Source organism: Paramormyrops kingsleyae, unplaced genomic scaffold (assembly GCF_048594095.1).
Source record: "Paramormyrops kingsleyae isolate MSU_618 unplaced genomic scaffold, PKINGS_0.4 ups136, whole genome shotgun sequence".
NCBI classification, from domain to species: Eukaryota; Metazoa; Chordata; class Actinopteri; order Osteoglossiformes; family Mormyridae; genus Paramormyrops; species Paramormyrops kingsleyae.
The window spans coordinates 1-71,728 of NW_027326074.1; the positions used below are offsets into that span (position 1 = coordinate 1).

Consider the following 71,728-nt stretch of genomic DNA (forward strand, 5'->3'; position numbering starts at 1 on the left):
TATCAGTGCCGTATACTGACTGGCTGTCAGTGCTACATACCGGCTGGCTATCAGCACTGCATACTGGCTGGCTGTCAGTGCTATATACTGGCTGGCTATCAGTGCCGTATACTGACTGGCTGTCAGTGCTACATACCGGCTGGCTATCAGCACTGCATACTGGCTGGCTGTCAGTGCTACATACTGACTGGCTGTCAACACTGCATATAGGCTGGCTGTCAGTGCTATAGGTCTCCTGCAGGACACATCCCACATCTCCACTTCCTTTCATTCATCTCCCTCGCTACCCACCTCCATCTTCACTCACCTTTTGTAACCAACACTTCCCTCCCCTTCAGCTCATCTTCCATCCCTCTTCCGCTTCTCCCTCACTCCCTATCATTTCTCTTGTGTCTTTCTATCTGTACATACCTGAGAAACATTCCCTTCACTCACATTTGCTGTAGCCCTGTTGCAATAATCAACACAGGCTCAGTACTTTGGGCAGTCATGAGCCTGCTGAGTATGTAGGTTTAGATCTCCTGAGAACATGGTGAGCTGTCCTGCACACTTACAGCGGATGGTGACTTTGGCTGTGGCCTCGCTGGAGCCGTGCTTATTGGTGACCACACACTTGTATGTGCCAGCATCTGCCGTCCGTGACTGGCCAATCAGTAGGCTACTGTCACGTATCTCTGCTCTCCTTGGGAGGCTGCCCCCCACCTTGGACCAATGGAAACGCAGGGGGGTGGTTCCGTGGGCCAGGCACTGCAGGTGGATGGGGTCACCAGCCCGCACACGCAGCTGTTCAGGCAAGCAGGTTGTATATGGGGGCGCTGTTTGGGAATATAGGGGGGGTAGCGGATTAGTTTGGGGAACTAGGAAGATTGAAAAAATTTCATACGTCTGGTTGCTCCCAGTTTGGCTCTGAAGCGTCACTTACAATTTCTACAAACTGTCTTCTTGGTTCTAGAGTAGTGGTTCTCAAACTTTTTAAACTGTGTACCAATTTTAGGCTCTCCACGTACCAATATTATGACTGACATCATAAAAGTATGCATTTTATATTCTGCTCTGAGCTCCGTATACCACAAGTGGTACTAATAGTTTGAGAAGCACTGTTCTATAGCATCTATTATACCTAAAATATCTAGACACTGTCATCTTGGCTGCGGAGCATCACTCAGTCCTAAAATATCTAGACACTGTCATCTTGGCTGCGGAGCATCACTCAGTCCTAAAATATCTACACACTGTCATCTTGGCTGCGGAGCATCACTCAGTCCTAAAATATCTACACACTGTCATCTTGGCTGTGGACCATCACTCAGTCCTAAAATATCTACACACTGTCATCTTGGCTGCGGAGCATCACTCAGTCCTAAAATATCTACACACTGTCATCTTGGCTGCGGACCATCACTCAGTCCTAAAATATCTACACACTGTCATCTTGGCTGCGGAGCAACACTCAGTCCTAAAATATCTACACACTGACATCTTGGCTGCGGAGCATCACTCAGTCCTAAAATATCTACACACTGTCATCTTGGCTGCGGAGCATCACTCAGTCCTAAAATATCTACACACTGTCATCTTGGCTGCGGACCATCACTCAGTCCTAAAATATCTACACACTGTCATCTTGGCTGCGGAGCATCACTCAGTCCTAAAATATCTACACACTGTCATCTTGGCTGCGGACCATCACTCAGTCCTAAAATATCTACACACTGTCATCTTGGCTGCGGAGCAACACTCAGTCCTAAAATATCTACACACTGACATCTTGGCTGCGGAGCATCACTCAGTCCTAAAATATCTACACACTGTCATCTTGGCTGCGGAGCATCACTCAGTCCTAAAATATCTACACACTGTTATCTTGGCTGCGGAGCATCACTCAGTCCTAAAATATCTACACACTTGTCACCTTGGCTGCGGAGCATCACTCAGTCCTAAAATATCTGCAAACTGTCATCTTGGCTGCGGAGCATCACTCAGTCCTAAAATATCTGCAAACTGCCATCTTGGCTGCGGAGCATCACTCAGTCCTAAAATATCTACACACTGTTATCTTGGCTGCGGAGCATCACTCAGTCCTAAAATATCTACACACTGTCATCTTGGATGCGGAGCATCACTCAGTCCTAAAATATCTGCAAACTGCCATCTTGGCTGCGGAGCATGACTCAGTCCTAATATATCTGCAAACTGTCATCTTGGCTGCGGAGCATCACTCAGTCCTAATATATCTGCAAACTGTCATCTTGGATGCGGAGCATCACTCAGTCCTAATATATCTGCAAACTGTCATCTTGGCTGCGGAGCATCACTCAGTCCTAAAATATCTACACACTGTCATTTTGGCTGCGGAGCATCACTCAGTCCTAAAATATCTGCACACTGTCATCTTGGATGCGGAGCATCACTCAGTCCTAATATATCTGCACACTGTCATCTTGGCTGCGGAGCATCACTCAGTCCTAAAATATCTACACACTGACATCTTGGCTGCGGAGCATCACTCAGTCCTAAAATATCTACACACTGTCATCTTGGCTGCGGAGCATCACTCAGTCCTAATATATCTGCAAACTGTCATCTTGGATGCGGAGCATGACTCAGTCCTAATATATCTGCAAACTGTCATCTTGGCTGCGGAGCATCACTCAGTCCTAATATATCTGCAAACTGTCATCTTGGATGCGGAGCATCACTCAGTCCTAATATATCTGCAAACTGTCATCTTGGCTGCGGAGCATCACTCAGTCCTAAAATATCTACACACTGTCATCTTGGCTGCGGAGCATCACTCAGTCCTAAAATATCTACACACTGTCATCTTGACTGCGGAGCATCACTCAGTCCTAAAATATCTACACACTGTCATCTTGGCTGCGGAGCATCACTCAGTCCTAATATATCTGCAAACTGTCATCTTGGCTGCGGAGCATCACTCAGTCCTAAAATATCTACACACTGTCATCTTGGCTGCGGAGCATCACTCAGTCCTAAAATATCTACACACTGTCATCTTGGCTGCGGAGCATCACTCAGTCCTAAAATATCTACACACTGTCATCTTGGCTGCGGAGCATACTCAGTCCTAAAATATCTACACACTGTCATCTTGGCTGCGGAGCATCACTCAGTTCTAATATATCTACACACTGTCATCTTGGCTGCGGAGCATCACTCAGTCCTAAAATATCTACACACTGTCATCTTGGCTGCGGAGCATCACTCTCGCCGCATGTCTCTGCTAGTAGCCTTGTGGGTGCGTCACTCACTTTCCACCTCCATCTGGGCTGTGGCTTCCACAAAGCCGGCAGCATTGGTGGCGTTGCAGATGTACTGGCCTGAGTCCTGGCGGCCCACGTTCTGCAGAACCAGGGTCCGCCCCTGTACCTTATGCAGCCAGGGCAGAGGGGCACGCAACTTGGACCAGGAGATGGTGGGTGTCGGGGAGCCTGGAGCAGGATGTTAGTTATCAAATGCAAGATCTACATCATAACTCTTAAGGTTGCTATTATTCCCACCATATTAAGGCACCATGCGTGATATGTATGTGTGTGTGCATGTTATTTGCATGTTTTGTGTGTGTATATGTGGGTTTGGGGGGCGGGGGGGGGGGGGGGAGTAGTTACCACTGACGTGGCAGTGGAATGTTACGCTCTTCCCCTCTACCGCCACCAACTCAGCTGGAACCACAGATGCCACAGGGGGTGTGGCTTCAGAAGCCCCGCCCTCAACACTCAGCTCCACCCTGGCTTCTGAAGATCCCTCACTGCTCTGGGCCCGGCACAAGTACACGCCAGTGTCTTCTAGGCGTGCAGACGCCACCTGGGACAAGAGAGGTGGTGCTTAGTCAGCTGGTGCCAGAGGATCATTCGGGGTGGCTGGCATCACATTGCTGAGCTTGCTGATTGGCCCATGACAGACTACCTGCATCACCACAGGGGTGTCCGTCATAGCAGAGCTGCTCAGGACTGTCTCATCGTCGTGGTTCAGGCGGAACCAGCTGACAGATGGGCGGGGTCTCCCCGAGGCCTGGCATTCCAGGTTCACGGCTTCACCCACCATTACTCTAACCGCCCCCCCAGGGGTCACCCGGACCTTGGGAGGATCTGTGAGCATCAGGGAAGAGGCAAAAATCAGGCTGCCTCGCGAGTGAGATGGGCAGTCCCATAGGAAAAAGAAATGGCATGGTTCATGTAAGGCTATCAAGCATCTTTTACATTTCAGTTATATATGACAACACCTGATGTTTTTAACAGGTTCAAGTCAGTGCTTTATGTTGTGTGATTATGGCCACATTCATACAAAAAAAATCACACTTAACGTTTAAGGGACTCAAGGGAAAAGCCTATAGGAGAAATATAAAACTTTTACATGAATTTTACCATATGTGATTATATATGTTTTAAGTAGCAAATAGATGTTTATTGCTTGTTGTTTGTTAATAAAAGTTTACATAGCTTATACAGTATATTATTCTAATATATGTAGATCATGTATCTCTTCACATTCAGTTGGTTTAATTAGACATGAGAAAATTCAATGACATTAACTTCTCAGAAAACAAAGTGAATGCTTCAACTGAAAAAGAATGTTTCCTTTTCAAAATTCTCATTCTAGAAACACGGTCCATGATTCACTTCAGTTCAAATAATTATCAATAAAATCTAACTGTGTGTAATGGGTAACACTTTACTTCAAGCAGTCTACATGTAACCGTCATAAGAATGACATGACACATGTCATGCACATTAATGACACATTATTGATGTTTATGAACATCCACAGCAGCTTTACCCTGAATTACTCCTGCAGAACATAACTAGCTAAATATGAGTTTGATATGACAACAGCAGCAGCAAAATAATGAATGTTACTACTACTGAGGTAGTATGGTGGTACGTGCAAGAACATTTATTATCAATGTAAATATCCCTACAAATGATGTCCAGCCTTTAAATCGATCATCGAAATGACCGTTGAACAGCACAAGGCAATAAAGTCAACAGTGAAGGTGAACGCTGTAGCCCAAGATACTTCTGGCAATTCAGCCTGTAGCCTGGAAACTTGTAAGAAAATACCCTGCAGCATCAGAAACTTGTAAACTAGAATCTGGTAGCTTGTGTCCTTTGTAGGGATGAATCCTTCAGTGTTTGACACTTATAATTGTGCATTCTGTGGCTTTTTCAACGAGACACTAACTTTCTTATTGTCACTACTAAGAAAGCCATTACCCTCCAAAGCGACTGGACATCACCACAGTTCGTTTTACAGACTAGACATCACTAAGCAAGCCATTACCCTCCAAAGAGACTGGACACCACCACAGTTCGTTTTACAGACTAGACATCACTAAGCAAGCCATTACCCTCCACAGCAACTGGATGTTACCGTGATCTGTTTTACAGACTAGACATCATAAAGCAAGCCATTACTGTCTGTTTTACAGATTAACCAGGACTAAACAGGCCATCGGTTGATCTTGAGTGCCGGTACTTACGCTTCACGGTGAGCGATGCTGTGCTATGTGTCTTGCCTGCGGAATTGGTGGCTATGCAGCGATAGGGGCCCTGGTTGCTGGGACGAGCATTAGTGATGGTAAGGACAGAACCGCCTGGCCCAATTTTTACATTGTCTGCAATATGAAAAGTAACTAGCATCACTTCCCTGAGTCTTGGATTGGAACACATGGCTGGTAACTGGTTAGGGCTCACCTGGTAGTGGCTGGTTGTTGGTCCGTTTCCACTCTAGACGCACAGGCTGTGAACCACCCAGTACCTGGCAGCGAAAGCTGGTTGACTCCCCCTGCCGAATGGTGTCACTGTGGGGCTCAATGGAGACCGCCGGGGCCTGCTGCCCAGCTGGGGGGGCCGAGGACAAACAGGGTCAGGCCCGCTTCCATCGGGGGAGGGTACTGGTTGGACCTGGCAGGCGCCCAGGCAAGTGACAACCAGGTTTGGCCAGTGACAGATTTCTTTTTTTGCTATTTGGAAGAAAGCAAACCAGATCATCCCAAAAACCTGCACCCACAGTGGCTCTCCATGGAACAGGTTCCCTACCCCTGGTCTGTATCTTATGAGGCCACTGAAGTAAAGCGTCTCAAAGAGAAAACCCAAGTATTCTCCCAGATATACAATCAGTACATCTCAGGCTTAAGAAGAATAGAGATAAATAAAGAAAACAATCAACTGTATAGCTGCTTCAACAGAACTCTCCCTGCCGGCCCCTGGAGGATGGGCTCCCCCTTTGAGTCTGGTTCCTCCCAAGGTTTCTTCCTTCTAGGGAGTTTTTCCTTGCTGTAAGTGGGGATGCTGTAAAGCGCTTTGAGATGATGTAATGTTGTGATAACGCACTATACAAAAATAAATTTGTTTGTTGTTGTTCTACATAGATCTTCTAAAAATAGCTCAGAATATTTGCCATCAAACCGCAGTGGACATCTGCTTCCTAGGTGGCCAAACACTGTACATTCCATAAACAGGGGGTCTCACTTCTCTGTGTCTGGTGTCTGTATCTTTCTTCTCAACATGAACATGAGTTAATTATTTGAATATGGACAGTACTTTGATTCAGAACAAAACACGTAACGGTGTGTAATATCCTGCTTGTTTTATTTTACTGCCAGGTCAAGCGTAGCATGCAAGGTGTGCAAAAAGAGAAAAGGAAAGTTTTTCTTTTATGTAAGGAGCCCTGGGAGTGCGGCTCTCCCCTACATGGAAAAACTGTTGTTATGTTGTTAGTCATTTTTCTTTGCATATACTGAGAATGATAAGCATGCTGCTGGACCTGGCCTGGATTAAGTCAGTCTGCACTAATTTTGTACATGTATGTCAAGCTAGTTGCTGGATGACCAATATTGAAATACTGTACACTTGTGTGAGCACCACATTACGTGGATTCTGTGGTGTTTTTCAAGGCTGGGTCCTGATACTTTTCTCTTGACAGTTTTACAAGTAACACTGAGTTACCAAAAATTGTATTTAGGATAAAATCAGAATACCAGAATAACATGTGTAAAATGATAAAATTCAGGATAGAGCATACAGAAATGCAGTTAGGTCAGGATAGATCATGTGAAATGAAATGAGTAGAAGATAGATCATACAGGAATGCAGTGAGATCAGGATAGAACATACACAAATGTGATGAGGTCAGGATAGATCATACAGTACATAAATGTGATGAGTTCAGGATAGATCATACATAAATGTGATGAGTTCAGGATAGTTCATATAAAAATGCAGTGACTTCAGGGTATGTCATACAGATATGCAGTGAGATCAGGATAGATTATGCTGACACATGGTGAGTTCAGGACAGATCAAACAGAAATGCAGTGAGATCAGCAAAGATCAATGAGACACTCAGAATCATAAAGTGAGTTCAGGACACAATAAATCAAACCAGTGAAGGTTCTGACATCTGGGTGTCTGCTTACCTGCTGACAGAAGTACACTGAGAAGGATGACTGCAATGTAGATGGCCATGATGAGACCGGGAGAGGACCCACAAATGCTGTCCAAGCTGCAGCCTGAGTTTGCCAAAGTATTCCACCAAACAGACGAAGCACCCCACCCGGTCAATCATTGTCCTGGGGGTGGGGTGCGGGGGTGGGAGATGTCATGGACTGTGACAAGGACACTGAACATTCAATTTATTACTCATTGCATAACAGTTTTGCTTGTTTGTTTTTTAGCACTTTTATATGCAGACGGAGATAGATTTTATTTTTACTTGTATATTTGTATGTATACAGTTCAGGTAGAAGAGTTATCTTGTATACATTTATTTAATGTAAAGGTGTGTGTGGGTGTGTGTGAGTGTTTGTGTGGGGGGTACCCTGAACTTCTGTTTAGAAGCTTGATATCAAGATGTTTGAAATGCCTCTAATCTCCCCAGGACAAATAAGGCAAAGTCCAAAACAATGCAAAAGCAGAATCAAGCCCAAATTCATAGTTTAAGAAGGTCGGCTTTAATCGAACTCTCCTCCGAACGAGATGAGATTGTGCTGGGGTAAAACTGGTGCTCCATTTGTTGGGATAAATTACATGAATTAATTAGTTAAAATACATTTGCAACAGTGTTCCATCAAAAACAAATTTTCTGTTTGAGTCACATGCTATTTTTTATCAGTCATTCACCAACCAATCAATGGGACTACGTGACAGTAGCACTGGAGGTCAGTGCGCTAAGAATGCTTCAGCATCCCTTCTGGTTGTTGGTGGTAACGCAGTGTTACTGTAGGGTAGTGATGGCCAAATGAAGCTTCATGAACCATTTACTGTATTTTCTGACTCCACTAGATGGTGCTCTCTCTTCAAAAAAGAGCTCAAAATATGCTCCAAAGCAAACTATGAGCACCACCTAGCAGGGTCTAAAAATATAGCAAATGGTTCACCATTGGTGTGGGGCAGTGATTCTCTAACCAGTCCTCGGGGACCCCACAGATGGTCTATATTTTTACTCCTTCCTAGGGAATTGGGAGAGAGCAAAAATGTGGAGCATCCGGGCCCTAAACACTGCTGTAGGGCAACATGCCCCATTGCCCATCATACCTGTGGTTTAAAACCAAAAACAGAAAGCCTACATATCCATGGTTGTTATCTTAGCTGCTGTTGTTGTCCAGGTTGTTTTGACGCTTAGCAGCCTGAGTTCAAAATGTCTTCCTGGGCCTATGTTACATGATACAGTTTCTGTGAAATTTGCTAACTCTGGACCACAGGAATGTTTGCACCCTCTAGCTAAGCATCCTGAGAAATACTACTTCAGTATGACAAGATTCACATCCCTACGAGGACGCCATTTCTCATGTCCAATATACTACCCTCACTCATGTGGATGGAAAGAGAGGGAATTATGTGAGAATGCTGTTTATAGACCAAAGCTCAGCATTCAGTACCATAGTCCCCCTCAGACTGTTCACCAAGCTGAGTGCGACTGAGTGACCAGCTGAGCAGATGGATTCTGGGTTTCTTTAAAGGAAGACCCCAGGTGGTGAGAGTAGGCAACTGTGTATCCAGCGCAATCACCCTCAACACGGGAGCTCCGCAAGGCTGCGTCTCGAGCCCACCGCTGTACACCCTCAACACGGGAGCTCCGCAAGGCTGTGTCTCGAGCCCACCGCTGTACACCCTCAACACGGGAGCTCCGCAAGGCTGTGTCTCGAGCCCACCGCTGTACACCCTCAACACGGGAGCTCCGCAAGGCTGTGTTTTGAGCCCACTGCTTGTACACCCTCAACACGGGAGCTCCGCAAGGCTGTGTCTCGAGCCCACTGCTGTACACCCTCAACACGGGAGCTCCGCAAGGCTGTGTCTCGAGCCCACCGCTGTACACCCTCAACACGGGAGCTCCGCAAGGCTGTGTATTGAGCCCACTGCTTGTACACCCTCTACACTTACGACTGCGTAGCCACACTCAGCTCAAATTCCTTCGTGAAATTTGCTGATGACACAGTAGTGCTAGGCCTCATCTCCAACAATGAGTTTACTTGAAGGAAGTGGAGAACCTGGAAAAGTGGTACCAGGATAACAGCCTCTAACTGAACGTCATCAAAACAAAGGAACTGATTGTGGACTACAGGAGGCATCAGGGCTCTTATCCACCTGTCAACATCAATGGTGCTACAGTGGAGAGGATGAACACTTTCAAGTACCTCAGCGTCCATCTTTAGGAGGACCTCACCTGGTCCACACACACATTCTCTGGTCAGCAAGGTGAGGCAGCAGCTCTACCATCTGAGGCAGCTGAGGAGGTTTAAGGTCTGTCCTGTGGCCTGTACTACGAAGCGGGGTTACTGGCTTATCGGGGTAACTTTGCGAGTAACTTGATGACGTGTGGTGTAACTTCGCGATTAACCCGTACTACGAAAGGTGGGTAGGTTTTAGTTGAGGCATGCTGCCATGGCAATTTACGCTAAGTCTCAAAACTGCTCCGAGCAGTTTTTGTTCTTGGTTAAGTCGAGGTTTCTGCGTAAGCCAGCCCTATATGAGCACCGCCCCTCCAACTACAATTTCCCTGAAGACAATGCCGGCGTACCTGGATGATCCGTACGACATTGGCGCGCGAATCGTGAGGGGCTCTCTCTGTTAATATGTATGAAATGGCATATAATATGCATACAGTGTATTAATTAATAACTGTTACAGAGAAAGTTATTCTGAAAACCCAAGGGGTGTACATTGTTCCCTGTTGTCCACTGATCAAAGCACACTTCACTAGATGTGCCTGTCTTGTCTAGTTTTAAAATTATTAACCCATTCCTGTATTGTTCCATTGCACAGTATATGGATACATTCGAACATTCAAAAATTAATTAAAATTTGCATGTAAAGCAATCTGGGAAACAAAGGGGTGTGCAACAGTTGCCATGAGCCCAAAATACTAAACCACCATGTCATTACAGCTGAAAGGACCTATTATATTAGCTATTAACATGGTTTGGCACAAATCACAAAATGTTTTGAGGCGGAAAAATAATCAGTGTGCATCGATGTATGTGTACTGGACATCACAATTCTGTCATAAAAAACGCCCACCTTACTTCCGTAAAGTTATTAAAGCCAGAAACCTGAATATGGAATATGAGGCTAACTTAACCGCGGTGACAGGTTCCTAGTCGTTTTCTCACTACACATTTGCTTCTGTTTTGTCCTGTTGTAAATCATTTAATTGTTTGTTAAACAGTGGCTCACCTTCTATTAAGTGTCATATGAACAGACACCTTTTTATTATTAGCTGTAAAACATAGAAACACGTTATTAATAGCTCTCCTGGAGCCGACACCTTATCGTGGTGGGGGGGTTTGCGTGTTCCAATGATCCCAGGAGCTAAGTTGCCCGGGGCTTTAAGCCCCTGGTAGGGTCACCCAAGGCAAACAGGTCCTGGGTGAGGAACCAGACGAAGTGCGGTTCACAAGACCCTTTATGATGAATACAAACATAGATTCACGTTTTCCCTTGCCCGGACGCGGATCACTGGCCCCCCCCCCTGGAGCCAGGCCTGGGAGTGGGCCTCGATGGCAAGCGCCTGGTGGCCAGGCCTACACCCATGGGGCCTGGTCGGGCACAGCCCGAACAAGGCACGTGGGTCCCCCCTCCAATGAGCTCACCACCTGTAGGAGGGGCCATAGGGGTCGGGTGCAGTGTGAGTTGGGCAGTGGCCGAAGGCGGGGACCTTGGCGGTCCGATCCTCGGCTGCAGAAGCTAGCTCTAGGGACATGGAATGTCACCTCTCTGGTGGGGAAGGAGCCTGAGCTGATGCACGAGGCTGTGAGGTTCCAACTAGATATAGTCGGGCTCACCTCGACGCACGGCTTGGGCTCTGGAACCAGTCTCCTCGAAGAGGGTTGGACCCTCTTCCACTCTGGAGTTGCTCACGGGGAGAGGCGCCGAGCGGGGGTGGGCATACTTATTGCTGGGCGCCTGTACGTTGGGGTTTACCGCAGTGGACGAGAGGGTAACCTCCCTTCGCCTTCGGGTGGGGGGACGGGTCCTAACTGTTGTTTGCGCTTATGCGCCAAACGGCAGTTTAGAATACCCACCCTTTTTGGAGTCCTTGGAAGGGGTGTTTGGGTAGCGCTCCTCCCGGGGACTCTCTCGTTCTGCTGGGGGACTTCAATGCTCACGTGGGCAATGACAGTGAGACCTGGAGGGGCGTGATTGGGAGGAACGGCCCCCCCGATCTGAATCCGAGTTGTTGGATTTCTGTGCTCATCACGGATTGTCCATAATGAACACCATGTTCAAGCATAAGGGTGTCCATATGTGCACTTGGCACCAGGACACCCTAGGCCGCAGTTCGATGATCGACTTTGTGGTCATGTCATCGGACTTGCGGCCGCATGTATTGGACACTCGGGTGAGGAGAGGGGCGGAGCTGTCAACCGATCACCACCTGGTGGTGGGTTGGCTTCGCTTGTGGGGGAGGAAGCCGGTCAGACCTGGTAGACTCAAGCGTACAGTGCAGGTCTGCTGGGAACGTCTGGCGGAATCCCCTGTCAGGGGGAGTTTCAACTCCTACCTCCGGCAGAACTTCGCCCATGTCCTGGGGGAGGCGGGGGACATCGAGTCCGAATGGGCCATGTTCCGTGCCTCCATTGTGGAGGCGGCTGACCGGAGCTGTGGCCGTAAGGTGCTCGGTGCTTGTCGCGGCGGCAATCCACGAACCCGCTGGTGGACACCGGCGGTGAGGGATGCCATCAAGCTGAAGAAGGGCCTTTTTAGCCTGTGGGACTCCGGAAGCAGCTGATGAGTTCTGGCGGGCCAAGGGGAACGCGGCTTCGGCGGTCGCTGAAGCAAAAACTCGGGTATGGGAGGAGTTTGGCGAGGCCATGGAGAACGACTTCCGGGCGGCTTCGAGGAGACTCTGGTCCTCCATCCGACGTCTCAGGGCGGGAAAGCGGTGCAGCATCAACACTGTTTATGGTGGGGATGGTGCGCTGCTGACCTCAGCTCAGGACATTGTGGGTCGGTGGAAGGAATACTTCGAAGACCTCCTCAATCCCACCGACACGCCTTCCAATGAGGAAGCAGAGTCTGGGGACTTGGGGGTGGACTCGCCTATCACTGGGGCAGAGGTTGCTGAGGTGGTTAAAAAGCTCCTCGGTAGCCAGGCCCCGGGAGTGGATGAGATCCGCCCGGAGTTCCTCAAGGCTCTGGATGTTGTGGGGCTGTCTTGGTTGACACGCATCTGCAGCATCGCGTGGACATCGGGGGCGGTGACTCTGGATTGGCGTGGCGTGGAACTTCAGGGAGCATTACATTACTTAGCAGCATATAATAAGTGACTTCTGAATTGTGTAATTATTAACAGTATTTCAATTCTTTTCAGAAAACACTTCATTGTCTAATACTCGGTCGTGAGATATTTTAGACCACATTTTATGACCATGAAAATGTACGTATCCATTTACTCGGTCGGCAGTACGTTGCCAACAAGTCTGCCTGCTTTTGTTGGCTGCAGTGGTATCGAACTTTCTTTACAGCATTGAATTAAGCTTCTCATAACCCTGCATAATTTGCATGCAGTCTTCCTCCGTGAAACATGGAGATTGCGCCATGAGTCAAACGGTGCCTTGCGCTGCCGAACGTGCTCCATTTATGTGAACTTATATTGAATACTCTTAGGAGGCATGTCACGCTCTGATATGCCGACAGACTTCCTCGTGTTTGATGTAAACATTAGTCATCACTGATGTGGCGCATTGTGGTCTGTACATTTATCCAAAAACTGCTTCCATGGTTTTTGCCAAACTGTGGATAAAGTGCACATTAAGCATGCTGCACTTGGTTTATTCGAAGGATGCAACACCCTTGGATACTTTCGCTAAGCATATGAACACGTCTGCCAATTGTGGTAATTTAACTACAGATATCCTTGGTGGGACAAATGGGATGAAGCCTCTTTCTGTGAGGGCAGGAGGAATGGCCACCCAGCCAGACAGTGTGGGCTACTAGTTACTAGTTTTCTTCTTGGAATGAAATACATAAACACAAGACATGAGGCAAAATCTCCAAATGCTGACATTATGAATTACCAACAAATTATGAAGGTTTATGTTTAAAAACAACATTTATACTTGCGTGTACAGCAATTAATTAAAAGTTTATTTTAAAATCAAAATAATCCGTACAGCTCAGACCGCCTTTCCTGGTGACAGTCACTGTTCATTGAAAATTATAATCATATTGATTATCTAACATGGGAAGAATAATCGCTCCTGTAAGGCCCCTTTAAATCGCGTTGTTATGCCAGCCTGGTTGTCAATAAAGTTTTTGATTCCGAGGCGATGACGAAGTGCTTTGTGGGTAGGTCGTGGAACGAGATCGGAGGACGCCATGTGCTTTGTGTTCGCCGGTTTGCGGCACTAAGAGGCAGTGAATGACAGTGAGGTGGTAGCAGGGCCACATTGCTTATACGGGGACGAAGACGCTGCCGCCATGAACTGCACTCGGCTGTGCATCCGGACCGCGCTGCGGATCGGACCGAAGGCGCTTCGGTGGGCATCGGGGGCACCCTGAGGTTGCGGGGGCAGAGCTGCGTGCCTGTACTTCCTGGAGCCCCTGTTATTAATCCAGAGAACTACTATGTAGCTTAGCTAATGGAATCAGTCCAGTGTGATGCGGGTTCATTGGCTTTGAGTTTCCTTTCTGCGGGATGTTTGGTCGGTATTGACACTATATCTACTATTAGTTATACAGAGTTAACAGTTTACAGGAGGACAAGTAGTTGGCTAAGGATCCGGGGGCAGTCTGCACATTCTGGTCTTGTATATATTCTGACTCTTAGTCTAGGATCAGCAGAAGTTTTTCCGTCCAGTTGCTTTAGATGAGCCAACAAGTTATGAGGTTTCATGCACCTTTACAGTGCCGATCATGAGATGACATCACATTTTTTTTTTTCATTTTCACTGTAACTGTTTACTTCAACATCTCAGTGCCCATAGTTAAGTGTGTAACGTTTTTCGGGTAATGAAGTTGGTGTCTTAAATGCTGTTACTGTCTTCCCTGCAGGCAGGACCTGGGAATGTCGGTGAGGTGTGGGCATCGAGCACTGCAGACCAGTGTAGTCCGCCTGTCAGAGGCCATTGCCGCCGCCCCCCCCCTGGACGGCGCGCCAAAGCACTACTCCCCCAAAGTGCAGCAACTCGTCAATGACATCGCCAGCCTGACGCTCATAGAGGTGTCTGACCTCAACGAGCTCCTCAAGGTAGGGCTGGTGTGGATCACGTCTGACAGCCCAGCAAGTTCCCCAGCTATGTCTGACTGCCTAGGGGCTCTGCCTTCGCCGTGTCTGACTGCTCTGTGCTGAGTACAGCAAGTACACAGGAAGCTGTATCCCCCACAGTCACGTTGTCCCCCACAAAGCCACACGGAGCATAGTGGACAAGTATCATGTAGGTTACTGGTTCCAGAGCTTCCTGTATCCTGGTGCTCAGAAGTTAATGCTCGATGGGGATAAATCAGGTCAGGAGCTGCCCCAATCCGGTGCTCAGGCCAGAGTGGCGCTGCTGTAGGGCAGTGGAATTACATACCTGTCTGCTCTTCCTGCTGAGCTGATGTGTAAAACGGGCCAGCGGAGTGTGTGGGTGGGAGCTGTTCTGTCACTGCGCTGGCTGTTGGGGGTGAGGTGGCCTGCTTAACGCTGCTTGTGTCCTTGCTCACACAGAAAACGCTGAATATCCAGGACGTGGGCGTGATGCCGTTGGGGACGATGGCGGCTGCTTCCTGCCCTGCTGGCCAGGTGGGTCATGGAGTCCTGCTGTGTGTGAGAGGGTTAGGGGGACAGAGAGAGCATGAGGTAGGGAGGGAGAGAGAGAGAGAGATTGAGATGGGTATGTATTCATATCCATGTGAATGTTCCTATTTGGTGCCGAGTCCATCCCTCCGTCAGTCAGTCTGTGTCCACATGCAGACCATGGTAAATGCTAGTATGTACGGTAAAACTTCACCCCGGTGTTTGTGCCCACAGGCCGTTGAGGAGGAAGTGGTCCCAGAAAAGAAGGAGAAAAGCCATTTCATTGTCAAACTGACAGAACTGAAGGTGGCAGAGAAGGTCAAACTGATCAAGGAGGTGAAGAATTGCATCCAAGGCATGAACCTGGTGCAGGTAGGCATTGCATTATCCACTCAGGGGCTCCCCTCCTAGTACAGGTAGGCCCAGCATGCCTGTCCTGGGGCTCCCCTCCTAGTACAGGTAGGCCCAGCATGCCCGTCCTGGGGCTCCCCTCCTAGCACAGGTAGGCCCAGCATGCCCGTCCTGGGGCTCCCCTCCTAGCACAGGTAGGCCCAGCATGCCCGTCCTGGGGCTCCCCTCCTAGCGCAGGTAGGCCCAGCATGCCCGTCCTGGGGCTCCCCTCCTAGCGCAGGTAGGCCCAGCATGCCCGTCCTGGGGCTCCCCTCCTAGCGCAGGTAGGCCCAGCATGCCCGTCCTGGGGCTCCCCTCCTAGCGCAGGTAGGCCCAGCATGCCCGTCCTGGGGCTCCCCTCCTAGCGCAGGTAGGCCCAGCATGCCCGTCCTGGGGCTCCCCTCCTAGTGCAGGTAGGCCCAGCATGCCCGTCCTGGGGCTCCCCTCCTAGTGCAGGTAGGCCCAGCATGCCCGTCCTGGGGCTCCCCTCCTAGTGCAGGTGGGCCCAGCATGCCTGCTCTGGGGCTCCCCTCCTAGTGCAGGTAGGCCCAGCATGCCTGCTCTGGGGCTCCCCTCCTAGTGCAGGTAGGCCCAGCATGCCTGCTCTGGGGCTCCCCTCCTAGTGCCGGTAGGCCCAGCATGCCCGTCCTGGGGCTCCCCTTCTTGTGTGTCTTGCAGGTACAGGGCTGTGTGCCCATCCTGGTGCACCCCCTCCTGGTCCAGAAACTTCTGTAATGGACTGGGTCGTTTTTTTCCGTCTGGACCACAGGAGAACAGAGACTGTTGTCATGTGTACATGGAGTTTGTGGTGTTTAGCTGGTGACAATGAATGAATCTTTTTAATAATAACCCTTCATCTCCCACAGGCGAAGAAGCTGGTGGAGTCTTTACCTCAGGAGATCAAGGCGAACGTTTCGAAAGAGGAGGCAGAGAAGCTGAAGGCTGCCCTGGAAGCTGCGGGCGGCACTGTGCTGCTGGAGTAGCAGCTCCTCTCATCCCTCCTCTGTCTTCATTCATTTTTTATTTTATTTTTTAATCGGTGAGAGCGGCAGACTCGTCCAGCGCTGGTGATTCATTCCTACTGCAGGGTCTGCCATCAGTGATGTGGGGTCCCTGGTGACAGGGTGAGCTGCCCAGGCCTGGACCCTCACCACTGTCATGTGACGGGGGTGGAGGAGCACATAGGCTCCTCGTTTGTCTGAAGGATATGCCTTCTGAACTGGTCTCGTGCCGCTGCTGGCTCTGTCCATCCTGTCCAACGTGACTGTTGGAGTCCATCACAGTGAAACTGTTCATGGGCCCTCCTGTGGTGAAATAAACGTGTGATTTATTACACAAAAAAAGCCTGTGCCACTTTTACAGAGTTAGCGTGCTTGAGGCTTACTGGCTCTAATTAAATTCCTTCAAAAAGTTACTGCTGTTGAGATGCTATCAGTGACAGCATCAGCTTATTCTGTGTGGTGTGACTGCAGTACCCAATATCTCCACTGGAGGACAGCCATGGATTGGCAATTCATTTCTATGACGTAACACAACAAAAGCGCTCGGGCTCTGTGGCTGATGAACTAGAGTTCAATGTTCATACTTTAAGACTAAAGAAAAGTTGGTGTGAAAAAAAAATGTGCTGCTGGTTGGAGAGCTCAAGCAGCGTGGAATCTAGAAGAACCTCAAAGGAGCTTCTCAAGAGGGGTGCCCCAAGGTGCTGCGTGGAATTGCAGTTTTCACAGTCGGGTTTCTTCTCTGTGTCTGGCTGCTTGGTTCTGCCTTCATTTTCAAATGGTTACAGGCTATTGTGTTAATTGCAGAGATAAATGAGATAAATCAAGTTTAACTGCAATGGCGCAGAGACAGGGTTCTTTGTAGAATATTTCTTTTAACCCCAACTCGATATAGGATAGTCTATACAATGTTTAGGCTCAAAAAACGAATCCTGGAGGTAGGAACATTGATCTGCAATGGGAATTTAGATCATCGACTTTAAAGATTCCATGGGGTGTGGAGCTGCCTTTTTCTAAATGAGGACGCATACCTTTCTGTCCGAGGACATGTGGCCTGGTGGCACCCAGAGGTCCACAATGCAAACAGAATCTCAGCTTTTATTCCATTAGTGGAGCGAGAAATCATAGCTTGAGCGGGCCAGCAGAAAATCAGGTGGGCCAGTCCCATAGCAGTTCACTTCGCAAAAAAAAAAAAAATTACACTACTGGCTCAATTACATACATACTTGTGTGTGTGTGTATGTATGTGTGTGTGTGTGTGTGTGTGTGTGTGTGTGTGTGTGTATGTATGTATATATATACAGTATATGTATGTATATATATGTATGTATATAATATATATATATATATATATATATATATAAAATAAAAAAAAAAGTCAGTTTTAAATGACCCGTAGCAATACTAAGGAGCAAGTGAACAGAGAAAGAACAATCTGTTTGCATATGAAAAGTAGTTTTTTAGTCCGATCTGACCACATACACAAACACACCTGTCAGACACAATCGTTTTATGGTACAGTATCGTTAATTGAGAATGCTCAATGAATCGGCCTGAGTTCTATCTGGGTTGGTCTGGGCTGCGCAGGCTGAGAACGCTGAATGAATGGGCCTGACTTCTATCTGGGTGGGTCTGGGCTGCGCAGGCTGAGAACTCTGAATGAATGGGCCTGACTTCTATCTGGGCGGGTCTGGGCTGCGCAGGCTGAGAACGCTGAATGAATGGGCCTGAGTTCTATCTGTGCGGGTCTGGGCTGCGCAGGCTGAGAACGCTGAATGAATGGGCCTGACTTCTATCTGGGCGGGTCTGGGCTGCGCAGGCTGAGAACTCTGAATGAATGGGCCTGACTTCTATCTGGGCGGGTCTGGGCTGCGCAGGCTGAGAACGCTGAATGAATGGGCCTGAGTTCTATCTGGGCGGGTCTGGGCTGCGCAGGCTGAGAACGCTGAATGAATGGGCCGAGTTCTATCTGTGCGGGTCTGGGCTACGCAGGCTGAGAACGCTGAATGAATGGGCCTGAGTTCTATCTGGGCGGGTCTGGGCTACGCAGGCTGAGAACGCTGAATGAATGGGCCTGAGTTCTATCTGGGCGGGTCTGGGCTGCGCAGGCTGATAACGCTGAATGAATGGGCCTGAGTTCTATCTGGGCGGGTCTGGGCTACGCAGGCTGAGAACGCTGAATGAATGGGCCTGAGTTCTATCTGGGTGGGTCTGGCCTGCGCAGGCCCAACCCTGCCACTGAGCTCCGTTTATTCTAACATCATCCTAAAATGTAACAAAGGACAGTCAAACTGGAAATGAATGTGTATATGGTTGTGTCTCCCTGATGACAACTCCGGCAAACAGTAAAACCACTGTCAGAGTTTGCATCTTCGTCTGTAATGCATAGAAACCACCCCTTCGGCAAAGATGTTATTCTACAGATAACAGCCCTTTATGGTTTGTGGGAAGGGCCCCTTGGGGGTGTGGTCTGCATAGAGCAGCTTGCTGGAAAAATGCAGGCCCTGGGGTAAGGTGGAATCGCTGAGGTGCTTGTCGCTGTTTGATTGATGGGTCAGTGACCCTCTGTGTCCTGCCAGGGTCTATCTGCTCTTCCTAAACCCATAAGGTTGCCTGGCTGGACATAGTCCCAGGTCACGTCCCGCAAAGACACCTGTCCTCCTTTTTTAAATGACAGTGAAGAGTCCTGGTCACAGTCAATGGGAGGATAATCTGGGACCCGAGAGCCTGGTGGCTGAGCAGCCAAATGCTGCTTCAGGATGCTGTTCCTTACTTTCTGAAAGTGCCATCTGAGCTTCTTCAGGCTGTATTTTATTATAACCCGGTGAGGGACCCCCAGTAAGCGTCAAACGCTGAGCTTCTTCAGGCTGTATTTTATTATAACCCGGTGAGGGACCCCCAGTAAGCGTCAAACGCTGAGCTTCTTCAGGCTGTATTGTATTATAACCTGGTGAGGGACCCCCAGTAAGTGTCAAACACTGAATTATCCTTCAGCCTTTGTTGAGCGTTTCTGTATAGTGCAGCGGTCATCATGTTCGTTAGATATTTATAATATTTCTGTTGTCTCTAACCCGATTTACCCTGCACTTGGATATTGGTGTGTATGCATGTGTATGTCTATCACAAAGTCGTTTGTGAGAACTATCAAGCTTCCCCAACAAAATGGCTCTGTGCATTAAACAGCTGTGGGTCCGAGCGGTCAGTGTTACCCCCCCCCCCCCAGTAGTGAGTAGGGCACCATAGCAAGGCTGCAGCCCTGTCATTTCCTGCCAAATGATGCAATTGCCTGACTTTTCAAAGCCCCAGTTGTGCAGACACCAGACTCTGGAGCAATAAATGTTTTATATATATATATATATATATATATATATATATACAGAGAGGTACATGAAACAGCCAAGCAATGAAGACCAAAAGAAAGAAACCAACCAAATGAACAGCTTCTGTTCAGTTTATTTATATATGGGAGGGCTGCAGTATAATCGCTTACAATTACGGGGGAGTTTTTTGCAAAAATATCGTGGATCTAAATAATTTCGGAAAAAATATATGCAGAGTTTCCGTCCGGTATTTAAATATTTATTTCAACATTTCAATGCGGTGTGGGCACCTGCAGCACATGCGAGGGCCCCCTCTCGGACGCGCTTGTCGACCGGTCCCTTTAAGAGGCGCGGACTGCGGGGACTCGAAGTTCGTGGGGAGGTGCGATCTGATCCGCCGCTCCATTGGCCTTTGGCTCTGGGCAGACCCGGGACCCGAGGCAGCCCTTCTTCGGACGAGGCGATTGGCTGCGGCCGAGGCTCCATGCTCCTCCCCAGCCTGGTTTTCCTGGTTGTGCGGGCTGAATGAGAGCAGGAAGCCGAGGCGGGCCTGGTAGTTGGCGGATCGTTGGCATGTTTGAAGATTAACGAGGCTGTTTTAAAGCGCTGGTGTTGCGCTGCATCCGGAGCCAGAGCCGAGGACATGACGGAGAAACGCGTGTCCCGCTGGTACTTCGGGGGGCTCGCCTCCTGCGGGGCGGCGTGCTGCACTCACCCGCTGGACCTGCTCAAGGTAGGATACGCCGGGGATCGGCCGAGGATCGGCCGGGAAGGAATGTATGTGGAGCCCTCAGGACGCTGCCGCTTCGTCCCGGGGGGAGGCGCACCGGCTTAGTGCGCATGGTGATTAAGCGGGCGTGATGCCCGGGGGCAAAATGAGATTCCTTTGGGAAAGGTTTTATGGCAGCGCGGAAAGGGTACACTGTCGCGGGTCAGGATAAGATCGGATAAATTCTGGAAATTATAGTTTGATCCACATCAGTACTTGACACTGAACTAGCGAGCCATATGCTCTGATACGAGAGGACTGGTTTTGTTTGCAGGATTCTTGCCGTTGTCTTTTTTGCCGTAGCTGTCCGAGAGATTCGTCCGTGATCTAGTACAGTACAAACCGTTCCCAGGAGCTCCGGGGGTGATTACATGGGCTCTTTGGAATTGTTTTCCTTGGGGGGTCAAAACGGATTCATACTCGCTGCCTTACCGCCGGGTCTAACCGGAGCCTTCATGTGACCCCCAAAGGCAGGAATCTTTATTACTGAAGTCATATGAACGATGTACTTGAAGAAGAGCTCGGTGTTTTCACATGCCATAAAGATTCTGCAGCTCTTTCTGCTTCCATGTGGAGAGCCCCCTCACGTTGGCAGTCGTCACATGTTTACCTGCCATGTTCTTGGCTTTGCTCTCTAATTCCTGCAACTCCGCGAAGAAGTTTGCATTTCAGAGTGATTCAGACTGCAGTCTATAATCTTCGCCAGACACCACCTGAATGAGCCGTCATCGTGGCCTTGATAACACGTGCAAACATCAGGTGGGGGTGGAGGCCCTGGACTTTGGCCCCTGAATCTGCAGCGTGCGCATTTGAACCCTGTACCCAGGGCCCCCGCCTCCCTCTGGCAGCCTCTGGAAGCTACCTGGTGCAGGGGGAGGCTGCCCTTTGCCCTGGCCGCAGGTTCGCGTGGAACTCCGGTCTCGCCCTCGAGGTCACAGCAGAGCTCCCCCGTCTCACGGTCTCGCCCTCGAGGTCACAGCAGAGCTCCCCCGTCTCACGGTCTCGCCCTCGAGGTCACAGCAGAGCTCCCCCGTCTCACGGTCTCGCCCTCGAGGTCACAGCAGAGCTCCCCCGTCTCACGGTCTCGCCCTCGAGGTCACAGCAGAGCTCCCCCATCTCTCGGTCTCGCCCTCGAGGTTACAGCAGCTCCCCCGTCTCACGGTCTCGCCCTCGAGGTTACAGCAGAGCTCCCCTGTCTCTCGCAATCCTTTGTGCAGTAATGCAGCTCTGCCTTTCCTAGATAATGCTGCTGCCTTTCCTTCCCTTTTTAGAGGAATGATCTGAGCTGCTCTGGTGGTTGCGCAGGGCAGGGCGTCTTTTAGAGAACCCTACAAGTGTGTCAAGAAACTTTTTATGGTTTTATTTGTTTTTGACATTCATGTATTTATTTTTTCTCTTTATTTTTCTTTCCTTCTTCAGGGAATCGCTCCTTGAAACCCTATACTTTAATCTCCGCCTGGCACCTCAGTCTGTTCGTGACCCTTTAACCCATCATTATCTCTAAAATCACCCCCCGAGCCATAGCCGCAGGAGCTCTGGAGGGGCGGGTGGCCTTGTCTTGCCAGTGCCGTTTACCCGTCCCCTCCTTCTCTGAGCTGAAGGACAGGCCACTGTGAATGTTTGTAGAAGGTCACGCAGAGAACAGCTGCTGGACCGAAACAGGAAGGAGTCAGACAAAGTCCCGGACATGTACATTCATATGGGCCCAGGGGCTCATGGGATACTTATGGGGTTATGTGACTGTCCCCCCCCAGGGAACCTCAACCTCCCCTTTCTCTACTGAGAGCTACACGTTTACCTCTGAATCCACCCGCATTATAGTGTAGCCACCATCATTCGAACCAAGGATTTATGTGTGGCTCTCAAGGTTTAGGGCACCCCTGCTGGCCACAAACTGTCACTGCACTTAGTATGAAATAGGCCTACGCACCTGATGGTGGGGCAGCATGTTCTGCTAACCAGCCAGCTATGATCTTCTGTCTCTACTTGCTAGCTATTTATTTAGTTTTTCGGAACATCTGGGTGGAGGGTGACCATGAAGTGACTTCTAGACAATGACAAACCTGCCCTTCACTGTAGCAATGTTTACAAGAGAAGTTATGCTGCGTTCTGTTTGAACTCGTAACCGGGAAATTCCAAGTTCCTAGTCAGAAATTTCAACTAGAATGCCCCCTGAAGTCGGAATTGCGACTTGTGAAGTCGTAGGAATCTCAGGACGCTTTTCTACTGCACCAGGTACTATAATTTTGGTACTCATGAAAATGTGCAAAACACTGCATAATGTGTTGTTACCAACTGATATTGGTAATAACTAGCAATTAACTGGGCTAGAACTGGGGCCTGATTCAGAAAGCAGGATTTCTTGCTTAGTCTGATAACTTGTCAGATTTAAGGTGTTCTGGGCTAAATGTAAATGAGCGATTAGAAAAGGGCATTTAAACTGGGGTAACTAAATCTCACAAGTTAACCGGCTAAGCAAGAAATCCTGCTTTTTGAAACAGCTCACTGGTATCGCTAAATGGCTTTCTGACTTCCTGTACTGGAACGCAGATAACACGTGTATGATATCATTCCCAGTTCCGACTTCTGAGGTAAATGGAACGCAGCATAAGACAGCACCCTTATCGGGTGATAAATTATTTGTTAGCAACTTACCATTTGTAGCTGAAACATTTAATGCAGGATTTTTGGGATGATGTGCAGCCTGATGTGCAGCCTGATGTGCAGCCTGATGTGCAGCCTGTAAGCAGGTTAGGAGCCTGTGGTAGATAAATATGAGATCATTTTTGATGTTAAATGTTGGTCTTTGAAGCCGCAGCTGTGAGTTTGAGCTGTTTGTGCGTTCAGTGAATGACGTGGGTGATTCAGCAGCTGGGCTGTGCGCTACACTCGCCCTCATAACCTTTGTAATCTCCCAGCTGGGAGTCAGAAGGACTCGACATCGTCACATAGCAAGGCCTTGTGTAGTCTGCAGAGCCCATGGCTGTGCTGCTGTCATGTGACTCTCTCGGCCTGTCAGTGAACCAGACAAATTCCTCTCGTGATTGAGCTGTCAGACATGCATTTGTTTAAAGTGGGTGGCATATGCATTTGCATATGTCCACGGGCGACAGATTTAGGCCCTATGCTCTGTGCGGCACGTTCGTGCTCACGACAGGAAACCAACCCTGTGCTCTGCGGTGGCCAGTAGCTTTGAGGTGACCTTGTGCAATGTCCTGCACCATCTTCTTTCTCTTTTTTGGATTCGGGGTTTGATGGTAGAGTCTCAGAGAGTGGCAGTTGGAATCTGGTCCGTGGTGCGCAGAAAGGGACCTCAGGAATATCCAGTATGTAGGAATAAGCTGTGTGCCATTTCAGGGTGGGGTGGGGGAATTAAAGAGCAGTGGTGGGACGAGTACTCGATATTAGTACCGTACTCAAGTAAAAGTACAGATAATCGAGTTTAATCACATAATTGTCACAGCTCTAGTTTGTAAGCTATAGTACAACTTTGTCTTTTCTTTTTATTCAGAAAAAAATGTTGAAGCTTGCTGGCATAGATTAGAGGATTAACATTTTTATTCTTTGGAAAACAAAAGATCACTGTACTGTCTATATTTAGTAATGAATTGTTGAAATTTGTCACGGGCCGGTGCTTTGAGTCGGCTTATAACTGGTGAATGAGCCAACAAAAATTCTCATTCTCCGCTACGGAAAATGTCTGGTTGTCCCAGCCAGTTATTTCCATTATTTCAGTACTTGTGTCTTTAGCTCTGGTGCCTTGAATATTGATCAAGTTTTTAAATATGTCGGCAGTTTTGATATTTTAACCGATATATTGTACATCTCTACATCTTCACAAAGACTATAATGCATATTTATTATTTATTTATTTAGTAATTTAAGAAGAGGAGGAGGACAGCAGTACAGCCCTTGAGTGGTCGATTTATCCTTTTTTTTTCTTTTCTAATTCACATCAGCGTGTCCTTTGGAGGCTGCTGACTGTGCTATGAAGGCAGTGATGTCCGTGGTGATGGCTCGCTGACTCTGTGCTATGAAGGCAGTGATGTCGGTGGTGATGGCTCGCTGACTCTGCTATGAAGGCAGTGATGTCGGTGGCGATGGCTCGCTGACTCTGTGCTATGAAGGCAGTGATGTAGGTGGCGATGGCTCGCTGACTCTGTGCTATGAAGGCAGTGATGTCCGTGGTGATGGCTCGCTGACTCTGTGCTATGAAGGCAGTGATGTCGGTGGTGATGGCTCGCTGACTCTGCTATGAAGGCAGTGATGTCGGTGGCGTTGGCTCGCTGACTCTGTGCTATGAAGGCAGTGATGTAGGTGGCGATGGCTCGCTGACTCTGCTATGAAGGCAGTGATGTCGGTGGCGATGGCTCGCTGACTCTGTGCTATGAAGGCAGTGATGTCCGTGGTGATGGCTCGCTGACTCTGTGCTATGAAGGCAGTGATGTCGGTGGTGATGGCTTGCTGACTGCTATGAAGGCAGTGATGTCGGTGGCGATGGCTCGCTGACACTGTGCTATGAAGGCAGTGATGTCGGTGGCGATGGCTCGCTGACTCTGTGCTATGAAGGCAGTGATGTCGGTGGCGATGGCTCGCTGACTCTGTGCTATGAAGGCAGTGATGTCGGTGGCGATGGCTCGCTGACTCTGTGCTATGAAGGCAGTGATGTCGGTGGTGATGGCTCGCTGACTCTGTGCTATGAAGGCAGTGATGTCGGTGGTGATGGCTCGCTGACTCTGTGCTATAAAGGCAGTGATGTCGGTGGCGTTGGCTCGCTGACTCTGTGCTATGAAGGCAGTGATGTAGGTGGCGATGGCTCGCTGACTCTGTGCTATGAAGGCAGTGATGTCGGTGGCGATGGCTCGCTGACTCTGTGCTATGAAGGCAGTGATGTCGGTGGTGATGGCTCGCTGACTCTGTGCTATGAAGGCAGTGATGTCGGTGGTGATGGCTCGCTGACTCTGTGCTATGAAGGCAGTGATGTCGGTGGTGATGGCTTGCTGACTCTGCTATGAAGGCAGTGATGTCGGTGGCGATGGCTCGCTGACTCTGTGCTATGAAGGCAGTGATGTCGGTGGCGATGGCTCGCTGACTCTGTGCTATGAAGGCAGTGATGTCGGTGGCGATGGCTCGCTGACTCTGTGCTATGAAGGCAGTGATGTCGGTGGCGATGGCTCGCTGACTCTGTGCTATGAAGGCAGTGATGTCCGTGGTGATGGCTCGCTGACTCTGTGCTATGAAGGCAGTGATGTCGGTGGCGATGGCTCGCTGACTCTGTGCTATGAAGGCAGTGATGTCGGTGGCGATGGCTCGCTGACTCTGTGCTATGAAGGCAGTGATGTCCGTGGTGATGGCTCGCTGACTCTGTGCTATGAAGGCAGTGATGTCGGTGGCGATGGCTCGCTGACTCTGTGCTATGAAGGCAGTGATGTCGGTGGTGATGGCTCGCTGACTCTGTGCTATGAAGGCAGTGATGTCCGTGGTGATGGCTCGCTGACTCTGTGCTATGAAGGCAGTGATGTCGGTGGCGATGGCTTGCTGACTCTGCTATGAAGGCAGTGATGTCGGTGGCGATGGCTCGCTGACTCTGTGCTATGAAGGCAGTGATGTCCGTGGTGATGGCTCGCTGACTCTGTGCTATGAAGGCAGTGATGTCGGTGGCGATGGCTCGCTGACTCTGTGCTATGAAGGCAGTGATGTCGGTGGCGATGGCTCGCTGACTCTGTGCTATGAAGGCAGTGATGTCCGTGGTGATGGCTCGCTGACTCTGTGCTATGAAGGCAGTGATGTCCGTGGTGATGGCTCGCTGACTCTGTGCTATGAAGGCAGTGATGTCCGTGGTGATGGCTCGCTGACTCTGTGCTATGAAGGCAGTGATGTCGGTGGTGATGGCTCGCTGACTCTGTGCTATGAAGGCAGTGATGTCCGTGGTGATGGCTCGCTGACTCTGTGCTATGAAGGCAGTGATGTCGGTGGTGATGGCTCGCTGACTCTGCTATGAAGGCAGTGATGTCGGTGGCGTTGGCTCGCTGACTCTGTGCTATGAAGGCAGTGATGTAGGTGGCGATGGCTCGCTGACTCTGCTATGAAGGCAGTGATGTCGGTGGCGATGGCTCGCTGACTCTGTGCTATGAAGGCAGTGATGTCGGTGGTGATGGCTTGCTGACTGCTATGAAGGCAGTGATGTCGGTGGCGATGGCTCGCTGACTCTGTGCTATGAAGGCAGTGATGTCGGTGGCGATGGCTCGCTGACTCTGTGCTATGAAGGCAGTGATGTCGGTGGTGATGGCTCGCTGACTCTGTGCTATGAAGGCAGTGATGTCGGTGGCGATGGCTCGCTGACTCTGTGCTATGAAGGCAGTGATGTCCGTGGTGATGGCTCGCTGACTCTGTGCTATGAAGGCAGTGATGTCGGTGGCGATGGCTCGCTGACTCTGTGCTATGAAGGCAGTGATGTCGGTGGCGATGGCTCGCTGACTCTGTGCTATGAAGGCAGTGATGTCCGTGGTGATGGCTCGCTGACTCTGTGCTATGAAGGCAGTGATGTCGGTGGCGATGGCTCGCTGACTCTGTGCTATGAAGGCAGTGATGTCCGTGGTGATGGCTCGCTGACTCTGTGCTATGAAGGCAGTGATGTCCGTGGTGATGGCTCGCTGACTCTGTGCTATGAAGTCAGTGATGTCAGTGGCGATGGCTCGCTGACTCTGTGCTATGAAGGCAGTGATGTCGGTGGTGATGGCTCGCTGACTCTGTGCTATGAAGGCAGTGATGTCGGTGGTGATGGCTTGTTACACCCCCGCCCCCAGGTGCACCTGCAGACGCAGCAGGAGGTGAAGATGAGGATGACTGGCATGGCCATGCATGTGGTTCGCCATGATGGGGTTCTTGCCCTGTACAACGGTCTCAGTGCCTCCCTCTGCAGACAGGTGAGTGTAACTGAATGTGCTAATGTACACACACACACGCACACTCACATCTTTTCTCTGCCCTTCCGAACACCATGCCTGCTCGCTTTTAATCACATGCTTTGTGTGTCCCGTTATGTTTGTGGCAGCCTCGTTATGTGCGTGTCACATCTGTGATATGGTGCTGGTTCTGTTGTCTGTGTGATACAGTGAGGCCCTTCTGGGATACAGTGAGTCAAGGGAAGAGCCCTGATTGTGTCGCAGGGCTGCTGGTGGAAGCATACCTCCTACCCGGTGCCCTTGGGCTCCTGATGTGTATGCTGACAGACCTCCTACCCGGTGCCCTCGGGCTCCTGACGTGTATGCTGACAGACCTCCCTCCCGGTGCCCTCGGGCGCCTCATGTGTATGCTGACAGACCTCCCTCCCAGTGCCCTCGGGCTCTTGACGTGTATGCTGACAGACCTCCCTCCCAGTACCCTTGGGCTCCTGACGTGTATGCTGACAGACCTCCCTCCCGGTGCCCTCGGGCTCCTCACCTGTATGCTGACAGACCTCCCTCCCGGTGCCCTCGGGCTCCTCACCTGTATGCTGACAGACCTCCCTCCCGGTGCCCTCGGGCTCCTCACCTGTATGCTGACAGACCTCCCTCCCGGTGCTCTCGGGCTCCTGACGGGTATGCTGACAGACCTCCCTCCCGGTGCCCTCGGGCGCCTGATGTGTATGCTGACAGACCTCCCTCCCAGTGCCCTCGGGCCCCTGATGTGTATGCTGACAGACCTCCCTCCCAGTGCCCTCGGGCTCTTGACGTGTATGCTGACAGACCTCCCTCCCAGTACCCTTGGGCTCCTGATGTGTATGCTGACAGACCTCCCTCCTTGCTTGTTGAGAGAACTTGAAGTTGTACTTTGTCCTAGATCCTGGGGATTAGGTTACACGTTACACTGCAGGAAACTGATTATGAGAAACCTGAGAATCTGTTGCTCGATAATAGCCTGTTTTGTGTTTTTCTTTTTTCTTTTATTCAATGAATAAAAGGAGTGGGGAGGGGTGGTCAGGGAACAGGGGCACTGTGGTCTGTCACATACTCCCTGAAATAGAGTAGATTTATGTACATCTGTAATTCTGCTGCTGGTAGCGTAGTGAGATTAACATGCAACTAGTTAGTTAGTTAGGCTGGTGTTTGTCTGGATGCTGTGACGCCACTTACCCCTCACCCTGCACACGATGTCCAGTTTGCTCTTTGTGTTGTTCCTTCTTTTTCCTGCTTTCTCTCTTCTTCTGTCCAGGCGACCCCGATCTCCGCTCTCATGGAGCTCCCTGCGAGCATGACCAGGAAACCCGAATGCCCCTTAAAGCTTCTCTGACTGTCTCCCCACACAGATGTCGTACTCCCTGACACGATTTGCCATCTACGAGACGGTGCGTGACAAAGTGGGAAGTGCCAACCAGGGCCCCATGCCCTTCTACCAGAAGGTTCTACTGGGGGCTTTCGGAGGTATGGGCCATGGCATCATGTAGTACCACCGAGCGGTTATTATGGTACTGGCATGGCGTTAGTATGGTACTGGCATCGCGGTTAGTATGGTACCACCGTGGTGTTAGTATGGTGTCACTGTGGTTAGTATGAATGCCAGCTTTTTGGTAGATGATAAGTTCTGTTTGGGTGTAGTTTATTTTGGGTACATTTAATCTCCTTTTTTGTTTTATAGTTCCGAGTGCAGTATTAAGCACAAATATTTCAAATAATCACAATGTGATAACGTCCAACCCTAGTTAAGATGGCATCACTTAGTATGGTATCACTGTGGGATTAGAGGCACGTAACTTGCTGCTCTTTCTGACGGTGTTACTATCAGTGCTCTTTTGTGATCTTCGTGGCTGCATGCTTTGGAATTTGCCAGAGAAAACGTCTGTCTGTGCCGCTTGAATGTAAATGTCACATTTTAGATCTCAGAAGCACGACAGGCGTTTGTGAGTAAATCAAGCTGCCGTTTCTCCGTCCCGTAGTGTATGTCCTCTGTCAGAGTCCTCCTCTGCTTCTCTGCTGCTGTCCTCCCCCTTCTGGGCAAAGTCCGTCTTGCTCTGCCTCACCACCAATAAAGGCATTTGAACCACTTTATTTTTTTATCCAGTTCACAACTGTTCTGTCCCTGGAGTCCAGAGCCAGCTTCTCCTGGAACCATTTAAAATGAAAACTCTCTTTCTAGGTTTTACCGGGGGTTTCGTCGGGACTCCAGCAGACATGGTGAACGTCAGGTGATATATATATATTTTAATAGTTAGTTTGAACAGTAGTGTCAGAGGCCTTATTAATAGCCAGCAGAGACTAGAGCTCGAATGTCCTGAATATGAGGAAAAAATCCGATTAGGCAGAGCTGATCGCCGTCAAGGAGTGAGAAAGGGTGGCCGGTGTATGCAGTACCGCTGCTGTACATTGGGTGGCAGTGTTTACCCACATTTCTTTTGTACTGCAGTTGAAGCCTGTGTCTCACAGTGTACAATCTTATGCAGAATCTTATGCAGAAAGCTGGGTTCTGACTTCTTTCTCACCTCCTCTCCCTTGCTAATAGCTGTAGGTTAGTGATGTTTGGTGTAACACTGTTTTTGTGTCTGTGTGTCTTTTGCAGGATGCAGAATGACATGAAACTGCCCCCAGAACTGAGAAGAAAGTAAGTATATCACACATGTGTTATTTGCTATGCTGTCACCATGTCCTGCACCTTGGGAAAGACTGTGTTGCACTGCCCCTTGTGGCCACCAGCGGTTCTCCTGACTGGCCCTCCTGCCTGTCCGTCTCCCTCACAGCTACGCCCATGCGCTGGATGGCCTCTACCGAGTTTGGAGAGAAGGTAAGCTGGCCACTGGGGGTGTGTCCTGGCTGCATGGGTGGGGCTTAGGTGTCGGGGTGTTTGAGACAAACTTCCTCCCAGTAGTGGTAGGTTTCAGTTTGGGTAGCGGGCAGACTTTGTGTGCATGCAGTTCCCCTGCTTTATCAAAGTAGAGCCTTCCTAGGAAACCTTTCGTAAGCCGAAATGGCATTAAGTGAAGAAGCAATTACCGTTCATCTATATGGGAAAAATTTTTGAGCATTCCCAGACCAAAAAAAATAACCTATCAAATCATGCCAAATGATGCATACAACCTAAAATCACACTAACACAGGGGTCTCCAACTCCGGTCCTGGAGAGCTACTATCCAGTAGGTTTTCTGTCCTACTTGGCTTCTGATGAGCCACAGCTACTCCTGGTATTTACCTGAGAACAGGTGTGGCTCATCAGAAGCCGGGTAGGATGGAAAACCTACTGGACGGTAGCTCTCCAGGACCGGAGTTGGAGACCCCTGCACTAACATATATTAAAAGCAGGAATGATATAAATCCACAACCCATATAAAGTAAAAATAATGTGTATACAGTATAATTTCATTTGTCAGAATCAATACAGTCGTGCATCACTTAACGACAGAGATACGTTCTGATAAATGTGTCGTTAGGCGATTTCATCGTTGTGAGAACATCTTGGAGTGTACTTACACAAACCTACATGCTATAGCCCACCACATGCCCGGGGCTACATGCTATAGCCCACTACACGCCGGGGCTACATGCTATAGCCCACTACATGCCGGGGCTGCATGCTATAGCCCACTACACGCCGGGGCTACATGCTATAGCCCACTACACGCCCAGGGCTGCATGCTATAGCCCACTACACGCCCAGGGCTGCATGCTATTGCCCACTACATGCTGGGGCTATATGGTGTAGCCTAAATAACAATAAACAGATAAACACTACAGTAAATACATAAACCAGTAACGTAGTTGTTTATTATTCTGAATTATTTACTGTACATAACTATATGTGCTATACTTTATATTACTAGCCGCGCAGTAGTTTTGTTTACATCAGCATCAACACAAACATGTGAGTAATGCATTGTGCAATGATGTTACGACAGCTACGATGTTAGGTAATAGGAATTTTTCAGCTCTGTTGTAATCTAATGGGACCACTGTTGTATACGCAGTCTGTCATTGACAGAAACATCGTTATGCAGCTCATAACTGTACATCTACCACTGAATCTCTGATAAACAAATGCTAAGCGGTTTTTGGTTTTCTCCTTTTTTCGTAAAAGCAAAATCATCTTCATATTGCTTTCAGTTAGTGAAAACAGGTGCTAGTCTAGGTCTTTAAAAGCAAAGTGCTGTAAAGCGCGCATTCGGAAAGCAGTGGGTGCCTGAATTACATTGTGGGGAGCGGATTTCCCTACAATGTGATTAAAAACCCGTAACTTTTTCGGCCTCCACAAGGACAACCTTAGTTTTATGAAAATCTGTGACTGCAGTCAAAAAAATAAAAATGCCTAAAGTTTTGTGATCGGTCCCCACAAAGAAAGAAATGCCTAACGTGTGTCTGTGTGTGTGTGTCTGACATGTTTATCTCTCTCCCAAGAGGGTGTGAGGAAGCTCTTCTCCGGAGCTACCATGGCCTCCAGCAGGGGAGCTTTGGTCACAGTAGGGCAGGTGAGAGGCAGTGGTGCTCTTAGGGATGTGGGTTTAAAAATCACCAGATATTTGACTTTTGAGTAATTTTCATGTTTTGTATTTGTATTGTGTTGTAGTGAAGAATGGTATAGAGTACAGGTGTGAGCGTGTGTACGTGTGTGCGTGTGAGCGTGTGTGCGTGTGTGCGTGTGAGTAACGGTCTCTTCCTCTGCATCCAGCTTGCCTGCTATGATCAGGCCAAGCAGTTTGTCCTGAGTACCGGCATCATGTCTGACAACATCATCACCCACTTCCTCTCCAGCTTCATTGCAGTGAGTCACAACATCCCTAACCCGACCCCCCCCCCCCCCCTGCCCCCACCCCCTCCCTGGCATTTCTCTAAACGACCAGGCTCTCTCTTCCTCTCACTCTATAGGGAGGTTGCGCCACATTCCTCTGTCAGCCACTGGATGTGCTGAAGACCCGGCTGATGAACTCCAAAGGGGAATACACGGTGAGGGGGGTCGCTGCCCGCACACAGTGCAGGGTGCCTGGGGTCGCCGCCCGCACACAGTGCAGGGGTGCCTGGGGTCGCCGCCCGCACACAGTACAGCGGTGCCTGGGGTCGCCGCCCGCACACAGTGCCGGGGTGCCTGGGGTCGCCGCCCGCACACAGTGCCGGGGTGCCTGGGGTCGCCGCCCGCACACAGTGCCGGGGTGCCTGGGGTCTCTCTTGATGAGTAAGCCCTGCTCTGTTCCAGGGCCTGATGCACTGCCTGAGGGACACGGCCCGGCTGGGACCCCTGGCCTTCTACAAGGTAAGACGAGCGAACCCATACGTCACTCAGGGTCTGTCAAAAGCTGTGATTGCAATCTGGGTCATCCCAAAGGTGCTGGAGATAAAGGTCTAAGGAGGTGCAGGAGGCTTCAGACATCAGCCATCTTTAGGATGATATTAGAGGAGATCTTGGACTTACAGTGTCTGCTAAGGGATTCTGAGGTTCTCCCATTTGGGGACTCCTGAGAAGCAGGGATGTTCCCCTCTGACCACCTTCTAGGATCAGCTTCTATGCCCTACCTATTGTTTTATATTTGACTGGCAGAGTGGGCGGGACCTGATATGGCTCACCCAATTGCATTTCAGCTGCCTGTTTCTGCTGCTGCTGACTGTCCAATCGCATTGCAGGGCCTGGTTCCGGCCGGCATCCGTCTCATCCCTCACACCGTGCTGACCTTCATCTTTCTGGAGCAGCTGCGGAAACACTTTGGCCTGGTAGTCGTTACCTGAGCCCCGGGGGTCCACACCGGCCATCTCCCGGCTCCCCCCCACCCACTACTGACCATTCCCACCTTGGTGGCTCCACCGGCTTTCCTATCTCCATGTCTTCCTCTTCCTGGAACCCGAGCAGTATCCCTACCACAGGACACCCCTGCTCCCCTGATGGTTAGGGCTGACCATGTGACCAGACCTATCGCATATCATTTGATTCCCAGTGTGTTCTGCTGATCCCGCTGAGCCATGATGGCACAGGAGACGGACTCCTGCTTGCTGAGACGAGCCAAACCCCTCAATCCAGCTGTGAAAGGGGAGTGTGCGTCTCTGATGTACAGGAGTGCTGTGTTCCCTCACACACACACGCACCTCCCCCCAATGTTACTCCCTATGCAGGCTGGTGCAGCCCCAATCTGGGCCAGCCTGCCGTTTAATCTCTGTTTGAATAAAGTGCCCCGTCCCTGTGCCCCGTCCCTGTGCCCGCCTCCGTCCCTGTGCCCATCCCTGTCCCAGTCCATGTGCCCGCCTCCATCCCTGTCCCAGTCCATGTGCCTGTCCCCATACCCGCCTGTCCTTGTATCCATCCCTGTCCCTGTTGCTCATCCCTGTCCCTGTCAATGTTCCCATCCTCATGTCTGCCCTCCTGCCTATTCCTGTCCCCATGCATGTTCCCATCGCTGTCTCCATCCTTGTCCCTGTGCCTGTCCCCTGTACCTGTCCCTGTTAGGAGATGAAAGGACATTGCAGGTGAAGATCAGTTTATGCGTAATTTCTGTGCCAATGTCTACAGCACAAATTGATTATAAACTGATTATCTGGAAAAGCCAGTCATGACTGTCCAGGGGCTGTAAAATGCAAAGGAATAATTTAGTACTTGAATAATTTATTATCATTCATGTTGTGGTCAGAATTCAATTCCCCTACTGAATGACTGTGAGCTCACACTGAAAGAATGAATTACACGCACTGTGGCCATGTAGGGAACAGCAGACAATGGCTCAGGTAGCTGGTATGGCTGTTATTTAACCCCTAAAGTCCTGCCCACCCCGGGGGGGGGGGCCTCAACCGCTGGTGGGGATTTCAAAATGGGACGATGTTGACTGTAACCGCTGAGTGTGTTTAGGGGGATAAGAACTAAAAACAATGAGTAGTGATTGTTCTTAACATAAAATGCAAGATTAAAAATGTTGCTTTTAGAATAAGATTTATATTTTACACATTGCAGGTGTTCCTAGCTTTCGGGTGTTCTTATGTCGTTTTCACATTGCGGCCCATAGGGGGCATCTGTCCCTGTATTTTAGGTGATTTCACCACCAGCTGGTGATGCTATGGGAACAGCAGTGTCCAGAAAGGCTGATGTTGACGTGTGTAAGTGTGATAGTGTCAAGATTTAGCACTCAAGCCTTATTATTTTTATAGCAAAGTCTAATTTAGAAGTAATGTGGGGCAAAAAAGTCACAGGTTGCTACTTTATCTTGTTCCTTGGTCACAGCAGCCGAAAGAGATAAATGTGAACATTTTCTGTACCTTAGAGCTTGTAGATGCCAGTAAGGTAAATGTCTTCATAATACTTTTAAACACAGTTGTACTATCCTATAAATCGGTACAGTGTCGAACCTTGGGCGGCCGCAGTGCTGTGGGAGTTCGCTAAGTCGGCTCCTGCTGGTTGGATTTCTAAATGGCATTTGATATTAAACATGTTTGTTTTCCCTGTGCTCACCTTAGGCAAGGAGCTTTGGAGTCTTGTTGATTAATTGGAGTTTCCCTTAGTTCAGCAGTAACTGTACCTCCCTCATGCCGCTCATTGTTTAATACATTTTCTTTCTCAAATCATTAGTCTTTTTGAAAATGTTTTATTAAATGTTTCATACCTTCTGCTGGGTGAACAGAGAGACAGAAGAGGCTGCTTACTGTGCTGGTATTTTTAATGTCCTTTTAGCTCAGTCTTTGGGAAATAAAATTTTAGTGTGAAAGTGCCCATCTGCCCTTCCATACTTCACTGACGTGTGTGTGTGTGTGTGTGTGTGTGTGTGTGTAATCCGGTATTGATGCCCCCTGTAATTGGCTGTGGAATAGTATAAATAATAACTTGACATGGGGGGGGGGATTTAGCCTTTGTTAGGGGCATGTACACTTCTCAAAAGAAATTAAAGGAACATCTTTTAATCAGAATATAGCATCAAGTCTGTTAAACTTCTGGGATATTGATCTGCTCAGTTAAGTAGCAGAGGGGGCTGTTAATCAGTTTCAGCTGCCTTAATGAAATTAACAAGTGTGCTAGAGGGGCAACAATGAGACGACCCCCAAAACAGGAATGGTTTAACAGGTGGGGGCCACTGACATTTTTACCTCCTCATCTTAACCTAAGTTTTGCATTTGGCTGTAGTGTCATTACTGGTAGCATGAGGCGATACCTGCACCCTACAGAGGTTGCACAGGTAGTCCAACTCCTCCAGGATGTTGACACGCAGTTACTCTAGGAGAGCTGGATAGGTCCGAAGAAGGTCCTTAACCTATCAGCAGGACCGGTATCTGTTCCTTTGAGCAAGGAGGAGCAGGATGAGCACTGCCAGAGCCCTACAAAATGACCTTCAGCAGGCCACTGGTGTGAATGTCTCTGACCAAACAATCAGAAACAGACTTCATGAGGAGAGACTTCATGAGGGTGGCCTGAGGGCCCAACGTCCTCTAATGGGCCCTGTGCTCTCTGCCCAGCACCATGGACCCATTGTCAGACCCTATGCTGGTGCAGTGGGTCCTGGGTTCTTCCTGGTGCACGACAATGCCCGGCCTCATAGGGCGAGAGTATGCAGGCAGATACTGGAGGATGAAGGAATTGATACCATTGACTGGCCCCCATGCTCACTTGACCTAAATCCAATAGAACACCTTTGGGACATTATGTTACGGTCAATCTGACGCCAGGTTGCGCCTCAGACTGTCCAGGAGCTCAGTGATGCCCTGGTCCAGATCTGGGAGGAGATCCCCCAGGACACCATCTGTCGTCTCATTAGGAGCATGTCCTGAAGTTGCATACAAGCATGTGGGGGCTATACAACCTACTGAGTATGATTCACTGGTTAATTTGTCTTTTTGGTTATTGTTGCGTCTGATCGTTAGTTTCCAGTCAGTTCTCAGCCAGAGTGAGTGACATGGGGTTCTCGGGGGTTCATGCAGTTACACATCCAGGGTAGGACATGCAGAAGACCGAACCGGGTGCATAAAAATGCCACACGACAGTAAGTGCTGTACAGATCATTACATCACTAATCCAACTCCCTACGACACACACAGCACGCAGGCGTATGATCGGGGATATCCATGCCATATCTCCAGGGACGAGCCAGAGCCAGGCCAAAATAACAAAACCCTAAACAAGCTCCCCGCCAGACATTACGCTTATCTACCAAAAATAAAGAAATGAAAATGCAGCTGCCCTGTCTACTCTGTCTCCCTGACTGTACACAAAACACATACAACAAGGTATACAGACAAACCGGCCCTTACTCCCCTCTAGTGGTGAGGGACAGATACAGCGTATATACACACGATATTTACAACACCTTTCCATAGGAAAGTACAGTATCACAGTAACAGTAGTCAGAAAAAACATAATAAAACACCATCACAATCCTCTCTCTCTCCCCTTTGGCTTCACTACCCTGGGCTGTTGACTAGAAGGCCTCAGAAAGTCCTACCGGCACCAGGAGGACCAGAGGGAAACATATGCAGAGAAGCTACTACATGGACACATGGAGTAGACCCGGCTCGGTGATCTACTCAAAGCAGTCGGAGAAACCCTCCACACCCAGGAGAGATCTGGCCCAGTGAAGGTTAAGCCGTAATGACGTTCTCTGTTGGACGTTCTCTGTTGGACATGACATGAGTGTCCTGCAGTAGCAGCCAGCCTGGTCGGGCAGGACTTAATGGTATGGGGTCCCAGTAAGAAAGCCAGTGATACAGAACATCCTGGACAAGGAACATTTGTGACACTTTTACAGAATCTGCTTAAAAAGCTGATTAGCGTTTTGTTGGCTCGGTTGTTGGCTTTCACTGACATGGTAGCTGCCTTTTGTCTGAGGGAGCTGGAGCCATCCTTCTGGATCCTTCTGGCTCCATGTTCTTGGTGCGAGCCGCCCAGATTCTGCCCCCTAACATTGCCCAGCTCTGTGTTCCTCCCCACCTCTGGAGAACCCCTATCTTCCTGCCATGTGGATCCTCTCCTCCAGCACATGCTACGGTCCGCTGTGTGCAGAGCAGCACATCTGCCAGCAGCTTCATAAGCGGCCCGATCTGTGTCCCACCCCACTGCCCCCCACCCCGGCTCTGCTTCTCACACAAACCTCCATCTTCCTCCTGTGCCATCGGCCAGCCTCCCCGCTTTTAGCTGGTGCCCATTAAGTTTTCCTATGTTTAATATGTTACACGTTACACACCAGCAGCTGAATGGCATTAACTACATTCCATTGCATTAAGCTCTATTAAAATACAAAAATAAACAATAATTCTGCATCAGCAATATGGAAACTCAGCTCCCTTCACATAACGCATCTTACTTTTCTTTATATTTTTAACAGTGCCAGTGGGTGGTTTTATTTACGTAATTTAAAAAAGGCTCTCGTGCTCAGGATAATGGCTCCAGCTGCCAGGGTTGGCGCTCTACTGCCACAAGGCTGCAGGTGGCGCTACTGTATACCAGCTCTTAGCACCGTTCTCTGCTCCCAGTTGCATGCCTGTCTGCTGGGAGAAGCTCTGGGAATGGATGCCCCCTGTAAGTGACTCTTCAATGATATAAATAATAACTTGACAGGTAGGGGGTGGGGGGGTGTTCAGCCTTCGTCAAGTCAATGTCGACCCAGAGGTTTGAAGCCGCTGAGTGGAATCCAGAGACAAAATGCTGGTCTCTGTTACCCTGACATGGGGCCCATGGCTGTGGGGGATGTGCCATGATGTTCAGTGCCGTGTGGGGATGTGCCATGATATGCAGTGCCGTGTGGGGATGTGCCATGATGTTCAGTGCCGTGTGGGGATGTGCCATGATATGCAGTGCCATGTGGGGATGTGCCATGATGTTCAGTGCCGTGTGGGGATGTGCCATGAGGTGCAGTGCTGTGTCGGGATATATGGTGCCATGCAGGGATGTGCCGTGATGTGCGGCTTCAGCTTGGAGATGCCCGTGCTCAGATGGGCACACAGATCTCACAGCCAGTGCTGCTAAGCGCCTCGGGGCTGCTGGCATCCATGGGAGACGGAATCTGACTGTGAAGACTTACAAAGAGCACACCTCCATAGCTCTGGCTGGGCTCCTCACGCTCAGGCAGTCTAAATGTAGGGCTTCAATCGTACAATCTCTCAGCTTCTGGAGGCCTGGCTAAGTAAATGAGAGACACATTTTGTGTCTGTTTCGTGTGTGAGTGTGGAAAACAGCTCAAGCACATCTGGTAGGTTTGGCCCACTGAGATGCTACTTGATTCATGAGGATCTGCAACTATATTTTTGTGTTTTGTTTGTATAGTGAATGAATGATTTGTGTCTGATCAATGTTTATGAATGGCATCTTTTTTAATATAATATGCTTATATCCCACTGCATCTCCACTAAGTTCTCATGATCTTGTTTCCACAGCTCTTCATCCAGGCCCTGCTCATATCTTTGATAGTCTCTACTTATCGTTATTAATGTTGTCACATATTATTAATTATGCTTATTGCTCTGCATATGCTACTATACCACTGAACAACACCAGAATAACAAGCAATCTGTTAGTAACCATGCATTCTTCAAACCCGCCCTTCTCCTGGGGGTTCTGTCTGCAGCAGGATCCACACTGCCTGGGGTCTGGTACCATCAGCTGCCCCTGTCCCTCACACCGCTGCACTTAGCCAGGCTGGAGCTCCTGGCCTTGACATTCTTCTTTCCAGCCCTGCAGATGGAGAAAAAAAATTCCAGCATTGGTTCCAACAGACAAAACTGTCACTCGTGGCTCACATCAGATCAAGTGGGCTTCACTGGCATTCCATCCGTATGCGCGTGATGTAGCGTTCGCCCATCATCACAGTGCGAATGACAAAATAATAATAATAATAATAATAATAATAATAATAATAATAATAATAATAGATTGCCATACCATCCATGTGCAGGAATTCAGGTTCCTCACGGAGTGACACACAGACTGCAGTGACAGCTGGAAGGTTTGCAAATCACAGGACTCAGGGTTTATATTCACACTTATCTTGCCAAAAGCTGTCTTGATGCACAAGATCAACTTATAAACTGTGGAAATCTGCAGTTATCATAATGCCAAGCCTCTGGTTGTGTTTGGTTCTCCATGCATTGCTGTTGCATTTTGTAGTTTGGTCCCTACATGACAAGAGCATCAGCCAAGCGGATGAGAAGCAGATGGAAATATGAAAAGTGCTGTGGTGACCTGCTCAGGGCTCAAGATGAATTAATACAATATGGAGAGGAGATGGATTCTTTCTGCATCACAGTCCATCACTAGCCTGTAATTGAGAAATAATGAAAGCATCTATCTCTGCCCATCAGTGGCTGAACAATCATTCATCTCCAATGATTTCATATTGTCTGAATGTTTGATAAGCAGCCTGCTGTCTGGCCTCAACTCAGCAGGAGAGACAGAGATTCTCAAAAGGAGGCGCTCACTCAGACCTGTGCTGTTTTCAGTGCTGGGAAGGTTACTTTGGAAATGTAATAGGCTGGACTGCTAGTTACCCTGCTAAAATGTAATAAGCAATGTAACCATTTTGATTACTACTTCAAAGTAATACAACTTATTGCATTTGATTACTTTTCTAAGAAATGTTTTAAACTGGGCATTAAAGTTGAAATGTCCCAGCACCTTTGCTGACCTACTGTGTCTGGCAATATGCCAACAGGCTGCATTTCTGCACCGCAAGAAGACGTAAAGCAAGAATATGAATGTTATATTCTACAGAGAAGCTTTTTACCAAAATGAATATATTCGGATATAATCCCTTTGTAATAACCAACATTTTGATTAGTAAATGTTATTTAATGCATTTTTCTCAGTAATGCAATACAATTACATTTATTTTCTAATTTAATTGTGTTACGTTACATGTAACTCACACGACCTCTCACATGACCTCCCACATGACCTCTCACATGACCTCCCACTCAGGCGTCTCAGTCTTTTCCGCTACATTTATCCTTCAGGTGACTTTATAACACTGCTCCTTCAACATGACTGCCTGTTATGTGTATTTACCATCAAGGCCGTATGTTTGGTTATAACACTGTTAGGCACCAAATCAGCCCCGAACCCTCCGCCCCATAAACACACACAGTACTCCCACAATATTGTTATCCGTACCCAAATCTATGCCTTTGTTCACCATTACTGGACTGTTTGAAAACTTTTCTGGGCATGAATGTAACGGTGCCGCAACCAGCACAACCCTCCAACCCTTGTAGTACACAGGGAGTAGGCAAAGGCAGACAGCTCCAAGAGTAAAGTTTATTGGTAAAAAGATCACACACACCCAACTACAGGAAACACAGCTCACGTCCCACTCGTACAGGTTAAACCCCCCGGTTAACCAAGTCCTAGTGGACACCCCCTCACAGCCCAGCCTCAACCAGGGTCCCAGGCAAATACCCCAACCCCCTGGGGCAGCCAATATGGATTAGTCACTCTAACACACACCACACTCTTGGTAGTTACACCACTCTCTAACGCACGTCAAGCTTCACCGCAAATAAAAACATCACCATCCGGTTAATGCACTCACAAGTCCAACACATACAAATAAAACCACCCCAAGTAGAATTCACTTCCCCCGTCCCGGGACACCAGCCCCCAGCTACGTGGGACAGTGATATTCCCTTTCAGCGGGCTGCCCCTCCAACTAGTGCTACTCGGGGGAGTGTCAATACGGAGACCCGTAGAATAACCTGCCGATCATAGGGACACTCGGAGCACAGAACATTAATTAATCCGCACCGATCGGGGTGCGAAACCTCCGCCCGCAGCACCGCCCCTTTCTTCAATCCTGCCACACTAGGGAGGCGGCGTCCGGCACGGTATCTAGCACAGCAGTCCAGGCTTCGGCTCACCGCCCTTGTCAAGCGCAGCTTCTCTTCCAACGACGTCACAGATGCAGAAGAATCCTCCATGCAGAGCTACAAAGCAGGGGGGGGAGTGGACTATTAACTTCCGCACACAAGCACATAGTCCAGGTCCATTCATTCACCCGCAACAACTTATTCACGTCCCTTATCGGGAGGAACTTAGAGCGCGTTGATCAATCTCACGATCTCGTCCACTGTGAATAGCGCCTGGAATCGCTGCCGTCCGCCGCTTGCCGCCGCTGCGTTCAGTCCGTCCCAAGGAAGTCTGCCGCTCCACTGCTGTGTGCGTCTTTTATCTTCAGTCCTGCCCGCCCCACGTTCATCAATACCTTGACACACCTGCTCACACCCTGACATACGCCCCTATATGATACCGCCCTCACCTTAAACACCTTCTCACGCTGATACTCCCCGTGTACAACTCCCTATTAGTACCGCTACATGAACAGTGTCTGACTATGACATTAAAATGAAATAGTTTATTGGTCATATGCTGAGATTCATCTACACCTCCCTGACCCACAACAGTATGCCTACCATGCCACCAGATCTATGGCAGATGCTATAACCAGAGCTCCTCACCATGTCTTGTCACACCTGGAGCAGAAAGACCACAGCACTGCATTTAACAATATCATCTCTTCCTTGCTGATCACCAAGCTGTCCTCACTGGGACTCAGCATCAGTCTTTGCAGCTGAATATTAGATTTCCTGACTAAGAGATCCCAGTCTGTAAGGATGAGCAACTTCACCTCCTCCACACGGAATGTGAGCACAGGCAGGCCAGAGGGCTGAATGCTAAGCCTCTCCTCTACTCACTCCTCACACCACTGTGTGCCAATCAGTGATTCAAACACCATCATCAGACAAACAGACGTATTATTGGCTTTAGAAAACCCCTTAACCACCACACCCATATCCAGATCAATGACTCTGAGGCAGTCCACATTGCTAACGTTAGGTTCCGAAGGAGGATCTCTAATGAACACTGAACACAACTTCCATTGTGAAGCAAGTCCTTTACCTCTTCAAGAAGATAAGGAAGTTCTGATTCTCTAAGAAGATCCTGGTCAACTTCTACCAGAGTACCACTGCGAGCATCCTCACATCTGGTTTTACTGCAAGGTATGGCAACTTCCCAGACAGGAAAGCTCTGCAGCAAGTGGTCGACTGCTCAGTAGATCATCAGCACTCATTACTTGCAATACATGATCTCTACTAGAAACACTGCTGGAAAAGGGGGCATAGTATCTGCAAGGACTCCTCACACCCCTGTAAGACTTTCTGAATCTTTTGCCCTCAGGGAATAGACTCAGATATTTCAGAGCCCAGACCCCCTGGTTTCTACCCTAGCACTATCCCAGCAATATCCAAGCACTCCCCTAGCACTATCCCAGCAATATCCAAGCACTCCCCTAGCACTATCCCAGAAATATCCAAGCACTCCCCTAGCACTATCCCAGCAATACCCTAGCACTATCCCAGCAATATCCAAGCACTCCCCTAGCACTATCCCAGCAATATCCAAGCACTCCCCTAGCACTATCCCAGCAATACCCTAGCACTATCCCAGCAATATCCAAGCACTCCCCTAGCACTATCCCAGCAATATCCTAGCACTATCCGAGAAATATCCAAGCACTCCCCTAGCACTATCCCAGCAATATCCTAGCACTATCCCAGAAATATCCAAGCACTCCCCTAGCACTATCCCAGCAATATTCAAGCACTCCCCTAGCACTATCCCAGCAATATCCTAGCACTATCCCAGAAATATCCAAGCACTCCCCTAGCACTATCCCAGCAATATCCAAGCACTCCCCTAGCACTATCCCAGCAATATCCTAGCACTATCCCAGCAATACCCTAGCACTATCCCAGCAATATCCAAGCACTCCCCTAGCACTATCCCAGCAATATCCAAGCACTCCCCTAGCACTATCCCAGCAATATCCTAGCACTATCCCAGCAATATCCAAGCACTCCCCTAGCACTATCCCAGCAATATCCTAGCACTATCCCAGAAATATCCAAGCACTCCCCTAGCACTATCCCAGCAATATCCAAGCACTCCCCTAGCACTATCCCAGCACTATCCCAGCACTATCCCAGCACTATAAGATACTTGATCTGTGAAAGCCGAATTCTGCTCCCTTCGATCTGCTTATTCCTAACTCCCTTCTCCTGATATCCCACTGTACTGACCCCCTTATCTACACACCTGCTGATATCTTCATTATCCATTATAACTGGTTACAGAACTCAATGTTTATGCCAATGCCATAGCTACACATTTGAAACATTGCACATTTGCACTTTCACACTTGAAGAAATACATAAGAACATAAGAACATAAGAAATTTACAAACGAGAGGAGGCCATTCGGCCCATCAAGCTCGTTTGGGGAGAACTTAGCTAATATCTCAGAGTTGTTAAAATCTTATCTAGCTCTGATTTAAAGGAACCCATGGTTTTAGCTTCCACTACAATAGCAGGAAGACTATTCCATACTCTGACTACACGCTGTGTAAAGAAGTGCTTCCTCAAATTTGTTTTAAAATGTTCTCCCGCTAATTTCCACTTATGGCCACGAGTTGTAGTATTTAGACTAATATTGAAATAGTCATTTGGCTGAACAGCATCCAGACCCGTTAGAATCTTATAGACCTGAATCATATCCCCCCTTAGTCTCCTTTGCTCAAGGCTGAACAGATTCAGTTCCGCTAACCTCTCCTCGTAAGACATTCCTCTAAGACCAGGAATCATTCTCGTAGCTCTTCGTTGCACCTTTTCTAAGGCAGCAATGTCCTTCTTGAGGTATGGTGACCAAACCTGCACACAGTATTCTAGGTGGGGTCTTACCAAGGAATTATATAAGTGTAACATCACCTCCCTTGACTTAAATTCCACACATCTAGAGATATAACCCAACATTCTGTTCGCCTTTTTTATTGCTTCCCCACATTGGCGAGAGTGGGACATGGAAGCATCAACATACATACCGAGATCTTTCTCGTAATCAGCTACCTTTATTTCAGTGGAACCCATAAAATATCTGTACTGTATATTTCTGCTCCCTGCATGGATTACCTTACATTTATCTGTGTTAAATTTCATCTGCCAAGTATCAGCCCATTCGCTAATTAAATCCAGATCCCGTTGAAGCCTCTCTGCTGCTAGATTAGTATCTGCTACCCCGCCCACCTTAGTGTCGTCTGCAAATTTAACCAGTTTACTGTATGTATTCGTGTCAATATCATTAATGTAGATTAGGAACAATAGTGGTCCTAAAATTGAACCCTGCGGTACCCCACTATAAACGGAGGCCCACTGTGACATAGTGCCTCTAATAACTACTCGCTGCTTCCTATCAGTTAGCCAGTTTTTGATCCAAGCTGCCACAGTTCCTAAAATTCCTGCAGCTTTAAGCTTTAACAAGAGCCGTTTGTGGGGGACAACATCAAAGGCTTTCTGGAAATCCAAGTAAATCACATCATAGGCCTTTTTGTGATCAATTTCACTTGTAGCTTCCTCAAAGAACTCAAGCAGATTCGTTAAGCAGGATCTACCTCTCCTAAATCCATGTTGGCTATCCTTTATAATGTTATTTGCATCTAGGTAATCTACCATTTTCACTTGAATTATAGCTTCCATTATTTTTCCAGTAATGCTAGTTAAACTGATTGGCCTATAGTTTGCTGGATTACTTCTATCCCCTTTTTTGAATATGGGTGTTATATTAGCATGCTTCCAATCTGATGGTACCACACCCGCAGATAACGATTTCTGGAATATTAAAGTCAAAGGTTGGCTAATAATATCCCTCATCTCTTTCAAGACTAAAGGTAAGATGCCATCAGGCCCCTGCGATTTATTTATTTTGAGTTTAGCTAGGCTTAGTATCACATCAACCTCAGTTATACATATATTGGTCATAGACGATGCTGTATTCGTATTAATTGGTGGTAAATTACTTGTGTTCTCTATTGTGAACACCCTTGAAAAATAATCATTAAACTCGTTTACCATATCAATTTCGTTATCAATTATAAGGCCCTTACTATCCTGCAAATTAGTGATTTCAGCTTTTAGTGCTCTCTTGGAGTTAAAATATTGGAAGAAACCTTTACTGTCATGCTTAGCCTCCAATGCAATTTTTCTTTCTACATCCCTCTTTGATAGCCTAATGTCATTTTTTAACTCTGCCTGTAGACTTAGATACTCCTGCTTGATTTTGAAATCATTAGTTATTTTCCAGTTGTGGAACAGAGCCCTTTTCCTCCTGACTTTATTCTTAATTTCCTTAGTAAACCACCTTGGTTGTCGTTTCCTAGATTTAGTTTTGCTGGAAACAGGTATGAAGTCCTCTTGCACTTGCAACAATGTGCTTTTGAAAAATTCCCAAGCCTCTTCAACTGTTTTGCTATTTAACTCTGTCCAGTTTACAGTTTCTAATTTCCGTCTCATACCATTAAAGTTAGCCTTCCTAACATTGTATACTTTTAATTTAGACTTTGCTCTTCGGACACTAAAATTAACCTCGAATTTAACCATGTTATGATCACTACCGTACAATGGGTCTAAAACCTCTAATTTTCCAATCCTATCCTGGTTATTACAAAAAACGAGATCAAGAAGGGCTTCTCCCCTGGTAGGAGTATTAACAAACTGAGTAAAAAAACAATCCTGTACTAATTCCACCATCTCAAGTTCATTTACAGAAGAGCCAGAGACTGTGTCCCACTGTATCCCAGGTAAATTAAAATCACCCATAACCACCACATCATTTTTATTACTCATAATCCTGATATCATCATATAATATTCTGCTTTCCTCTACAGCTACATTAGGTGCCCTATAACAAACCCCGACAATTAGGCCATTTGAATCTTTAGCATCTAGTTTGATCCATACAGCTTCTGAATTTTTATTTTTATCAGTGAGATCCCTTGCCTGCAAGTTTTCTTTTACGTATACTGCAACACCACCTCCCTTCTTGCCTATCCGGTCTCTACGGAACAACGTATAACCATCCATATTATATTCATCACCATCATTGTCACTCATCCATGTTTCAGTTATTCCTATAATGTCGTAATTGTCTGAAGAAATTAAAGCCTCTAAGTCATTAATTTTGTTTCTAATACTCCTAGCATTCAAATACAGACCACTAATGGTAGGCCTTTTACAGTGTCTACTTTTAATATTTATTTGGGCTTTCCGTCTCTCCCCACATAAATTCATAACTGACCTCCCTGCCCCCCCAGTCCCTAGTTTAAACATTCCTCAACTATTCTGCACATACGCCTCCCCAATACACTGGTTCCCCTATGGTTCAGATGCAACCCGTCCGGCTTGAACAGGTCCCACCTGTTCCAGAAGGTCTTCCAGTGCCCCATAAACCTGAACCCCTCTTTCCTACACCACCATTTTAGCCACGCATTTAATCCCCTTATCTCAGCTAATTTTGCCTGACTTGCACGTGGCACGGGAAGTATTCCAGAGAATACCACCGTGGATGTTCTGCTTCTAAGCTTATCCGCGACTTCTATAAATTTATCTTGCAGAACAGCCCTTCTGCCCTTTCCTATGTCATTGGTGCCAACATGCACCACGACCACTGGATCCACCCCGGCTGGGGCCAAAAGCCTGTCCACTCGATCTGGAAGGTCCCCTACCTGGGCACCAGGCAGGCAAGACACCGTACGGGACCCTCTATCACGGGTGCACACATAACTATCTACACCTCTTATAATCGAATCCCCTACTACCACAACCTCCCTCCTACTGGGGTTAGGTGGCTCCTTGGTGCCCAAGGGCCCACCTGCCTCCCCAGTCTCTTCCGGCTCTAAAGCTGGAAGCACCTGAAAGCGGTTAGAAACCGTTACTTCAGGTGATGCCGCCTCTGTGAACTGTGTACGCCCTTTTCTACGTCTACGACCTACGTTCACCCAGCTCTCTCGACCTACCTGTTCATCATTCTCCCCCCTCCCCGCTTGTGACGTACACATAGTCTCCCTAGAAGGCGTATTAACTCTCTCCTTTAACTCATTGCTATGCTGGATGAGAGCCAGTCGCTCCTCTAGGTCACGAACCTGGACCATGAGTGAGTCAACTAACCCACATCGCTCGCAGACGAAGTCCGACTGGACGCAAGCATCCAGAAGGGCAAACATCTTGCAAACACAACACTGAGTTGGCCCCATAATTACCTAACTCACTATGTCCCCGTCCTTTACTCCCAGCCCAGTATATTAATAGAGATTATTTAAACTTTTAGTTGATCTAATTAACGTATAGTTAAAACAAAGTGCCGAGTACACTAAAGCACTAAATTAACACTTGCGTTAAATCGGTACTTTATTATAAATTATCCGGCAGCGTCAGCGATAACAACCTTTAAATTTTACTTTTAAAATAACCAAATTTACAATTACTTACCCGAGATTAACTTCCTGCTGAACCACGTTTAGCTTAAACTAAAGCGAAGTTGCTCTAGGGAGGCCAAAAAACCACAAAAACCCTCTCAAAGCAGGCTACTGCCGGAGCGGGAAAAAAAGTGGAAAATGTCCTCCCGGCCCCGACCGGCGACCGAGCAAAGCTCCGGAGCAACTGACCTTTTAGAGTTAATGTTACCGATGTTCGATACAGTATTGTCTGTTCTATATAAAAAGCTTTACGTACATGTACTCTTTATTCTATTTGTTATTCTACCATTGTACTATTCTATTATTTTATTGTAAACTTGTTGCACTAACTCTAGGAGTCAGAGGACACATCATTATATGTGCACCACTGTACACTGTCATGACAGTAAAGTTAAATGGTACCACTTTACAATAAGGCTCCCTTCTGCCACTTGTAAATGGTAATAACTTATTAATAAAAAGAAAACTGTGTTATAACTTTTTTAAAATTGTCTATTAATTTACAAAGTGTTACAACCTAATTAATACCCTGATTATAAACCATTCATAAACCCTTTATATGGGGAGCCTTATTGTAAAGTGACACCAGTTAAACTGACCTGAACTGAAATGGGAAATGCATCCAAACAAATCATGGAATTTGATAAGAAATGTAACCATGTATTTTGAGAATTAATTAATAATATCCATAATATTTAATCAGCTATCTATCTGTTAAAGGTAATTGGCTTTTTTGGACACCCAAAAATCAAATACACTCACCTAAAGGATTATTAGGAACACCTGTTCAATTTCTCATTAATGCAATTATCTAATCAACCAATCACATGGCAGTTGCTTCAATGTATTTAGGGGTGTGGTCCTGGTCAAGACAATCTCCTGAACTCCAAACTGAATGTCAGAATGGGAAAGAAAGGTGATTTAAGCAATTTTGAGCATGGCATGGTTGTTGGTGCCAGACGGGCCGGTCTGAGTATTTCACAATCTGCTCAGTTACTGGGATTTTCACGCACAACCATTTCTAGGGTTTACAAAGAATGGTGTGCAAAGGGAAAAACATCCAGTATGCGGCAATCCTGTGGGCGAAAATGCCTTGTTGATGCTAGAGGTCAGAGGAGAATGGGCCGACTGATTCAAGCTGATAGAAGAGCAACTTTGACTGAAATAACCACTCGTTACAACCGAGGTATGCAGCAAAGCATTTGTGAAGCCACAACACGCACAACCTTGAGGCGGATGGGCTACAACAGCAGAAGTCCCCACCGGGTACCACTCATCTCCACTACAAATAGGAAAAAGAGGCTACAATTTGCACGAGCTCACCAAAATTGGACAGTTGAAGACTGGAAAAATGTTGCCTGGTCTGATGAGTCTCGATTTCTGTTGAGACATTCAAATGGTAGAGTCAGAATTTGGCATAAACAGAATGAGAACATGGATCCATCATGTCTTGTTACCACTGTGCAGGCTGGTGGTGGTGGTGTAATGGTGTGGGGGATGTTTTCTTGCCACACTTTAGGCCCCTTAGTGCCAATTGGGCATCGTTTAAATGCCATGGCCTACCTGAGCATTGTTTCTGACCATGTCCATCCCTTTATGACCACCATGTACCCATCCTCAGATGGCTACTTCCAGCAGGATAATGCACCATGTCACAAAGCTCGAGTCATTTCAAATTGGTTTCTTGAACATGACAATGAGTTCACTGTACTAAAATGGCCCCCACAGTCACCAGATTTCAACCCAATAGAGCATCTTGGGGATATGGTGGAACGGGAGCTTCATGCCCTGGTTGTGCATCCCACAAATCTCCATCAACCGCAAGATGCTATCCTATCAATATGAGCCAACATTTCTAAAGAATGCTTTCAGCACCTTGTTGAATCAATGCCACGTAGAATTAAGGCAGTTCTTAAGGCGAAAGGGGGTCAAACACCATATTAGTATGGTGTTCCTAATAATCCTTTAGGTGAGTGTAGTTGATCACTGTTCAGCATCCAGTACAGATCTGTGTCTTACAGGATCCACACCGTTTAGAAATTAATATCTTTAGGTTCAAGTGAAAGAGCATATTCTCTAATGTGGGTAGACAGCTTTTCTTAAGGTTTCTAAATGGTCCAGGGAAATCTGTAATGGAACAGACCCAGAGAATACGAGAAGTGTACCTCAGTATCTGACAGCTACTAATTAGCAGAAAATGTTGATGAATCACAATCTGTGCCGAATTTAAAGGCCCGGCACAGAGTCAGTGTAGGAGGGTAATGATTACCAACATTTTCAGCATAATACATTAGCGTCTGTAATCAATCAACAGTCCAGTAAAAAAAATAACATTCTGCTGCCTGTCTCATCTCCAGGCCATTATAAGTCAATATATAGGTTGATTAAATTTATTTCATGATATATACAGTAACAGGCATCATAATCAAAGACAATTTATTCCCTTTTTATTGTGTGCAAAACTGGCTACCAGCAGGAAGCCAATGAGAAAAGAAGCAGTAAACAGACAGTGACTGTAATGCTGTAACGGCCATGTGTGCGGCAGACATGCAGTGACTGTAATGCTGTAACGGCCATGTGTGCGGCAGACATGCAGTGACTGTAATGCTGTAACGGCCATGTGTGCGGCAGACATGCAGTGACTGTAATGCTGTAACGGCCATGTGTGCGGCAGACATGCAGTCACTGTAATGCTGTAACGGCCATGTGTGCGGCAGACATGCAGTGACTGTAATGCTGTAACGGCCATGTGTGCGGAAGACATGCAGTGACTGGCCTGAATCCCGCCAGAAATGATTCTGCTTCTTGCAGTTACGAAGATGCCTGAAATGCCACAGCTCATTTACCTGGGAGATGTCCTTACTGGTTGGCTGGAGACAGAAATGCTTCATGGGAAATATAGGAGCAAACTCACCCAAACTCACTTCCTTTACTTTAGAGGGGACAAAGTCTCTAGTGTAATTTGATTCGCTGCATCATCTTAGTGCGGTAAATGGTAAGGATGCATCATTATGGTCAGTATGTGCTCAGGTTGAAAACATCAGCCAATCACATGAGAGGTAGCTGTGAACATGAATGGTTCTGTGCCCTGCTTTGTGTCGCCTCCCCAGGTCACACATCCTCCCACATGGTTGACCCCCCCTCACCGGAACACGAAAAGACCCTTCATGCCCCTGATTAGACGCACCTGTTCCGTATTACCTGTGATTTGGGTACCACCCTTATTGTAAAGTCTAATCTCTCATTTTCAATTTGAGGTCTGAACATCAGTTTTGGTTTTGGAGTTCTCTGATTTTTTATCTCTGGCTTTTATTGGTCCCTGTATTCTGCAGCTTAACTGACTATGCTTGACTCTCAGCTTGGAATGTGGATAATGATTCAGCTTTGGGAATTAAACCCTATAACTGGGTCCCAATCTGTCAGTATCTGGTCTCTGTGACACATAGAGGAATTAATACAATATGTGGAGAGGACAGATTATTGCTATCACTGTCTATCACCATGGATCGGCCTGTAATTGAGAAGTAATGAAAGCATCTATCTCTGTCAATCAGTGGCTGAACAATCATCTCCAATGATTTCATATTGATTGAATGTTTGATAAGGAGCCTGCTGTCTAGCCTCAATTCAGCAGGAGGGACAGAAATTCTGGAAAACACTAAATTACAAACAAATGGGGACACACACATGAATTCTGCTTATCCAGACCATTTTTTATTCGGTGACCTCTCACATGACTCCTCACATGACCTCTCACATGACCCCTCACATGACTTCCCATTTAACTGTCTCTGACTCAGACTCCTCAGTTCCCATCATACCAACAATATGTTTATGATTTAATTACTAATGTAACTGTTACAATGAATGGGCTTTGCTAAGCTCCATATACAGCCAGGCAATTCCACTCAGCTGGGATCGCGTCTGATTAATCACAGCACAAATCAAATCACGGCTCGGATTTGTAACACTGAAATATTTGTATCAAATGTCAGCACTGACCTGACCAGCAAACCGGCTCTGAAAATCTAATTAGCAGTGTCAGTTTGATACAGATCTATTCTGGAGGTGTTTTCTGATGTGACATTAATTAAGTAATAAACTGACAACAGCAATAATGATTCAACAGCTAAATGATCAGTAACATTCAAACCCATTTCAAAGGCGAATGAAAGGGCTCTAGACCAGAGGATCATCGCCATGGGAACTAGGGCATTCTCCACTGAAGCTACATTTTAATATGATTTATCATTAATTGTCAGGGTGGAGACAAAATGCCCTGCAAGGGCTGGAGGATGAGGCCTAGGCAGAGCTGCAGCTGAGACCAGCCGGGGCGATGGGCTGGTTCTCGCTGGCGGTTCCCACTCACAGCTATAGCAGCATCTCTCAGCATTAGCTGGATTGCTTAACTTTACAAATTATAGTGCAAAGAAGGGAAACACTAACCATGCTGGTGTACGGCTGCTGGACGGCAGGCTCTGTGGTCCCAGACCCCAACCCCTAATGTATGGCCCACACACAAGCTCCCCCTCACCATAAACTGGCCCTCTCTTCCTGCAACAGGCCACACAAAGTTCACGTGTTTGAATGCTCTCAGCCTTCATTCAGAATGTAGAGCCAGCGAAGTCTTGCCTTGTTAGAAGGCTCCAGCCTTCTGGTGTGCAAGAATCCTGAACAGAATTGCAGTGGTCTGCTGATCCTGGAATCTGGCTTCATTTACCCATTTCTATATCCTCTGGAAAATAGCTATAGGAACATCTGAGCAATGATCAGTTTAGTGCATTGAGATTTAAGGAAGGCAGAGTGCTTGGCAAACTTTGCTGTGTGTATCCTTTACTAAGGGTTCACTCTGCAGCCAGAGCTCCAGTGTGGTATTATGTGTGATTAGTATCTGTAATCAAGTCTCCCTCACACTCAGTCTGTATCTTCTGCAGGGTACATATTACTCTGGCTGTACTGTTTTGTGCATGTGTAATATATCTCTTTTCTATAATCTATTGGGCACTTAGGTGGATCTTTGTGTTTTGGTTCAGTTGCAGTGGATATATCTACCATGAAACTACCATGAAATCAGTCCCTGAGCTGAAAAAATAAAAGTCTCACTATCACCTTGCAGCCTCTGAGCTGGATTTGTTAGACAAAGTGAACGTGCATGAAACCTTGAGCTGAACATCGGCTTGCAGCCACTGAGCTGGATTTGTTAGACAAAGTGAACGTGCATGAAACCTTGAGCTGAACATCGGCTTGCAGCAACTGAGCTGGATTTGTTAGACAAAGTGAACGTGAATGAAACCTTGAGCTGAACATCGGCTTGCAGCCTCTGAGCTGGATTTGTTAGACAAAGTGAACGTGCATGAAACCTTGAGCTGAACATCGGCTTGCAGCCACTGAGCTGGATTTGTTAGACAAAGTGAACATGCATGAATCCGTGAGCTGATGTAGGCAGAGGTACTGATGTGAGCTGATCAAAGGGGCTGTAAGTAACCAGGCAGCCTCTGAGCTTAATTAGTCAGATACAGTGCTGTTATATCAGGCCTGATCCCACAGAGCGAATGTCCCACTGGCACTGAGCCAGGCTCTCGCAGCACTGCGGTCCCTGAACCAACATCAACATCATCTCACATCGCGAGGTAGATATCGTTTAATCAGCAGAAAGTCAATCTTGCGAGTCATTACAGTCTGACAGGAACAAGTTCAGTTAAAAAAGAAGAAGAGAAATTATTATCATGAAAAGATGTCCAACATCTAATATCGGTGCTACTAATACAAAGGAATTCCAGTCAATCATTAATAATTATGTAACAGCTGAGAAAATTTAATGTATTTGCTATCTACATACACAGCACTTGTATGTCTATGTTTGTGTGTATGTGTGCATGTCTGTGTGCGTGTGAGTGTGTGTGTGTCCATGTGCCCATTAGATTGTCTGTGTGTGCTTCAGTGTGGCTGTGTGTATATGTCTGTGTGTGTGGTTCAGGTATACATTACATTATGGGGACCAAATGCCCCCACAATGTGATATAAAACCTGTTATTTTGATTTTGTGGGGACCATTTTTTCAGTCCCCACAGGGGGAAATTAAATTTTATAAAAGTCTGTGACTGCAATAAAAAAAAAAAACTAAAAATAACAAAAGACTTGTATTAGGTTAGGGCTGGAAACTGGTTCCTAAAACTAAACATAATCATTTTGTCAGGTTTGTCTTTGTCTAAAGTCTTCTAAATATGAACGTGACAATGAAAATAAACAGGCTGCATAAATCTATAAACGTAACATTCATGTTCCAAACATGGATGGTTCTGTAATGATTGTCTATGAGTGTGTGTGCATGTTCATGTACAGATGCTACCTTCTGGAACTGTTTGAAAATTGTCACCATGAAGACTATCGGAAGACTTGTATAAACTGTTAGAATGAAGCAGAATGAAGTCATTTCATTCATACCTGGAAATTTATGCCAGTTAATGTCTGAGAGTCCAAAGTTGTAACTGTATTGTGCTTCAGAACAGATGCAATATTCAGTTCTCACCTTAAGACAATGACATTGGCTTAGATGAAGGACAGTGTTGAGATCAGTGATGAAATTATAGCTCAGCAGATGAATCTGTGGACTGAGAGGAGTAACCGTGTGAGTGAGGCTGCAGGGCAGCTTGAAAGGTGACAGACTCAGTAAGCCACAAGGAGGGAGGTGCTCTGAAGTTTTCTCTGGAAAACCCAGCAGAGCTGTATGGTAGCTGGTCCTGTCCTCCAATAGGGGGCGTGTTCTTCAGAGATGAGCTCCAGCACCCCCTTGCCCTTGCTCGGCTATCAGCGATCTTGCTGATTTTACTTTATACTCCCCCTGCAGCTTCTCTGCTCTTCACTGCAGACTATGTGTGCATGTGGCCATGAAGGACAATGGCTGCAGTTCTGCAGCCTGTCTGTAATCGCATGGTTCCATCACCAGGGGGCGCCTATTCTGCAGGACCCTGGTGCACAGTTTCCTGGGCCAGCTGGGAGGTGTGAACCCTGGAGTAGGAGCAAACCTCTGGTTATGCTTTGTAGGATAGGGATCCTCACCCCTGTTTACCACACCAGAGGTGCCTTCCTTACCTCACAGAATAAGAATCAGCCGCTTCACTCCAGCGACGTCCCTGGATAGATCAGTCACAGTCACTTTCAGCTTCTGCAGTTGATTGTGATACAGCAGAAGTTTCCAGCACCTCTTATACATAACAGAATGCAGATAAATGCTGAGTCCAGTAACGTGCAGTGTAATGAACTGGAACTCGGAGGACACTGGACTATATGAGGTTTGGCAGGGCTTGGGGGGCAGAGCATTCCGTTACACCTCCATCAGCATAGGAGGAGTTTGCTAAAAGTTTCAGATCTAAACTGGGCAAAATGAGTAGTTGAGTCGATTCAATTCAAGATATCCTGTCTATCCCACTGCCTGTGACACCTCAGCAATCTTAACATTAGGACAGTGTGAAATGGGACTTTGCCATCTTTCTCATTTGACTTCCTCTGCCAGCCCTTGGAGGATGGGCTTTCCCTCTAAGTCTGGTTCCTCCTAAGGTTTCTTCCTTCTAGGGAGCTTTTCCTAGCCACTGTCACCTCTGTCTTACTCACTGGGGGCTTTCGACAGGGACAATGTAAAGCACCTGGAGACAATGTAATGTTGTGAAAATGTGCTATGCAAATAAAATTGAGTTGAATTGAAAATTTAACCACTGCTGTATACGGGGCTACATGGCGCCTCCCCGACTCAGCAGGTCTGGGTCTCCGGCCGTGCTCACTGCTGTAGACGGGGCTACATGGCGCCTCCCCGACTCAGCAGGTCAGGGTCTCCGCCCGTGTTCACTGCTGTATAAGGGGCTACATGGCGCCTCCCCGACTCAGCAGGTCAGGGTCTCCGCCCGTGTTCACTGCTGTATAAGGGGCTACATGGCGCCTCCCCGACTCAGCAGGTCAGGGTCTCCGCCCGTGTTCACTGCTGTAGACGGGGCTACATGGCGCCTCCCCGACTCAGCAGGTCTGGGTCTCCGGCCGTGCTCACTGCTGTAGACGGGGCTACATGGCGCCTCCCCGACTCAGCAGGTCAGGGTCTCCGCCCGTGTTCACTGCTGTATAAGGGGCTACATGGCGCCTCCCCGACTCAGCAGGTCAGGGTCTCCGCCCGTGTTCACTGCTGTATACGGGGCTACATGGCGCCTCCCCGACTCAGCAGGTCTGGGTCTCCGCCCGTGTTCACTGCTGTATACGGGGCTACATGGCGCCTCCCCGGTTAGGGTCTCATTGGACGTGATGAGCAGTTATAGATGGATAGATGTAATTAATGGGATTTCGTTTTCAGTATTCCAGCTGCACCCCAATAGCCTTCTCTCTGAGCACCAAATAATATCCATCACTGATGTCTCCAATCTCCTTCTCATCTTCCCTGTTCCTGATACATGATTTTCTCATCAAGTCTCCTTTGCGTACGGGTGGGGAAGTTGCCCGCAGTTCATATGATTTTAAGTTACAAGCATTAATAAAAACTCATGGCTATGTGGCTCAGACTCTCAGACTGTGCTTTATGCTTTCAGCCCCTGTTCCAGTGTAAAATGCCAATACTGTTTGCTTTTTATTCATCATATTTATTGCTGCAAGATCATTTTGCCCAGAGATATAGTAAATTTCAGTAAATGGATTCATTTGCTCAGATGTTTGCACTGTCCTATCTGACAGAAGGCTGCCTTACGAATAATCTAACTGAATTGCTTTACACTGAGAAAGTGTTCATTGTAATTTTCAGATTTGGTCACATTAAGTTCTGCATTTCAATCTATGTGTGAATGGTGTGCGTGCCCTGTGATAGATTGGCACATCATCCTGGGTTGTTCCCAGCCTTGCGCCAGCAGCTTCTAAGATAGGCTCCAGATTCCCGACACTCTGCATAGGACAAGTAGGTGTAGAGCATGGATGGATGAATGGATGGATGGATGGATAGAAGTTTATGCATTTCACTTTCTGTGCCACCCTTTATTTTGGTGTGTTTGTATGTGCACATACCATTTGTTTGTAATTGACCGTATTCCCCTGTTAGCATAAAGCAGGGTATTTCACATCTCATTTCCAAACCGTCACTCTTACTACGAGTGTCAGGAGTCCTCTGCTTCTTGGGCATGACCTGGCGCTGCAGTAACCCTGACGTCAGAGATCAGGAATCCCCTAGTGAGCACACACACACCAATCAATATACAGTGATCACTGTTCACAGTCAGAACAATAGTCCTCTTCATGATCTTACTGTCGATATCTCTCTGCAGGCAAGTGCATCCCTGCTCCTGTCCAGCCTGTTTCTGCTTGAGAACAAAGGAGATTTTCATTAACATGCAGCATCTCTGCCCCTGTCAGCTCACATGTCCAAGTGCATCAATGTTAATATCACTGGGAGCATCTAGCAGAGGCCCCTGTCTGGGAGATCTTCAGCCCACACCTCCGGCTGAGCTTCTCTCCCGAGGGAGTCGGGGGACATTGAGCCTGAATGGGCCATGATCTGGAACTCCATTGCTCAGCCGACATTGCAGAGCTGTGGCCAAGGTTGTTAGTGCCTGTAGCAGCGGCAATATCTGAACCTGGTGGTGGACATGAGCAGCAAAGGGAGCCGTCAAGCTGAATAAGGAGGCTTTCTCAGCTTGGTTGGCTTGTGAGACTCTGAAACAACTGACAGGTACAGGCAGGCTAATCATATGCAGCTTTGGTGGTTGCTGAAGCAAAAACTTGGGTGTGGGAGGACTTTGGTGAGATTATGGAGAAGGACTTTCAGTCGGCCTTGAATAGATTCTTGTAAATCGTCGGGTGACTTGGGGGGTGGAGCAGGGCCATTCACAGCGTGGATGGAGAGCTCTTGACCTCAGTTGGGGATATAGTTAGGCGGTGGAAGAAATATTTCAAAGATCTCTTGAATCCCTCTAATATGCCTTCTGGAATGGAGAATGGATCCCATCTGTAGGGGGATCACACTCCTCTGCCTCCCTGGTAAGGTCTATGCCAGGATACTGGAGAGGAGGGTCCATCCCATGGTTAAACCTTGGATCCAGGAGGTTCGATGCGGATTCTGTCCTGGCCGTGGATAACTGGACCAGCTCTTCACGTTTACAAGGATACTGGAGGATTCATGGGAGTTTGCCCAACCAGTCTACATGTGTTTTGTGGACTTGGAATAGCCATAAGATAATGTCCTTTGGAGGGTCCTGGGGAGGTGCTTCTGGAGTTTGGGGTATGATGGGGTCCGTTGTTGCAGGCCACCTGTTCCTAACTTTTGAATTACAGAATTTGTAGACATAGCCAAGCGACAGAGGATGTCCAATTCGGGGGCCGCAGGATCACGCCTTTGCTTTTTGCGGATGACATGGTCCTGTTGACATCATCGATCGGTTACCTGCAGCATACACTGGGGCAGGATGTGTCATAGGCGGCCAGGATGTGGAGCAGCACCTCCAAGTCTGAGGCCATGGTTCTAAACCAAAAAAGGGAGGATTGCCCTCTCCTGGAGGGGGATGAGTTGCTGCCCCAAGTGGAGGAGTAGCAAGCAGCAGAAATAAGATTCCTCTGCAGCGTGTCTGGGCTCAGCCTTTAGAGACAGGGTAAGGAGGGCAGACATTCAGGAGGGGCTCAAAGTAGAGCCACTGGTCTTTTGCATCGAAAGGAGCCAGATGAGGTGCCACTTATCTTAGGTGCCTATTGGGCGGCTTCCTAGGGAGGTGTTTCGGGAATGTCCAACTAGGAGGAGATCCCAGGGCAGACACAGGATACGCTGGAGAGATTATTTCTCTTGGCAAGCCAGGAAATGCCTTGGTATTCCCCAAGAAGGAGTTAGAGGAGGTGGCTGGTAAGAGGGAGGTCTGGGCATCCCTGCTTAGACTGCTGCCCCTGTGACTCGACCCTGGATAGCGGCCAAAAATGGATGAATGAATGGAAACTTTATAGGTCCCAAACAGTCAGAGAACATTCTGTGTCTTCCCATCACATGGCTCCTGCAGAATCTTCTGTGCTGGGCCCTGGGTCAGCTCGTGGCTTCAGGGCCTCCTTTTTCTGATGTGGGGCCCCAGGCCCCGGCCTTGGGTCAGCTCGTGGTTGCAGAGCCTCCTTTTCTGGATGCGGGGCCCGGGAGTCGGGCCTTTTGTCAGCATGTGGCTGTAGAGCCTCTTTTCTTGTTCAGTGATTGTTTGTATCTAATGCAGCTGGCTCACAAATGCCAATCAAATTTAAAGCAGCTCATATTAAATCTACCGACTACTTAATAATGCATAGCTATCCCCAGTAGGCTGACCCTGCTCACTCGTTGCTTTTCAGTTCAGTTTAATCAACCATTCTAAATCTCCCTGCATTCAGGGAGCAATTTTCTGTTTTTCTCTTATCTTATCCAGTGTTTAATAAAGGTAAGATAAAGCACATGTTTATGCATGCCTTTCCCCCATAAATGTAATTTACACACAAAAATGTTTTGACTTCCTGTTGTTTTCAATTTTATTAGTGGGAAATTGTTGACATTACCCAAAGAAATATGTACTCTGTGTTTACACACAACTAACATGCAAATTCAGACGTGCAAAGCTCTCTCTCTCTCTCACTCACACACACACACACACACACACACCCAGGTATATTAGGAAACAAGGAAGTATTGCAAGGATAAAGGTTTAGAAAGGTTGAGAGTTCCCAGTGCTAAGAAGGACATTAGACAAATAAAGGGCATGGTCAAGACTGACTCAGCGTACAAACATAGTATGACTTTGTTGGACAGGGAAGAGGGAAGACAAACACACAGCTAACAGATATCTGCACAGATAACAGATATTGGATTTTTTGGAATTTGGGTGCTGTTAATTTTACAGTGTTACAGTGCTGTTCATTTTCATACAGTACTACAGCGCTATTCATTTTCTTACAGTACTACAATGTTCACTTTCAAACAGTACTACAATGCTGCACATTTTCATACAGCACCATGGTGCTGTTCATTCTCATGCAGTACTGCAGTGCTTTTCATTTTCATTCAGTACTACAGTACTGTTCATTTTCATACAACACTACAATGATGTTCATTTTCATACAGTACTCAATGCTGTTCATTTTTATACAGTACTACATACTGTTAGGCTTTGTAAAGTATTACAGTGATGTGTGTTTATATCGTACTGCAGTAGGAAGAATGCCTCTTCAGATAATGGTGCAGGTGTATGCACTGTATAGGCCTGTTTGATTATCAAATGGTGATAAATGTGCATGAAGCCTCAGGAGAATATGCATTTCCTGTGCTGCCATGTGCCGGCCATCCTGATACCCGCAACATAGCGTCAGATAAACAAGAGCAGCATGGACCATGGATGCCTACGGAAGAGGAAGCAGACTATCCCATGGTCAATGCAGAGAGAGATAAAGACCCGGAGCTCAAAGCAAAGCAGGACTGCCTGCAGAAAATGAATCCAACTGGAAATCGGGATGAAATGCATTGTGGGATTTATTACATGTGATATTTTTATTTATTAGGCTCTAAATCAATGTGTTTTTATTATAGTGCAAAGTTGCTAGCTCTGCATCCTGTCATTGTCTGAGCAGAAAATAAGTCTGGCCTTCGAGGTTCAAACACACGTATACATACACACACACACACACACACACACACATACACACACATTCACACGTTTATTGGGATTGTCCATTAATTTCTGTGGGCATAACCCTAATACCAACAATGACAGCTTTAACCCTTAGCCAGCACTAACCTTAACCATAAGTAACCAAACAAAATACAAGTCTTTTGGAATTTTTAGTTTTTTGATTGCAATCATAGATTTTTATAAAATTGAATCTCCCCTGGTGGGAACCAAAAAAATGGTCCCCACAAGTCAAAATAGCAGGTTTTTATCACATTGTGATCCTCACAATGTAATGTATATCTGAGCCACACACACACAGAGTTTGCATGGCTCTGCCATGCAGTTTGCTGTGGGTTTTGACATGATGAACACAGGTATGTGAGGGATGCAGGTATGCAGGAGAGCACGCTCCATGAGGGGCACACACAGTACGATCCGAGGTGGCATTTCAGGTGAGATGGCAGAATGGTGAATGGCTTAAGGGTCTTGCTCAAGGGCTCTGTGAAGAAATGACTGGTCTGATCACAGGCACAGCATCTTGCAGTGTATAGACATTATGTAACAAACACTGACCAATGACTTCCTGCAAATGGCCCACAGTGCCGAAGGGTGGATCAAGATCTTACTAAGTACAAGACCAGCTCTTTTTCATCATCATCATGCTCCGAATGACAGGTGAACTCAACTGCTCTGCAGCAGCTGACTAGGTCCCGTTTAAATAACACTTACTGTATCCTTGGCTGAATTCCATTGACTAGATAACAGAACAAAGCATTTCACAAGAAGTACAAAGTACTTACACAGGTCAGGACAGAGTAGAATGTTGAAGACTGTTGTACAGTGGTGGTTCTCAGCCATACTTCCTTAAAAACGTCGCCCCTGCATGACCCCCGCACAGGTGCATCTGCCCGCTCCCCCATGGCTGAGGGGATGTGAGAGAGCTCAGTGCCGAGGTCACCATCCGCGGCCCCATCTTGTGATCTTATTCTGTGCAAGTCCAGCCTGCACACCGACGTCCCCGGCTCAATTGCCGAACTTCTTTCTCGATACTCCTACTCTCCAGCACAGTTACACACAACTCGAGGTGGGACATGCACTGCCGCATGGTCACAAAAAACAGAGGAGTGTAAAAAACAGTGCAGCACATTTAGAATAGCAATGCTGTGAGGAACAGTGTGTTGTTTAGACACAACCACTGAGTTTAAATACAGTCCAATCAAATTGGGTCCAAAATCTTTATCAGAGCATGTTCTGCCCAGAAAGGACAGCCAGGGCACATAAATGCTCACCCTCCATGGCTGTGATTCTGTCTAAATCTCAAGATTACCCACAAGAGGCTCCACATCCTCGCCTGTCCTGTGCGACGACCAGCAGGATCAGTCAGTGCAGTCTGTGTTTACATATCTATAAAGGTGACAGATCTGCCATGGCTTCCAGCCCCACCGTGTTTCTCTCACCACTATAACCTCACACCTAGATCGTAGCAGTCAGGGCTGCATCAGCTTCTTCTCTTTCTCTGTTCACCCCCCGTTTGGGTTCTTCTCCACCTAACAGTATTCGGGTCCGTTCTTGAAGTATTTCAGTTCCTCTTTTCCACTGTCATTCAGTTTGGATTCTCTTCCCTTCTTACATACTGTTTGGGTTCTCTCTCTTCTGTGTCTGAATTTGCACTCTGCTTTGTTCCTTATTTTCTGTGTTGGGGTTCATCACTCTCATCTCTTGCAATGGTAACCTTTTTGTGTGCATGTTTGGATTGTTCTGTCACGTCTCTCACTATGTTTTGTTTCTGGCACATCACAGGAAGCAGACCACAGTGAAGTGCGTGTTTCCCGGCACATGGTTGTGCTGAGGAGCTGTAGCCATGGTGATCACTGTCACCTGTCAGCTGCTGTGACAGAGAGGGAGCAAAAGGGAATGATATCTGCAAAATGAGGACAACAGTGATGGTTAAGAATAAGCATCTCTGAATCCTCATGACCCACGTGTGCCTCTTCAATGGAACTGCATTTAATTCTGCTCTCGGTATGAGCCCAGTCACTGGGGAAGTAACTACTATTAAGCTGTGTTTAGTGTGGAGAGCTGTATCAGAGCCATAAGTCCAGATAAGTGCTCAGTGTCAAACGTGTGCTTCGTGTGAGGCAGTGTTATACTGAGTTCTGTGAGGAGAGCAGTGGACAACACGGAGGACATTATAATATTAATATTAAATGTATGTAAATTGCATAGAAAATCCTCCACCCTGTCACTGAGCACTGGAGTCCTCCCCCGTACTGCCAGCTCACCTACAGTATGGCTATGCCCCTACAAACAATCTAACATCACCATCAAGTGTGCAGGTAGCATGAGAACAGTGGGGCTGATCAGCAGGAACGACTTGAAGGCCTACAGGGAGGAGGGTGACCACCTGACTGTGTGGTGTGCTGACAACACTAACTCTCAAAGCCAGGAAGACTAAGGACTTCAGGAAGCCATAAACACCACCATTAACATCAATGGGGCTAAGGGGCAGGAAGTCTCCAGCTTCGAGCTCCTAGGAGTGCACATCTTAGAGGATTTCTCCTCATCTACTAGATCCTCCACCATGGTCAGAAGGGCTCAGTAGTGTCTTTACTTCCTGAGGAGACTGAAGAAAGCCTATCTGTGAACTAAGATCTTGACCAACTTATACAGTGTACTATTAGAATTTAGTGATTAATTGTCATTGTTAACACACCACAGCACACAGTGCACAACAACGAAATGTGTTCTCTGCATTTAACCCATATGTGACATAGCAACTAATTCAGCCCCAGGGAGCAGTGCTTGGGGGAGGGGGGTACCTTGCTCAGGGTACCTCAGTGGTGCCTTGCTGGTCGGGGATTCAAACCTGCAATCTTTCAATTGTAAGTGCGCATCCCTAAGCACTAAGCCACCACTGCCCATTAAAAGTGTCCCAATCAGCTCTGTAATGTTGTCATACAGCAGTTGCTGTTCTCCAACTGGAAGGCCCTGCAACGGGTTAGAAAAACTGCTGAGTACATCACCTGCACTCAACGCTCTCCGCTATCGAGGATCTGCAGCAAAAGTAATGCCTGAAAGGACTGGATGATTCTCCCACCGAGACCATAGACTGTTTACCCTACTACAGAAGCCTCTGCTTCCTGAGGAACAGCTGTCCATGCTGAACTCTCAATCTATCACTTTTGCACTATTTTGCACTTTTGAATTAGATGCCAGAATGCATTTCATTGTCTGGGCACTGATACTTTGCACAATGGCAATAAAGTTGAATAAAATCTAATCTAATCTTTGGATAAAAATTTCATTAAAATAAGGAAACTGAAAACCAGATAATTTACAAGCTCAGCAATAACAGACATGCCTCACAATGAGGTAATGCCAAGGTCCTGGGGGCTCGGGAACCCACAGACCTGCTCATCACAATGAGGTAATGTCAGGGTCCTGGGGGCTCGGGAACCCACAGACCTGCTCATCACAATGAGGTAATGTCAGGGTCCTGGGGGCTCGGGAACCCACAGACCTGCTCATCACAATGAGGTAATGTCAGGGTCCTGGGGGCTCGGGAACCCACAGACCTGCTCATCACAATGAGGTATTGTCAGGGTCCTGGGGGCCCGGGAACCCACAGACCTGCTCATCACAATGAGGTATTGTCAGGGTCCTGGGGGCTCGGGAACCCACAGACCTGCTCATCACAATGAGGTATTGTCAGGGTCCTGGGGGCTCGGGAACCCACAGACCTGCTCATCACAATGAGGTATTGTCAGGGTCCTGGGGGCTCGGGAACCCACAGACCTGCTCATCACAATGAGGTATTGTCAGGGTCCTGGGGGCTCGGGAACCCACAGACCTGCTCATCACAATGAGGTAATGTCAGGGTCCTGGGGGCTCGGGAACCCACAGACCTGCTCATCACAATGAGGTAATGTCAGGGTCCTGGGGGTTCGGGAACCCACAGACCTGCTCATCACAATGAGGTAATGTCAGGGTCCTGGGGGTTCGGAAACCCACAGACCTGCTCATCACAATGAGGTATTGTCAGGGTCCTGGGGGCTCGGGAACCCACAGACCTGCTCATCACAATGGGGTAATGTTAGGGTCCTGGGGGCTCGGGAACCCACAGACCTGCTCATCACAATGGGGTAATGTTAGGGTCCTCAGGCCTTGGAACCCACAGACCTGCTCATCACAATGGATATGCGCCCATGCACCTGAGTCCGAATAGTTAATCACATCAGTGACAGACATGGACTAAACAGGAGTGTGACAGGAGCACATTTAGAGTGTAGCTACTGCAAGAGCCTCCCGGAGGGGGGTACAATTCCCCTGTCACTGTCCTTTGGGAAGCACTGGAGCATTGGGGTGGGGGGCTCCAACATGGTCTATTACAACAATTGAGTTCATATGTAGCTACAGCCAGGGGGGCTAGGGGATGAAATCTCAGGCTGGACAGAGTGATTTCACCACTGGCCTCTGAGCAAGTCCCTTAACCCCAAACTGTAACTGAGACCCAATTACTTTAAATATGTATGCAGTCTTGTACTTTAAAAAAAATCATATGTGATTTAACCCATAGCTCTGCTCTGCACCCTGCAGGGATCATGTTACATTATTAATTCACTCATGGCAGATTCGTGTTCCTTACACGCCTTACACACATGCCCCACAGTGTATCTCCTGGCATCAAAGGTTCAACAGAAAGATCTACAGGTTCAATTCCTTAACTACTGCACCCCTGCAGCCCCAGAGAGTAAGGACAGCCAACCATCCAATAGGAAAGGTGGAGAGAGCTGTTTAACCCTACTGTGGTTTCCCAGCCTCACAGAAGGTGTTGGTTTCCAGTTCAGATCCAGCATAGTAGTCCTAGGGAGGCCTTACTGGTTAACTAGATATTTAAATATTTTAAGCTTTTTTGTATTATTGAACAAAATGTGTTTTTCATATACTCAATTTTTTGTTTATCCTCATTTTAATTTGACAGCCAACTGCAAGTCATACTGGATGAGCCTATAACCAACGTAATCACCAAAACAGGAAAGAAATGCACTTTACAGCGATTGTAAGTACAGTATATTTCTATAAAAGCATTAATTATTTCAAGCAAAATGTATGATCCTAAATGGGTTTCCTCCGCAGGGTGGCTGGGCTCTCCCTTAGAGATAGGGTGAGGAGCTCGGTCATTCGGGAGGGACTCAGAGTAGAGCCGCTGCTCCTCCGCATTGAGAGGAGCCAGATGAGGTGGCTCGGGCATCTGCTTAGGATGCCTCCTGGATGCCTCCCTGGTGAGGTATTCTGGGCATGTCCCACTGGGAGGAGGCCCCGGGGAAGACCCAGGACACGCTGGAGGGACTATGTCTCTTGGAGTCTCGGCTGGCCTGGGAACGCCTCGGGATTCCCCCAGAGGAGCTGGAAGAAGTGACCGGGGAGAGGGAAGTCTGGGTTTCCCTGCTGAGACTGCTGCCCCCACGACCTGACCTCAGATAAGTGGTAGGAGATGGATGGATGGATGGATGGATGGAAAATGTATGGTATGTGAAATGGCAGGATATTGCAATCATGCAGTGCTTTGTTCGTCTTCTTGTCATTCTGTTTCCATCCATTTTTATAAATGTTGAAGGAAATCACTTTTCTGAATGTTATTTTGCAACAGTGTAATGCAAAATAATGAATAAAGGCACCATATAAGCGACCGCACACGGACACTATAAACCAAAGGCTGTCAATGATTAGCTGTACTTATGTTCACCCTGGAGCGCGGTGTGAGTGATGGCCGCATGGGCGAGTGGCTGCAGTGCTGTCCAAGGCCACACGCAGCCTGCCGTGCTTTGATGCATCACCATGCAGCAGCATGCAAGCCAGGCAGAATAAGGTGCCTCGGCTTTGGAAATCACAGGGGGAGTTCCCTGCCGGTTCTGCAAGATGGGCATTGCTAAAGATTTTGGGCCCCATGAAAGCATATCATATTGGGGCCCCCTAATCCAGACCAATCCAGTTATTTCCCGCAGCACCCCTACAGCACCCCTGATGCAAGACAAATCAATGCTATATTATTTAATCCATACTTCTGATGGTTTTTTAGGGCTGTGATCCAGTAACCTAGTTTATAATCATCATCTGTTTACGAGAGATTATAATTTGTTTTATCTAAATAATCTTGAATTTGCTTTTAGGGATGTGTTTTTTCCCTATCAATAAATGTAGTTTCCTGTGTCTGACTTAATTATAGGCAGCGCTTATGACTATTTAATGAAGATTATTGCTTATAAAAACTAATTAAATGGCTTATGGCTTTGCCCTGAAGTATAACAGCCCAGTTTTGGCTGTTAAGGATCTGCGCATTTATTAGATAAAACAGGAGAAACGCCGTCTACATTTACCCGCATAGTCATACCGTTATTATGGTTTCATAGTCATGGCTTGTTTCTCTATATCATTTGTGTAACTGTTACTTTTCCCTGCATTATACATGTAGATTATGATTTCATTATAGTTCAATCAAACTTTATTTAATTATGTCCACGGGACAACAAACGCAGTTTTGATATTTAAAGGTCTTACAGGGAACAGTTTTGTCGTTAAAGATGAGTGATTCAGTGTTTATATTCAGTGACAGGCTACAACAGAGATAGACTGGTGATGGGGGGGGGGGGGCTAACTGTAGCCAGACAAGAGTGTGTAAAAACGGACGCTTTTCTCCGGACTGCCTGCCGGTCTGAACGGCGGATCGCGTCTCAGCGGTTCTCATGTTGGTTTTTCCATTGACAGTTGTTTAATTTACACGGACATGGCGGTTCCTTGAAACAAACGTACGGCCGCAGGCAGAGACAGACTTCGGCGCGGTCTGAGGGAGACGGCAGTCCGTCACAAGCTGCCCAGTCGCCCTGACGTCAGCTGGAAGCTGAGAGCCTCCAGTCGGCGCCGAAAGCTCCCCGGTGCGCTCTCGGTGCCTCCGGGAACAGGCGCAGCGGCTAGACAAATAACAAGAAGCGAAACAGAAGAAGGGCGCTATATCACAATGACGCCCCTGAAGTGAGGAAGGGCGCTATATCACAGGGACCCCTTTGGAGTGAATAGAAGAAGGGCGCTATAAGAAAGTGACCCCCTGGAGTGAGCCGGGGTTCGCGGATTTCTTATTTGTGCGGCGCATTATACGACGAGTGGGACGCAGATCGAGTGACCGAGAGCTACGCAAGGTAACCTGCTTTTTGAAATATATCCTTGTTGACGTGTGTATCGGCACATTTATGTTTGTATCTGAAAACTGCGAACTTCTCCAATATTAGTGTTTTGAGGAAACTTTTTTAACAAGACAAGCCGGTTCTCCTGGCTTTCCCGGAGCCAGTCACCCGAAAAGCTGCCGTCCCAAGGCGAGTCCTCTTCCCGGTAGAAATAAGTTTTGGCGGCTTATCATTAATTCGCCACCCTGTGCTGCCAGTTCCAATTTCTGGTGGCACAGTTAAAATAATATGCTAACAATCAATGCCGTAGCCGAACTGTGTTATTTTTGTAATTATTACCATCACACATGCATTATAACGTTTATTAATTACAAAAATTGAAGAAAGTGACTATACAGATAAAATGTTCCTAAAATGATAGTGCAGATGTTTATTTTATGTGGGCATTTCTTACGGAAAGAGTGAATGGGGATCCCCCGCTCTGTGATAGGTCTACACCTGCCCTGCCTGCCAAAGTCACCGCTATGTGAGAGTAGTGTAATACGGCAAGGGCACCCAAGCACAACATTCACCTCGTTGTGTTATTGCTCAGCATATCTATGTTTTGCGTACGTTTATGCATTATTATGAAACCTATAAATCACAGAACTTCGCAAACGTTTTCAGCTTTTCTAGCGTTTAACAAATAAATGTCATCATGTCTACTGCACGACTGCGAGTCTATTGCTGTTAATTGGTGCAATTATTGTCCGCACTGTTTCAAGCTGGAACGCGAGATGAGCGCGATGTGCGCGTTTTACTGGAGCGGCGCACGTTCCTGGCTCTGTAGCTCGCGCGCTCCCGCAGTAGGATCCTGCGCTCGGGGATCAGCTTCAGTGGGCTTCGTAGTCGCCACTTCCTGGGCTCTTGCACTACTTTGAATCTATTTGCTGAAGTCAGATAAATCGCAGAAAACGACAGCCTAATCTAGGCAGGCTACACTATTTATATCAACAGAGAATAATGTTGACTTTTGTTGAAAAACCGAGTGTTCTTAAATTTCAGGAATAGTACGTAATGAGTCAGGAATTGACAAAATAAACTGTATTTCACGTAGGTCTATACCAGGCTCCGACTCCACCTAGTGCGCCACTAGTATGACTGAAATATGGTTTGCGTAAATGTCAAGGTAATTTATTGTAATTTTTCTAAATTAGTTTTTGTTTTAATACTTTTTTGTCAGTTATTAGTTAACTTCATAATTAATCTTTAATTTTAGTTTTAAATAGAAGACCTTAAATGAAAGCACAGCACAAAATGCATCATGACTATAGTACAGCTTTAAAAAACATTCTAAAGCCTCGACCATACCCATAAAAACAGGCTTATATTTCCAACACTTCCTTCCATGGCGTTGTGGCAGTCCGTCTGTTCAAAGAGCAGACTGTTAAGCGGCCGGTGTTCCGACGAGTTGAGCTGCTTTGTCGAGTTAGAATACCGTAGCGCTAATCCATAGCCGAGTCTGTCGATTCAAGGTATAACTGTCATTGTATTACGACATCTTTATCTATGTGTTTTAATCACTAATATATTATTAACATTTAAAAAATGTTAACATATAAAGCTGTACTTAATAATATACTAATACTCCAAAAACGGTGGAAGTGCACACGCGCAGAAAGGCTCGGTAGCACGTCTTCATATGTAGCATTGGTCGATAGAACACCTGAAATAAAAAAAAAAGAACACCTGACCCAGCAGTATAACGACAGACAAGTCGCACAGCCTGCTATGGTTGAGATGTACAATTACTTCTTATACTTCTATTGTCAGCGAGATGCGCTGAGCATGCTGCGACATTGTAAATAGCCCCTTGTAGTGTTCTTGTTTGTAGTTACTGTTATTACTTGTTCCTGATTGTGGAGTGTCTCTCATGCCGGTGTTCTGACGAGTTAAGCCTATGGAGAGGTGCTATTGAGCCTTTCTGAGCTTGTGCAGTTCCACAGTTTTGGGGTTAGGGTTAGGGTTAGGGTTAGGGTTAGGGTTATATCGATTAGCACTACGGTATCCGCTTGGGGGCGTCTCGTCTCTCCATGACGCAGAAGCGACTCTGCCTGTCGACAAAGTAGCTCGACTAGTCAGATGGCCGGTCTGATCCTCGCATGTCCTTGACGTTGTAGAAATCTCCCACCATGTGTGTACCTTACAGTATGGTGTCTGACCTCCTTGTGTTTCCCTTGTTGTGTTTGGTGTTAGTGCTTAAGTTCATGTGTTAGTTTTTTAAAGGGCCGTAATAAAAGCAATATGTTATTCCCTGCAGAAATCCTCCTTGTTTCTTGCCGCTGTTCTGTTGATTAATGCTGCCTTGTCGAAAAATGCTACTGTAGTGCTAGTCGATAGCCCTAACCCTAACTTTTACCCTAACCCTAACCCTCCAAAACACCCTAAAACCCTTACCCTAACCCCTAAAACCTAACCCTAACTCCTAAAACCTAACCCTAACCCTTAAAACCTAACCCTAATCCCAAGACGGTGGAACTGTAGATGCGCAGAAAGGCTCGATAGCACGTCTCGATAGGTAGGATTTTATGACAGAACACCGCCACCATAATGCCTCGGTCTGCAAGTTACTGCAATATTTTGTGGTTTACACTTAATAAAAAGGGGCATATTTCAGTTTCTGGTTAATGATACTTGCCAAGCTTACTGGCAAAGATTAGCGGATTGGCATTATATCATTTATTTATTCTCTGGAAAATTAAAGGTTGGTCTGCTGGACAGATTTAGCAATGAACTGTTGAATGTGTCGCAGTCCGGTATTTTTAAGACCTGTTATAAGTGGTGAATGAGCCGACGAAATCCTTCGTTCTCCTCTACAGAAAATTGCTGATTGCCTCATGCAGTTACCTCCATTATTGGGTAACACTTCACGAGGGCTCACAAATACTTAGTAGTTACTTCAATTACTGCTGAAGTACAAATCATGAACAAATATAGTAGCTACCTGAGATAAAAGATGCATCATGATTCAATATGATGAACAAACATGAGATCACTATTTTACTTGTGTTATTCATTACTTGTTCCTTCAGTAGTTCCTTTGTAGTTCCTTAAGCAGTCCTTTCAGTAGTTCACAAAGATTTGTAGAATTAACAGATACAGTAAGAAATATAGTAACTGCCTGGGATGAAATGTGTCCCGATTCATTAATGATGAACAAACATGAGATAAGTATGTCACATGTGTTATTCATTATTTGGTCCTTCAGTAGTTCCTTCAGTAGTTCACAAAGTTTTATAAAACTAACAGATATAGTAACAAAGATGGTAATTTATTAAGATAAAGAGGTGTCACGCTTCATTAATGATGACCAAACATGAGATCACTATGTAACTAAGGCTTAGTTTGTGGTTAAATCATATATAAGTAATAGAGTAATACAACATTATTGGTGCCCCCAGGGGAAGAATGTGGCTGAGTGGGGTAAGCCTCTGTGCCTGTAATGTGCAGTAGGTTGCTGGTTTGAGCCCAGCCTCCCTACAGTAGGTGCAACAGCAGGTGGCTGCCCTTAATGGTCAGCTTGCTTTCACCTGCAAAGAGTGATTTAGAGGAGCTATAAGGAGAATTTCCCCACAGGGATCAATGGAGTATCAATTAATAAAGTTTCACCCATTATTGTAGTAGTTACTGTATGTCTAAGTGGTGCAGCTAACTTGGAATATAGATATATTCAAATATCGGTCAAGATTGACACAGCAGACAGATGCTGAGACCCTGACTGGTAAAGATATTGTAGTGCTGGTGGGATGGCTCCACATAGTTGAGCCTGTTAACATTTCCATAACCCGGCATGCACACAAGCCATGTAAATAGTGTCCTTGTCAATGTCAATAGTTGTGTACAGTTGGTGTCTATTGTGCGTTATTGTCTAATTGTCTAATGTTAATTGTTGTAAAGTGTGTGTGTGTGTGTGTGTGTGTGTGCACCCACCATGTGGTGTTGGAGTAGTCAGGGTGACCACAC

General features: G+C 47.3%; 3 protein-coding genes across 3 annotated transcripts; 2 read left to right on the top strand and 1 right to left on the bottom strand.

The window, feature by feature from the left end:
- Positions 1-554: 554 nt before the first annotated feature.
- Positions 555-7,531, bottom strand: LOC140587032 (basement membrane-specific heparan sulfate proteoglycan core protein-like; the record flags this gene model as incomplete). The annotated part of the gene is made up of 7 exons (XM_072708565.1): positions 7,439-7,531; positions 5,715-5,861; positions 5,501-5,635; positions 3,928-4,109; positions 3,630-3,825; positions 3,273-3,452; positions 555-815 (listed from the first exon to the last, which is right to left on the bottom strand). Coding segments are annotated over exons 1-7 (1,150 nt in total), but the record flags the coding sequence as incomplete, so codon positions are not given.
- Positions 7,532-13,789: 6,258 nt separating this feature from the next.
- Positions 13,790-16,648, top strand: LOC140587033 (large ribosomal subunit protein bL12m-like). Its single transcript, XM_072708566.1, has 5 exons — positions 13,790-13,999; positions 14,514-14,709; positions 15,169-15,243; positions 15,472-15,609; positions 16,494-16,648. Exons 1-5 carry the CDS (start codon positions 13,941-13,943, stop codon positions 16,608-16,610), a joined length of 585 nt encoding a protein of 194 aa, XP_072564667.1. The 5' UTR covers positions 13,790-13,940; the 3' UTR covers positions 16,611-16,648.
- A 3,719-nt stretch (positions 16,649-20,367) lies between these two features.
- Positions 20,368-35,355, top strand: LOC140587034 (mitochondrial dicarboxylate carrier-like). Its single transcript, XM_072708567.1, has 11 exons — positions 20,368-20,678; positions 27,521-27,640; positions 29,002-29,116; positions 29,829-29,877; positions 30,249-30,290; positions 30,427-30,470; positions 32,075-32,145; positions 32,346-32,438; positions 32,543-32,620; positions 32,868-32,924; positions 33,293-35,355. The coding sequence occupies exons 1-11, from the start codon at positions 20,589-20,591 to the stop codon at positions 33,392-33,394; spliced, it is 861 nt and encodes a 286-aa protein (XP_072564668.1). The 5' UTR covers positions 20,368-20,588; the 3' UTR covers positions 33,395-35,355.
- The last annotated feature ends 36,373 nt before the right edge of the window (positions 35,356-71,728 follow it).

Bases quoted from the DNA above. Each gene is read 5' to 3' on its own strand.
- LOC140587033 (XM_072708566.1), top strand. From the start codon at position 13,941: ATGAACTGCACTCGGCTGTGCATCCGGACCGCGCTGCGGATCGGACCG. The intron at 15,244-15,471 runs GTGGGTCATGGA...TTGTGCCCACAG, and splicing joins CTTCCTGCCCTGCTGGCCAG to GCCGTTGAGGAGGAAGTGGT. The intron at 15,610-16,493 runs GTAGGCATTGCA...CATCTCCCACAG, and splicing joins AAGGCATGAACCTGGTGCAG to GCGAAGAAGCTGGTGGAGTC.
- LOC140587034 (XM_072708567.1), top strand. From the start codon at position 20,589: ATGACGGAGAAACGCGTGTCCCGCTGGTACTTCGGGGGGCTCGCCTCC. The intron at 29,878-30,248 runs GTGATATATATA...TGTCTTTTGCAG, and splicing joins GCAGACATGGTGAACGTCAG to GATGCAGAATGACATGAAAC. The intron at 32,925-33,292 runs GTAAGACGAGCG...ATCGCATTGCAG, and splicing joins GACCCCTGGCCTTCTACAAG to GGCCTGGTTCCGGCCGGCAT.